General features: G+C 44.3%; 1 long non-coding RNA gene across 1 annotated transcript; it reads left to right on the forward strand.

Moving 5' to 3' along the window:
* Positions 1 to 5,405: 5,405 nt before the first annotated feature.
* Positions 5,406 to 17,863, forward strand: LOC115086066. The gene is made up of 4 exons (XR_003855050.1): positions 5,406 to 5,563; positions 14,460 to 14,770; positions 15,033 to 15,145; positions 17,287 to 17,863. It is a non-coding gene; the product is annotated as an uncharacterized LOC115086066 (long non-coding RNA).
* Positions 17,864 to 72,089: the final 54,226 nt, after the last annotated feature.

Below are 72,089 nucleotides of genomic sequence, written 5' to 3' on the forward strand. Positions count from 1 at the left end.
TAATGGATAACACATTGAAATCGTCAGTTCAGTGTGCTGCGGCAGTCAAAAAAGCAAACAGAATGTTGGGAATTATTAGAAAGGGAATAGTGAATAAAACGGAAAATGTCATAATGCCTTTGTATCGCTCCATGGTGAGACTGCACCTTGAATACTGTGAACAATTCTGGTCGCCGCATCTAAAAAAAGATAGTGATGGAGAAGGTACAGAGAAGGGCGACCAAAATGATGAGGAGAATGGAACAGCTCCCCTATGAGGAAAGACTAAAGAGGTTAGGACTTTTCAGCTTTGAGAAGAGACGGCTGAAGGAGGATATGATAGAGGTGTTTAAAATCATGAGAGGTCTAGAACAGGTAGATGTGAATCAGTTATTTACTCTTTCAGATAATAGAAAGACTAGGGGGCACTCCATGAAGTTAGCATGTGGCACATTTAAAACTAATCGGAGAAAGATCTTTTTCACTCAACGCACAATTAAACACTGGAATGTGTTGCCAGAGGATGTGGTTAGTGCAGTTAGTATAGCTGTGTTTAAAAAAGGATTGGATAAGTTCTTGGAGGAGAAGTCCATTACCTGCTATTAATTAAGTTGACTTAGAAATTAGCCACTGCTATTACTAGCAATGGTAACATGGAATAGACTTAGTTTTTGGGTACTTGCCAGGTTCTTATGGCCTGGATTGCCACTGTTGGAAACAGGATGCTGGGCTTGATGGATGCTTGGTGTGACCCAGCATGGCATGTTCTTATCTTCTTATGTTCTTATGGGTGTTCCTCTTCAGCCCTACAAAAGGGCTCAGCCTTCAATTCCTCTTCGCCTTTGCAAGGAGTAAGTCATGGAGTCAGACTGCTCCTGGATCCTCCATTCCAGCTCATCGGTCCAGGAGTTCCTGATGTCCAGCTCTGCTTCTTCAAGGCACTCTGTTCTTTGTGGGAATTCCCTTGACTTCATTTGTGATTCCTGATCCTTCGTCTGCCTCTCCATTCCATGTTTGGTCTCTCACCGGATCCTAAGTCCTTGTCTTCAGATGTCTTCGTCGTCCGACCCTCCTGATGTCTTCACCTTCAGATTGTTGCGTCCATCGGTCGCAGATGGCTGCAACCGCTCTGCCTCACCTCTCTTCTACCCTTTTCCTCCTCCCTGGGAAGGATGGCTGCCTCCGGTTCTGATTGCCAAAACCCTCAGCGTCTCCAACACAGCATGGGCGTCCCCGTCTGTCATGCTTCTTCCTGAGGCCTTCTAGTCGTGTGCGCGCACGCCACCTATGCTTTTGAATATGTCATGGCGGGAACCTCAGGGGTGTCCCCACTGCATGATATCAGTACCTCCGGCTATTTAAACCTCCTCTCCACTATAGCCCAACGAGTTAGCAAGGACTTCGGTTTTGCTACTCTGACCGCTTCTGAGCTGCTTGCATGAATTCCTCTCTACCCTCCAGGGTGACTCACTCCTACGGAAGTTCTGGGTACCCGCTCCTCAGGGGCCTCTCGCTTTTATCTGCCCTTTGGGGTTCAACTACCTAATCTAAAGACACCCGCATCTTGGGGGTCCTAACTACTTTCTTCCAGGATCCTACAGCACTCCTAGGTACTCGCTCCTTGAGGGTCTATCCTGCTCAGAGTATCCTGCACCTTGGACCTCGGGTTCCTCTCTCCATTCTTCTACCAAGGAAGTTACCAGCACTGCCACTCTGTGAGTATCGCTACGCTCCAGCTCTCCTTATTCCACCCTTCAGGTTCAGCTTATCCCATGCTGCGGAACACTACCCAACCTTGCTACATCCGGGTGAGACCATCATCTATAGAGACTGTCTGAGCTTCTGTGATATCGCTGACCTTCAGTATGTCAACTTACATCAGCAGTACAATAAAGCTTTCTTTCCTCAGTGTCTGCTTACTAGAATCTAGCCAATTGTTGTGGTTCCCCACAGGGCACCTCCCCATGGGAGGAGTCATCGCCACTTCGACCAAGAGTCCACAATATGCCACAAACCCAACAGATTGCTAACTCCATGGACTCGGCTCAGCTTGCGCCCTTGCAGACCATTCCTGGCCTAGCCCAGTGGATCACCGAGCAACAAAAGTCTCTGGAAAGCCTAGCTACTCCCATCAATCAGTCACATGCACAACTGAATACTCCAGCAACTCCAGTGAAAGAATTGCTGTCTCCGGTGGTGACTGTCAAGACCACCGTACCGTTATCCACGCCTACTCACTTCACGGGTGAAGCATGGATGTGTAGAGGGTTTGTCAACCAATGCAGAATGCATTTTTCTTTGCAGCCTACCCTCTTTCCCACAGAAGCTTCCAAGACCACCTATATCCAATCTCTACTTGAAGGAAGAGCCTTGGCTTGGGCTTCACCGTTATAGGAACATGAATATCCTATCCTGAATGACCTATCAGGGTTTCTGAAACTTTTTAAGTCTGTCTTCGATGACCCGGCTCACTAGACCGTCGCTGGATCTGCTCTGCTTAATCTCTAGCAAGGTAATAAGCCACTTACAGACTATGTGATCGAATTCAAGACTTTAGCATCCAAACTACACTGGGACACTGGATGTCTACATGCTATCTTCATGGAGGGCCTCAACTCTCACTTGAAAGATGAACTGGTGGCTTGTGATATGCCTGATACCCTTGAGTCTCTTATGGAACTGGCTGAGAGAATTGACCGCCATATTCGAGACCAAACTCAAGAGGGTAAGAGTCCTCGAAAGTCCACCTCGGGAGCTAACCATCCTAAACCTGTGCCTATTGCCTCAAGCCTACTGTCTGCCCCCTTAGAAGAAGACGAGCCTATGCAACTAGGCCGAAGTCATTTAACTTCTAAAGAAAGACGCTTTCGCAAATGCATGGGGTTATGCATGTAGTATGGCCAATCAGGCCACGCCGTCCAAACCTGTCCCATCTGTTTGGGAAACTGACTGGTCTAGGATCTGCAGGAGGACTTCTCCTAGGCCTCACCTCTCCAACTCCTCCATTATTTTTACCAGTTTCACTACTCTGCGGAAGCCTGGAATTTCAGACCCTCGCTCTCATAGACTCCGGAGCGGGAGGAAATTTCATCTTAAAATGCTTAGTAGAACATCTACGGATTCCTACCACACCATTAGCTAAGCCATTGCTATTGTCTTCAATCCATGGGGAACCACTTCCTGGAGAAGTTTCATTGATTACCCAGGCCTTTGGCCTGCGCACCGGAGCTTTACACTCTGAATCCATTTCCTTCCTCATATTGGAAAAGGCCATGCACCCAGTGGTACTTGGACTGCCTTGGCTACAAGATCATATGCCACAGTTTGATTGGGCCACGCTGGAATTATCCCAGTGGGAACCTGGCTGTCATGGTCGGTGGCTCACGGATGTTTCGCTGCTAATATGCATGCCCACTACACCATCGTTACCTGGCTTACCTCCACAATATGCCTCCTTCCAGGATGTCTTCTCTAAACAAGCAGCAGATGTACTTCCTCCGCACAGAGTTTTTGACTGTGCTATAAACCTGAAACCTAATACGGAGCCTCCAAAGGGAAGAGTTTACCCTCTTTCTGCAACTGAGACTAAGGTCATGTCCGCCTATATACAAGAGAACCTTCAAAAAGGATTCATCAGACCCTCCAAATCCCCGGCTGGTGCAGGATTCTTTTTTGTAGGGAAAAAGGATGGCGCCTTACATCCCTGCATCAACTACAGGGATCTGAATGAAATTACCATCAAGGACCGGTATCCCCTGCCTTTGATTTCTGAACTATTTGACAGACTCTAGGGAGCCAAGATATTTTCTAAACTGGATCTCAAAGGAGCTTACAATTTGGTGCACATTCGTGAAGGAGACGAATGGAAGACAGCTTTTAACACCCACGATGGACACTTTGAATACCTCGTCATGCCCTTCGGATTAAGTAAGGCACCTGCAGTCTTTCAAAATATGATGAACGACATCTTACAGGACTTACTATATCAATGTGTAGTAGTATATATTGACGATATTCTGATCTTCTCACAAGATCTACAAACACATCAAGAGGACGTCAAGAAGGTTCTAAGACGCCTGCGGGAATACCACTTATATGCAAAACTAGAGAAGTGCGAGTTCCACAAGAAGTCTGTACCCTTCCTGGGCTACATTGTTTCTAAAAACGGGTTTTAGATGGACCCTAAGAAATTAGAAAGCATCTGGGATTGGCCCCAACCTACAGACCTGAAGGCACTGCGCCGCTTCTTGGGTTTCATGAACTACTACCGTTCCTTTATTAAGAACTACTCATTATTGACAGTTCCTCTCACTGCTATGACCAGAAAAGAAGCCAATCCTGCCAACTGGTCGCCTGAAGCCATATCAGCCTTTCTGACTCTCAAAGAGGCTTTTCAAAAGAAGCCATGCCTCCATCATCCAGACCCGCATTGCCCATTCATGGTCGAGGTTGATGCATCGGATGTCGGCATAGGAGCAGTTCTGAGCCAGTACAGCGAATCCAGTGTGCTCCATCCCTGCTCCTTCTTCTCAAGGCGATTCTCGCCTGCCGAAAGAAATTACGGAATCGGAGACAAAGAGTTACTCGCAATCAAGCTGGCCTTTGAGGAGTGGTGTCCTTGGCTGGAAGGCGTACAACACCAGATAGAAGTGTACACTGATCACAAGAACTTGGAGTACCTTAGACATGCTCAACGACTCAATCACCGTCAAGCAAGATGGTCACTCTTCTTTAACAGATTTGATTTCCTCCTGAAATACTGCCCAGGAGAGAAGAACACTCGGGCTGATGCCCTGTCACGATCCTTTTCACCTCAGGATGTGCCTGACGAACCACGTCATATCATTGACCCCGGGAGAGGTGCGTGTCCACTTAAAATTGTAAGTACATGTGCGTGTGGTCAGTCTATTGTATAACATGCATGCATATATGCGCTCGTGTTATGAAATGACCACCTTCCTGGACACAGGCTGATGAACTCACGCACATTTGTGCCCGTGTGCCTGTTTAAACTTACCATCCCTGGGCCTAATTTTAAGCAGCATTTACATGCTTAAATTGGGTTTTACACATGTAAATGCACTTTACCTTTGTAAGTGGGTTTTTTAAAATTGTTATAATATATGCCATAGAATTGTCCATAGGATATTCATGTGTAAGTGCACTTTATGCACATAAATGCGCTTTTAAAATTTCTATGATTGCAGGTTACATGTACATGTGTAACTTCTTTAAAAATCACCTCCTTAGCTAATATCCCCTTCTCTGGACTGGCTAACTAAAGGGCATTACAGCATCGTAATGTAAACTTCTTGCTCTTATTTCCATCCCTTATGCAGCCTGCAGCAGCCACCTTTATAGCTCCTCCTCCCTCTTCAGACACTCACTGTCTCCATTTACTCGGTTAATGGCTCACTGCTCTGCCCTTCTCTGAGATCAGCCCAGCCAGTTCACAAAGAGGCCTGACTAGCAGGACTGAGAATGACTCCCAGCAGCACAGCAACAAAAAAAAAAAGAGCACTGATGATAAAACATAGGCCTCATCTTGACTTGTGTTCTTTTGCCACTATCAGCCTGTCATAAGGTAATAATGCATTTGCAGCTCCTGCTTTTTTTCTTTTTGCTGACTGTCATTTGTTTTCCAGTAGAGAGAGCTCGTCTATGATATCAGATTATCCAGGGTGGGGGTTTGTACTGGAGTGAGGAATTAGGGAAAGAGGACATGAAAACATCTCAATGTACGCATGTAGCCCCTACATAAAATGGATCGCTGCCAAGGGCCACACATATATATATATATATATATATATATATATATATATATAGTTTTATACTGCTTGCTTATATACAGTGAAATATTATTGCTAATTGTTTTTCTTAGTAAGTAACTCGAAAGTGAAGAATGAGATATTGCTTGCATAAGGAATATTATATTAGACATATTATAGTTAGTGTTATACATATGAAACTGCATTTGAGATGACAATGAGGCATTTTGCCCTGACAGAAAGCACATCTCTGCTACCATTTCAGAACTTAGAGCAAACATGAAGGCATTACAAGCAGGAGGTCTTGTGATAGCGAGGAAATGACTGTCTCAGTAGATACATCTGCTACTATAGATTAGGGAAGTGGACCATCTCTGGCCATATGCCCAGAACTGGACATCAGCCAGGAATAAGCCATGGGTCCATAATGAGGAACTACTTGCTTATAGTTGAACACAAGCCCAGATTGGCAGAAAAAGGTTTCTGTAATTTGCATGAAATATACTGTCTTACAATATATTAATATTAAAAGACAGCTACTGTTCTGTTCTGAAATCTTACTTTAAATGATTTTACTTCAAGTATTTCTTAAGAGTGAAATATTTCCCTTACATTAAGAACAGACATTAAGAAAATACGGCCTTACTCAAAACAAGAAATAACTACAAGTGCAGACAGCTCAGAATGGGGAAGCATCTTGCTGCCTTAGTTAGAGGATGCATATGTGACATTTTAATATATAACCCTCCCCCCTACTTCCTAGTTGGGATGGTGACAGTATGGCCAAAAACAAAGAAAATTGAACTCCATATGTGTAGTCAGAAAGCCCTAGAATTGGCTATTGGCCCCAGCAATAGGTTGGATGCTAGCCCAGTACTAGTTTCATAATTTTGGGTATATAGTATAGAAGCTCAGAAGTGCCACAGTTCCTGGCACACTGCCTGCTCCCCCACTGAAACCTTTCTTCGTAAACATTGCTGAGGGTGAAAGAGGGGAGCCATCACTCAAGGAAGTGCCTACCTACATTATATATAGTTTCAGATCATTCTCATAAGTGGTCTTGTATATATGCTCTTTTATATGGTACCTCATATGCTCATTTATTGCTAGGCTAAAACATAATCCGAATGCTTTGCTATCATGTTACTGATTACATTGCCTATGATTTTTGGGGAAGTATTTATTTGCTGTGAGTTATATTACTATCATTAGTCCTTGTAAAGGAGTAAAGTCACTTATACTCTTTTGCCAGTATCTCTCAGTGTGTGCGCATTAATATTTACACCGGTTCACACAGGGCAAGAATCCCCACCCCATGGCCACACTACAGGGTTGGATAGGGGAGAGGAGAGAGGCTGAACCAGCAGAGCCTGCTTGGAGGAGGGTAGACACAGGACCAGCAGCACAGTTCTCTAGCCGGAGGTCTAACTTTATTGCACTTTCCTGCAGCACTCTGGCTAGAGGAAGTTTCACCTTCTTGTACTCTCCTACAGCATTCTAGCCAGAAGAGGTCTCATTTTACATACTCTTCTGCAGCACTGTAGCCAGAGGAGGTCTCACTCTCTTGCACTTTTCAGCTTCATGATATGCTCAGTAAGCAGAGAGACAGATGGAAATTTAGAAGAAGGGAGAAGTCATTTCAGGTGGCCATGACCCCTGGCCATGACCCCTGAGCCCCCCTCCCCCCCCCTTCTGACACCTATGCTTATTTTTGTTGACACCCACCCTTCAGGCACACTGATCCACTCCTCAATAACTCTCCACCCTGATCCTCTGGCACTAAGGGGTGTAATGCTGCCTCTCTATGGAACACCACCACTTCTCTGGACTCCTTCATCCCTGCCAGCACTTCAATGTCAATGTCATCAGACTGTGCCATGCCTGTGGTTGCAACTCCTGCAGTCAAAAGTCCCTGAGATATCCGCATTTCCCACTCAACAAAACACTTAGATCAAAGGGAGCACTGGCAAACTTTCTCCAGAAGCTTTCTCCAAAGCTCATGCCACAGATTCCATCTGAACAATCCCTGCACACCTAATGGAGTAGTCTATAGGACCAGAGGTAAGAGGGGGCTCTGGATCTGTAGGGAAGACCCTTGCATTTGACTATTTCAGGTTTAAGGAAAAACAGTCTCTCCAGCAGAACAGAGTTATGATCATGAGCTGGTAGTCAGACATCATATTGGTCCAAGCAGCATTTAATATATTATCATCAATAACAGCAGAAGCATCTCTGCACTCCATTTTACTCTCACCACTCTTATTCAATATGACCCATCACATTCAGCTACATTTACTTTTTTCTAAAATATGAAGTCTTTTCCATTTGCACTTCAAATTTTCTTACTCAAATACATTTGAAACTCAAATATAATGTGTTTCAAATTAAACTCATTTGTGAAAAAGTTTTAAAAAAGACTGTGTTATAGCTGAACATGCGAAAGAGGGCTGATAGAAATAGAGAGAAATGATATGTAGAGTATATAGCAGCCAAAAGAGCTCTTCTCATGAACTCTTGATATTGCAGACTCTCATTGTAGAGTTCCTGATTAGCAAAAATAATCAAGAACCAAGTTCCAGTGCTTTGAGGATGAAAAGAGTATTATATGTCCCTCTTATCTGCAAAAGTGTTATCTATTACTTCTTTCTAGACCATTTTACAATAAGATCCTCAAAATGATTTGTAAGATAATTAGGATGTGCATTCCTTTGAAACTAATAAGAAATCCAAACTAAAAAAGTCCTTTTTTGCTTTTTTTTTTCAAGCAAAGTGAATCCCTAGTGATGCCGAAAATTCCAAACAATTTCAGAATTTCATTTCAGGATATAGTGCTCATTACGATGTTAGGTTCCATATTAGGAGCTACCACCCAGGAAAAAGATCTAGGCATCATAGTGGATAATAGTTTGAAATCATCGGCTCAGTGTGCTGAGGCAGTCAAAAAAGCAAACAGAATATTAGGAATTATAGAAAAGGAATGGTTAATAAAACGGAAAATGCCATAATGCTTCTGTATCGCTCCATGGTGAGATCACACTTTGAATACTGTGTACAATTCTGGTCACCGCATCTAAAAAAAGATATATTTGCGATAGAGAAGGGCAACCAAAATGATAAAGGGGATGGAACAGCTTCCCTATGAGGAAAGGCTGAAGAGGTTAGGGCTGTTCAACTTGGAGAAGAGACGGCTGAGGGGGGATATGACAGAGGTCTTTAAAATCATGAGAGGTCTTGAACAAGTAGATGTGAATCAGTTATTTACACTTTCAGATAATAGAAGGACTAGGGGGCACTCCATGAAGTTAGCAAGTAGCACATTTAATCGGAGAAAATTCTTTCTCACTCAACGCACAATTAAGCTCTGGAATTTGTTGCCAGAGGATGTGGTTAGTGCAGTTAGTACAGCTGGGTTTAAAAAAGGTTTGGATAAGTTCTTAGGGAATGGCCTCTGCATAGGGAATGGCCTCTGCTATTACTGGCATCAGTCTCATGGGATCTTCTTGGTGCTTGGGTACTTGCCAGGTTCTTGTGGCCTGGTTTGGCCTCTGTTGGAAACAGGATGCTGGGCTTGATGGACCCTTGGTCTGACCCAGCATGGCAATTTCTTATGTTCTTACTTCCTGCAAATAAAAAAGAATACATTTAAAATACAACTTCACCACAATGGAAAATTAATCTGGAACCTCCCCATCAATCATCCCCAACAAAACAAAATGAACTGAACCAAAAATGTATGGCCTACGCATCCTTAAAGTTAATCTTTCCCTAAGGAACTGGAGACAAATGTGGTTAAATTTATCTTCTTTACAATTTTCCTTCAAGTTTTGTTTTTTTTTAACAAGGTCTGGGTAACAGATATGTGTTGATGGAACCTAATATTAAAATGATTACTTTTTAGTAAGCAACATTGTGAAGATAGTATTTTTAACCACAACAAAAGCAAATTAAATTCAGGGCCAACTCTTTGACTTACTGTTTTCTAACCTTCCCCAGTTTTTCACTAAGTTCTTGTACTTTGGTTTAGAATTCAGGCAGGTTCTATACCCAATAGGCATTGAATTGAAAGGAAAAGAGCTGGGAATATATATGAATATGATAAAATATAGATACCCCTTTATGATCTATTCATATATTATGTTCATTTTTCTAAATGTCTAGCTGCAATTTGTAGAGAAGGGAGCGTTCTAGATATATAGCTAATTTGCTATTGCTTTTGGAAATTGAAATTAATTAAACACAAACTGAAGGGAATGCACTGCTTATTAGCGATGAATTTGAAATGGTAGTTAAGGGCTAAAGTAATTATCTGGACAACTGGGTCTATGAACCTGATCTACATATCATTTAACCTTCCTATTTTATCTATTAACTCCTTGCTAGGTTCTTATGGCCTGGATTGGCCACTGTTGGAAACAGGATGCTGGGCTGGATGGACCCTTGGTCTGACCCAGTATGGCATGTTCTTATGTTCTTATGTTCTTGCAGTTTTAAAGCTTTGACCAAGAAAAGTCAAGAAAGAGCTTGAATTATCAAGATGCTATCTGCTAAAAAGAAATATGTATAATTGATTTAGGAGAATTAATAAATTGGTTTTATACCTTGTTCAAAAGTTTTGAGGTTAGTTGGTTTACCTTAATGGCAGCAAAGTACCTTTTGAAAAATTCATAGAACTCAGTGACAAATTAATCATTTGCTAAGCACCAATGGGAGTCAATATTTAAACATATCTGGATATGTTCTAAATATCCCAATACAAGTCACTAGTTAGCTGGATAAGTCTTATCTGGCTAACTTTAGGCCTGCTATTGAGCATAAGAAGAGAATAAGAAGCAGATCTAACTTATCTCGTTAACCTAATGAGAAGTCCAAATATCAGCACTTATCCAGATAAATTAACTGAAAAAGTAGCTCCTTATGAATCCACCCACATCTCGCCATCCACTTATCTGGTTAATTATTTAAGTACTTAGCTGGCTAAGTGGCGAACACTGATTGCAGCAGGATATTCAGCTGTTGCTACTTATCTGGCTAAGTTGAACTGAATATAAGTTGAACCCAACTCCAAAAGATGCAGTTGGGTTCAAAATCCATGAAAGATATTTTAGTCTTAGCTCTGAGCAGTAAATAGAAATATTTGCATTCCATATAAGTCTAGAGAAGTGCTGTGTATCTTAACAAAAGCATGTAACTAGGTCTGGCTTTAAATGTTGGTGCCCATAGGCTCCAAATTTCAGAAGCACCCACTGTTTTTTTTCTCTCTCCCACTACCCTAAAGAGGGAGACACCTGCCTCCCCCATCCAGAGATCCAACCAGCAGGATCAGGGGGATGGGGGAAAGGAAGGGGGGCCCCGGGTGCTTTTCCACATACTTATTCAAAATGATAGATGCCAGTTGATGCTCAGTTTACCGTTACAAATGTATGGAACCATAGTTTTCCTTACCAAAAGGAATGAACTAAAAATCCTGGGCGGTTCAGAGAGACTAGTCAGTAGAAGATGGGGTTTGGATTCCCCCATGTGGGAGAAGTAGTTGGTATGTACTTGATCCTTTATAAACCCCTGTACCATCTTAGAGTGTGGATTCTTAGTTCAATTTTTCTTGAGTTGACCTGCTGTGGGATAGCTCTGTTGGTGCAGTCCCAACTTTTGATTACTTTTCTGGGAAAAGAATTCTCACAGAGACCTCAGTAAAGAAGTAGAAACAGAGTGCTGCAACCCTACTTTTTGGGGCCAAGATTTTAGAGATCGTTTTGTTACTGGAGAAAGAAGTTATTCTACCCTTCCTTTCTCTCATTCTGTTATCCTTGTTGAGTAACATATTTCTGTCTGTGTCTTTATTGACTGAGAACACTACTGCCGAGGGAATCTGAATTTTTAGTGTCTTTCACCTGGAAAGGACCTGAGGGAGAATTTCTGTCATTGCAAAGGAATGGATTTCATCTATTACAAGACAGGAGCTAAGAAAGTAACATTGAAGTATATTTTTCTACAGACCCGGGTACACTTGCAAGGAGAGTGCCAAATTTGCACTACAAGAAGTAGATCTATGAAAATAGTGAAGACTACAAGACAGGTTTGGGAACTGGAACTTGTCATTCTATTAACAGGGCCGGTGCAAGGGGATTGGGCGCCCTAGGCACTAGGGGTGTGCATTCGTTTTGAACTTAAATGTAAAACGCAACGTAATTTTTTTTTTTAACTTAAAAAAGTGATGAGGCGAAAACGATCGGATTTCCAACTTATTCAACATAGCTATGTTGAATACGTTGGAAATCGCGATTGTTGATCCTAAATAAAAATTTAAACCCCTCACCCTCCTTAATCCCCCCCCCCAAGACTTACCAAAACTCCCCAAGCTGGCCAAAAGTTCCGTGAGGGTCCGGGAGCGGACGCGCAGGGAATCACGTGACGTCGCGTCACTCCGACGTGATGCCGACGTCACGTGGTCCACCGCGGTTCCGTTCCCGGACCCCTCGTTGGACCCAAACGGCACTTTTGGCCAGCTTGAGGGGCCCTCCTGACCCCCCAAGCTGGCCAAAAGTGCCGTTTGGGTCCGGGAGCGGACGCGCGGTGGACCACGTGACGTCGGCGTCACGTCGGAGTGACGCGACGTCACGTGATTCCCCGCGCGTCCGCTCCCGGACCCTCACAGAATTTTTGGCCAGCTTGGGGGGGTCAGGAGGCCCCCCCAAGCTGGCCAAAAGTGCCGTTTGGGTCCAACGAGGGGTCCGGGAGCGGAACCGCGGTGGACCACGTGACGTCGGCGTCACGTCGGAGTGACGCGGACATCACGTGATTCCCCGCGCGTCCGCTCCCGGACCCTCACGGAACTTTTGGCCAGCTTGGGGAGTTTTGGTAAGTCTTGGGGGGGGGATTAAGGAGGGTGAGGGGTTTAAATTTTTATTTAGGGAATCGGTGCACGTATGGACATAGACTCAACTTATGGAATTGTACATATGTCCATATTGACCGAAATTGACCCCCCCTTTCGACTTATGGACTTATGAACTTAAACTTTTGGTCTGCACATCCCTACTAGGCACCTTCAGCCTTGCGCCGCCCCCAGCCGCAGCCTCGACTCCTTCTCCCCCCCCCCAAAAAAAAAAAAAAGAAAACTTACAAAATACCTTGTGGTCCAGGTGGGGGCCCGGGAGCGATCTGCTGCCCCCGGGGCCTCGGCTGCCCCTGTCACATGGTAGGGGCTAAAGGCCACCGGCGAAATTTTGGCTAGTGGCAGCTGAGGCCCCGGGAGAGGCAGATTGCTCCCGGGCCCTCCACCGGACACAAGGGGGGCGTTGGGAGGGTGGCATGGTAAGGCGGGGGTTGGCAGAATTTTGAAAGGGCACTTTTTGCCCTTTGAAAATTTTGCCGCCTGCCGTGGCGCCTCCTAAATCGCGGTGCCCTAGGCACAGGCCTAGCTCGCCTAGTGGTTCCTCCGGCCCTGTCTATTAAGTAATTGGGACTACCAATGTGACCATTACATACTGGAAAGACTCTACTATAAATCTGGGAAAATTGGGAGAAGGTTTATACTTTTTTAAAATCTGATTAATGGGAAAGATGAAGGGACTAAGTTATTAAAGAATTGGTTATTACAAATTCTTAACCCTTTTCTGAATAGTAAGGTCACAAATGAATTCATTTCAACCTGTACATCAATTGGATGTAACATCGAAGAGTTGTAAAGAGCTTTTCATCCATCAACTATCAGTAAAGTTAAGAAGGAAACCACCTGGCTTCCAGTGTGATTATTGCTGCTATAGGACTGTTGGAAATGATCAATGCTGTTTACAAAGAACTTAAGGGGCATTGTCATTGTTGAACACAAAAGGGCTTTGAAGTTAAGTTCCCTCCACAGGGAGCACTGGAGCGTCAGATTGATTAAATATCTTGAGAGTTTTGCAGATAAGGTCAGAACTTACATTATGTACTTTTGGATCTTTTATTTGGGCTTTCCCTACAGGAGTTACACACAAACTTGAGGTTTTTCCATCGGTGACCCCATTCTTTGGAATATGCTCTCTCTAGAACAGTGCTCATAGAAGGACTACCTAATATTTAAGAAGAAAGTAAAAGCCTTTTTTTCCCTTCAGGCATTTGGGTCCAGTTGAATGAAGAGCCTTAGCTGCAGTTTTTCATATCTTAGCTTTATGCTGTTTTGCTGTTTTACTCATGTACTGGCAATGATTGTAAATATTGTGTAATGCTGACGTAGTATGCTGTGATTTGATGTGTTTAAAATTATGGATATTATTATGTACCTCTCAGGAAGCAAGAATTTAGAACCTGAGGCTTATCAATGTTTTCAAATAAATAAATAAATGGACAAAGCTCTGATAAATGAATGCCAAATTCTGTGTCTAGCATCCTTGTATTAAATATGTATTTTTATTCAGAGGTTTTATATACTGTTGTTGCATATGAAAATCAATAGATCACCATGTTTTACAGCATTGACATTCACAAATTATATACCACATATCACAAATTATTGATTACAGCAATATCATAACAGCAATAACATGTCAGCAATATCATTACAACAATATCATTCGCAATTATTAGTGACTAGACAAAACGGAACAACCTGTATTGATTGTTCGTAGAGGTGTAGTACTCAGGTTAGGAATGAGGGGGATGTTAAAAACTTTGCAAATTAACAGATTAATAATTAAAGTTAACTAACTAACTAACTTGCTCCTTTGTGGCCAGACACAGGATCCTAGTCAGCAGCTCCACCAATACCTTCTTCAGCTCCACTTGCATGGGCCTATGTCGCACCGCGCTGGACATCTGCAAAGTAACCTAAGGAAAGGAAGAGAGAACTTGACATGGAGAGAGTCTAGAATCACCCAGGAACAGAATGGACCACGCACTGCCACTGCACGGGCACAAGACTAACACATACCACAGAAAAGGAGGCAAAGCTATTGGCTCACAGGCCGCATGTGCTGCCAGAAATTTAGCCAAAGATGACGCTGCCACCATGCACAGTGAGGGGCACACAGAGATCCACAGAAGAGGTTGGTGGTTAAAGAACCTTGGGACACTGCTAGGTCCCTGTTCCAACCGCTTTACCGCCTGCTCTTATCACTGTAAGCTAGAACCTGACTGGCCCTTTGTTGCCTTCAAAATCTGGCACCCTAAGCAGTTGTGCACATCTAAATCAGGGCTTGGGGGTTTAAATTACTTGCGAGGTCAATTCCTCCTCTTAGCCGTGCAGTATATCCCACCCATTTTAATCTTTTTTTCCCTCTCATTTCATTCTGGATATCCATCTGCCAGCTCATTGTAATGGAGGTAGAAGAAGATCAGTGAGCATGTTTCCAAATGCTGATGCCACTGTGGAGGAAGGGCATGAAATGAAAAATACCTGCCCGAGCTTAAAGAAATTCTTGGTATGTTCTTCAATCTTGCCTACAGCTGAGGTAAATTGTACACAAAAGGTTTAAAGTGGGATTTTTAGTTTGCCCTTCACATGTTGAACCTTGCTGGGTGCCAATGGAAATAGCCCTCTGAAAAATGAACGGAATCCCTTCCTTTTCTGTATGTGCATGCTTGTGGTTCAGTTTACAATGCATGTAACTCCTGCGTATGACTGATCAGAATGACGGCCAGAGGTTCAGAGAGGCAGAAACTCTTTCATAGGCTTCTCCAATACATTTTGCAGCTTCTGCCGCTCAGCCAGTTTTGGAGTCCTTGTAACTTTCTTTGGAGGGATAATTTTTCCCGATCCTTAAAGTACCTCTGGGGGTTTTTTGTTTTTTTTTTCTGTGTAGCTATGTTTGGCAGGAGGAAGGGAATAAACTAACATGGTGTAGCTATGGAAATATGGGGAAAAGGCTAAGGAGAGAGGAAGGGGGGGGGGGGGGGAAGTAAATTGGACTCAAATAAAGTAGAGCAGCTGCCATCAGCAATCCCTGATCAGGATTAAATATGTTCCCTGGAGAGACAGCTGCACAGCACACAAGTTTCTGCTGGGAATTTTACTGAAAAAATACAGAACTGCCAGTGAGGAGCTGGAGGCATATATGCAGCCTATATTGACGCTAGTGGGAAAATCAAGCCAAAAGCTATTTTTTCAGCATAAAAAATCCTCTCCAAACCCCCAAATATCTCCCACCTTTGGAAACTGGCAAACTTAATCTCTTTCAGGCCAATGTTTAGCTGCTATCTGGCTGAAAAAGTTAGCAAACTTTGGGCCTCATTTACCAATATCGCATTAGTAACGCATTAAGGGGCGTTTCCCATGCAAATGAGGCTTTTTTCGTGCAGCGGGGAAACTTCGCGTGCCGCGATGTTTTCACGATTTGCGCAAATGTATTCGCGAATCGCGAAAAGCGCTAACACTGCGGCTGTTTCGCGGCCCACGATAACTCTTTCCTACTTAACATATGCTCCGCCCCAACTCCGCCCCCTGAATACAAAATTAAAAATTTGCATTCGCAAATCGCGTTAACGGCAGCGCGATTTGCGGAATTATCTCCTGCGGTAACTCCTTGGAAAATGACCCCCTTTATCCGGCTACCTTGCCTGAGATATTCAACAGCGCACCCAAGCTGCTGAATATACTCTGCTATCTTATAGTTAGTTGGATAAGTTTATCCGGCTAATTATAAGACAGCCAAATATATGTCTTAGACTTATCTGACTAACTAAGCCAGATAAGTATCTCTGTCCTGGAATTCCCTGTCCCAACCTTCACTTGTCTGGTTAACCGTTTCAACACATGAACAGTTAACTGGTTAAGTGGCGACTGCTGTGCATAGCCAAATATTCAGACAGCTCCACTTAGCTGGCTAACTTGGAACAAAACCAGCAAAGTGGTGCTGAAAATGGACCACTTAAATTTTAACCTAAAATTTATTTATTTGATTTATTTATTTAACATTTTTATATACCGGGCTTCATGCAGAATTGCATATCAGCTCGGTTTACATTATAACTGAAAAAGACATGCATGAAGAATTGAATAGGAGAATATTTAAAATGGAATAAAATATGTATGACTAACCACAAAACATTCCTGTGCTACATAACTGACCATTTTAATTTCAAAATAATTAGATGATCCTATTGATATCATTTAGTTACAGTTAATGCAAGCCAAGTTACCATCGGGTACAATAGGTTTTTCCCTATCCCCAGAGAACTTACAACCTATGAGGTAAATTTTAAGATCCATCCGCAGGTGCACGTATACGCTCGTTTGCCGGCTTGCTCACGTGGATGCGGCAATTTTCAAAGAAACGCGCCTACGTGCGCACATTTTTAAATCAGCTATTCGCATGTGCATGTGTGCACGATTTCATATTGACGTGCGCATGTGCATGCAAGTGCCAGCTCGGGTAAGTGAAGGGGATTTTGCTAGGCACACGTGCCGATGCAATTACCTCTTTTTCCCAGTTCGTTCCCAGTTCACCCCAGTAAAGGAGAGGACTTCCTACCCCCCCCACCCCCAGCTAATTCGCATCCCTTTTATTCTGTTAGCCCTGACAAAACCCCGCTGACTACCCTATTTTTTTGTTTATTTTCACAGCTTACACGCCATCCATAGCAAAAGTAAAGTTACGCAGTAGGAGATCCCAACATGCGCTTGTGCGCAGACTTCATGGTACAAACCTGGCCTGCCCATGCCCCGCCTAGACCACGCCCCCGCCCCTCTTTGTGGAAAACAATTTTGCGTGCATACCAGGAGATTTGCGCATAAAAAAACGTGCGGCGCACAGCGGGCTGAGTCACTCGCATATCTCCCAGCTTCAACACACGTATGACTTTTAAAATTGACCTGTATGAGGGAAACTTTCATGGAACTCTACATGGCCCTATATACACGCATATAGGGCTGGGTGGGTATCTGCAATAGTATTTTAAAACTTGCATGTATCTGGTCAGCAAAGATTTTAAAAACCCCTCATATGTTCATCCCCCATCACATGTGCGTATGTTTCAGCAATGCATTATTGCAGATATTATCTGTTAGTGTCCGAACTGCTGCGCAAAATATTTTATGGTGTTATAGTTGTGATATATTGAGGATTGGGGGTTGGTCTAATTTGATAATTTTATTGACATGCTTTGTTTTTCATTATTTTATAGCCTCCTCTCTGTTAGGATGGTTGGTGGGTGGAACTGGGGGCGGAGGGGGAGGTTAGGGAAGGGAGGGAGGCAAATATGCTTATTTGATGGCAGTGATGTAATATCCTTTAAAATGCTTTTATTGTTTCATACCTTGTGTGGCGTGTTTAAGTGTCACCACATGCTGCATATTGTTTTATCTGTACGGTTGATTTCTTCAATAAACAATTGTAACAAAAAAATGTAAATAAGTAAAAGAAAATGCATACTTTTTCTACCTATTTTACAAACAGATGTGCGTATATTTTGCATGAAAAAAGTATGTAAATTAATCACGTAAAACCCTGATTTAGATGCTGTAGGTATATTTTAAAAGATGCGTGTGTACTTCAAATCGCAAGTTTGCTGATACCTCCACCAGTTCTCCAAGTCCATCTCCAGTTAATTGACACTCTCCTAGTACTTCATCCTGAATTCCTCCCAGTTCCCTCAGACTTCCCATCCGACAATTCTGATATCGAGTGTACTAGATAATTAGCAGGTATAAAACTGCATGAATAAGTTGCCTAATGTATTTGCATAAATCCTCTAATAAAAATATCAGCTTCAGCACGTACCTCTTGTTTCTGCCCCAGAATGCCTCAGTCCGCCCCTTTTTTTTGTGCAGGTAAATGTGCATGTAAAACCAAACATACTTGCAGAGTTTTGATGCCTATAAAATAGCATGCGCATGGATACAAGCTATCTGCATGGGAATATGCTAATTTTACATGCATAACTCCTTTGAAAATTACCTCCTAAGTTTGTACTTGATGTAATGGAGGATGAAGTGACCTGCTTGAAATTTGGACCCATTGATATTTTCAAAGCATGCTTATTCGATACATTCTAAATTGCTGATGAACAAAATAAGCTGGAAGGAAGACAAGATGCTTTTTGATTTTTTTTTTTCCCTAATGATGGTATTTGTAAGCAGTTGAAACCTTATTCTACATTGAACAGCTCGCGTCTTAGCAAAATGTCGTTCTCTTTTTCCATCTGGTGTTCTACATGGAATTTACTTCTTCTTTTATTATAGAGGGCACCTTTTTAGGAGGTGGGAGGAGGAGTGGGCTCTCTGGTGGCATTTCTTTGCAGTTTGGTGGCCTCCCTCCTGCTCTGTTAATGTGGCTTCTCCAGCTGCAAGAAGCCACAAGGTGGGCAGCAGCTGAAAGATATGTAAAAGACAAACTAGCACCTGTGCTCTACATTGTTCCGTCATAAAGCAAACAGAGCCCCAGCCAAGAGAGAAGCTTGACAGCACGCGCAATTCCACATCTATAAAGAATCTCAACTGCAATCCAATGGATACCCCAGGGCCTGATGCCAAACCTGGGCTGCAGGAATCATGACCTTTAGAAAAGCAGTTGCATGGTAACAGCCCAGTTCACAAATAACATTATAGAACAGTTGTCAAAAAAATAAAGAGAAAGAAAAGCAGAAGCAGCATCAAATATGAAGAAACTGTTTGTTACACAAGGAAGGTAGAATCCACAGAACAGCAAAAAACACACAAGGTAACATAGTAACGATGACAGAAAAAGGTTAAATGGTTATCCATTCTGCCCAGGAAGCTTCTTATGGTAGTAACTATTGCTCCATGCAAGTTACTCCCATGTTTCTGTTAAGGGTAATAACTGCTGCTCCGTACAGGTTACCCCCCAAACCTTATGTTAAGAGTAGTAATATTAACAATCAAAAAACAAGTGCTGTCAAACCTATAACATAATTACTGCTAACAGTAGCAGCCTTCTTCATAATTCAGACAATGCTGTTTGAACACTCTTTGCTTTTGGACTTGGCTATAGAAGCAGTCTTACACTTTTCCCCTAAAGTCTGCATATCAGTACCCTGGACCGTTAAGGTCAGGGCCCAACATTGGCTGTTTGCTGAATCCTATTCCCCTCCCCCTCCCCCGCTATTGAAGTGGAGAGTGATGTTGCAGTTGCATCAAAATCATGAAAACGAATAACTTCTGTTAGTGGAAGTAGATGCCGCTCCATCCAGGTTACCCCCATGTATCCTTTCCTTCATTTCCATCTCTAGCCTTTAAGGATCCATAGTGTTTATCTCATGCCTTTACAAGTTGATTTACTGTATTCATCTTCACCACCTCTTCTGGAAGGTCATTCCAGGCATCCACCACGTTCTCCATGAAGAAATATTTCTTGCTGTTGGTTCTGAGTTGTCTCCCCTGGAATTTAATTTCATGATCCTTAGATCTACTGTTTGCTTTCCAATGGAAATGTTTTGAAGATTGTACATCATTAAAATCTTTCATGTATCTGAAGATCTGTATCATATCTCCCCTGTACCTCCTCTCTTCCAGGGTATACATAGTTAGATTCTTCAGCCTCTCCTCATAAGTCTTCCATTACAGACCTCACAACATTTTTGTTGACCTTCTTTGGACCACCTCCATCCTTTCTCTATACGTTTTGAGATACGGTCTCCAGAACTGAACACAGTACTCTAGGTGAGGCCTCACCAAGGACCTGTACAAGAGCATTATCACCTCCTTTTCATACTGGTTATTCCTCTCTCTGTGCAGTCCAGCATTCTTATGGCTTTAGCTATCTCATTATCACATTGCTTCACCGCCTTCAGATCACCAGACACCATCATTCCATGATCCCTCTTCTAGTACATGCACATTAGTTTTCACCCCTCCCATCACTACAGCTCTTTTGGATTACCGCATCTCAGATGCACGACTCTGCACTTCTTGGCATTGAATCCCACCTGCCAAATCTTTGACCACTCGTCAAGCTTTCTTAAATCACTTCATTTTCTCTATTCCTTCAAGCATGTCCACTATGTTGCAGATCATAGTATCATCCACAAATAGACAATCTTTACCTTCTATCCCTTCACAATGTTACCCACAAACATATTGAACAGAACTGATCCCAAAATTGATTCCTGTGGCATGCCATTTAAAACATACTCTCTTTAGAGTAGGTTTCATTAAACTCTGTCTCCTATCAGTCAACCAGTTTGTAATCCACTCCACCACCTTGGTGCTGAGTACTAAGTTTCTTAATTTATTCACGAGCCTCCTATGTGGGACTGTATCAAAAGCTTTGCTGAATCCAACTAAATCACATCGCATACTCTTCCTTGATCCAATTCTCTAGTCACCGAGGTAGGCTAACTGGCCTGTAGTTTCCAGCCTTCATTCTGCCTCCACTCTTGTGAAGTAGAACCACCTCCACATCCAGGAGCACTGGATGGCCGGCGCCATAATGGCGCCGGCCATCCAGTGCTCCTACCATGTGACAGGGGCCGGCCAATGGCACGGATACCCTGTCACATGGTAAGGGCAAAGGGGCATCGGCGCCATTTTTTTTTTTAGAACAGCTGATGCCTGGAATGGAAATCTTTCCCCGAGGCCCCCCTGGATCTCTCCCCGAGGCCCCCCTGGACCACCAGGTAACATTAAAAGGTTTTAGGAGGGTCGGGGGGGGTCGATTTAAAGGGTCGGGTGGGGGGTTTTTTTTGGTTTTTTTTAGTGGCGCGGGCCTCCCTTAGCGATGTGAATTGGAATCGGAAACTATTCCAATTCACATATCTTAACGATCAGATTCGAGCCCCCCCCCCAGCCGAATCTGATCGTTGACGATCTGGTACACGATTCACATCTCTAGTTTATAGATCTAACTATAGATCTGCAATTTCATTTTCAGTTCTTTCAGCACTCTGGGATGTATACCATCTGGTCCAGGTTATTTGCTACTCTTTAGTTTGTTAATTTGTCCTAGTACATCTTCCAGGTTCACTGAGATTTCTTTCAGTTCCTCCAAGTCAGTACCTTTAAATATCACTTTTGGCATGGGTATCTGCTTTATATCTTCCAAAGAATAGAATTAATTTAATTTCTCCACTATGACCTTGCCCTCCCTTAGTGCCCTATTTACCCATCAATCCTCTAATGGTCCAATTGATTCCCTTAAAATCTTTTTTCTTTTAATGTATAATGGACGTGGGCCATTGTTGCTGTGGTGTGCTTGGCATAGCCTAGGGATTAAATCTCCTAGACCCACACTGACACACCCATCCCTTGCAATTTTATCCTGGGATGAGACTTGGTCAGGCCTCTTTCCCCACAGGTTGAGCCCTTGGGTTCCAGGGGCTGGCAGCGCTTAAGTGAGAGTTTCTTAGGATATAGTGTGATAGAGAGTCCAGGCAAGGGTCAGTGGCAGGTAGTAAGCAAGGGTGGTCGGGGTCCAGGCTAAAGTCAGTAGAAGGTGGCAGGCAAGGCTAGTCAATGTTCAGGCAAGGATCAGATCCAGAAGTCAGTTTGAGAAGAAGACAGGAGTGAGACAAGAGGGACTGATGAGGCAGGCATGCTGAATGGATGAGGCAAGACTGGGCTAGACAAGACAAGGCAGGGCATGCTGGAGAGATGAGGCAAGGTTGGGCTATGCTGGAGACACAAGCAAGGCTAAGCTGGGCTGGAGAGATGAGGCAAGGCAAGCAAGGACAAGACAAACACTCAGGCAACACACACTGCTTGGCAAGAGACCTTTGCTGAGGCACCAGTTTGTTGTTTGGTCAGCATTTAGATAGCTCCTTCCAGTAGGGTCATCAGGATGTGCTGTAGGGTCCTTTCCCACCAGTGGCTCTTTAAGTGGCATCAGTACCTGTGTGCGCCTAAGGTGGATACAGGGAGAGAGTGAGGTGATAGAGTTCCACGCCACATCCTGTGGCACATGAAGTTTGGTAGTGTCTTTACTACTTGAAGGAAGGCCTTGGTGTTGGGTGGGCTGGCGGCAGAGCAAAGTAAGGACCGCCGGTCATGGGACCGACTCACCTCCAGCCAAACGTTACAGAATATACTTGAAAGTGTTTTTATTATGAGTTTTTGCTTCCACAGCAAGCTTCTTTTTATTCTGTCTTTGCTATTCTTAACAATGCATTGTATCTAACTTTTCTGTGCTTATGCAATTTCCTCTTTTCTTCATTTGGATCCCTTTTCCATTTTTTGAAGTATGTTCTTTTAACTAAAATAGCCTCTCGTATCTCACCTTTTAACCATGCCAGCAATTATTTGGCCTTCCTTCCATCTTTATTAATGTGTGGAATACATCTGTTCTATATGCAAGGTGTTGCATAGAGGGAAAAATAACCCATGCAGAAGTTACACAATGTTAGGTTCCATATTAGAGCTAACACCCAGAACACCTAGAAACTTTACTTGATTGCACTGTTGTGGTTCTGGCCACGAGTACCGCGGCCAGGCCCTTACCTCCGGGCTCCCGGACCTGCTCCCGCTTCCAGAGGCCTGGTTGGCGGCCTGTTTGGCAGCGTCCCGCTGGGGCTGCGCCGCTGCAAGCTCTCCCATGGACACCCGGCTCCTAGGCACGCGCACGTGCCACTTGGGTGCATTTCTAGGCCGTTTCCCGCCAGTGGTGACTCCGCCAAACTCCTGACGTCAGACGCCACAGCCTTGTTAAGCCGGCCGGCCATCCAGTCTTTGCCTTGCAATGGGTTAGCCTCCCGGTATCCTGTTGCGCTGTGCCCCGGAGTGACTTGCCTTGATTTGTCGCTCCGTTCCTGCTACAGTACCTGCTTGGTTCCTGCCTGCCTGCTACAGTACCTGCCTGGTCCCTGCTTGCTTGCTACAGTGCCTGCTTGGTTCCTGCTTGCTTGCTACAGTACCAGATTGGTTCCTGTTTACCTGCTACAGTACCTGCCTGTTTCCTGCTTGCTTGCTACTGTGCCTGCTGTGCAATTGTTTTACAGCAAAGTTTCAAAATAAGCTTCTCAAGAAAATATTTCTATTTTTTTGTTTTATTTTATATTCATTTTTTATAAATAATTTATAGGTTGTATCAGTCACTTAAGTAGGCTTTATTGACATTGCTCAATTATGAGCTATAATTCTCATTTATCAATCATTTACTCCAATCTATCTACATACTTTAAATGCTTTTTAAAAATTTGTATGCAGTTTAAAAGAGGAGCAGGTCTGAACATCTGAGATATAAATGACTGATAACATGTGCTTATCTACCACAAAATTTCATCAAGAATATTTAAAAACATTTTTTAACCATGTAAGAATCTTCACAATGAAAACTGTCTCTTCATTAAACTAGAAAATTAACTGTCAAAAAATGTCTGGCAGCAACCACTGTTTCATCAGAAAGCTTGCTTTGGGGACATGAAAATATTACTTAACTTGTTCGTGCAATGACCCCCTCTCAAGGGTCAAATTTAATTTTAAAGTATACGAGAAACTTACTTCTGGGCAAAAACCTCCAAACCTCATTTTTGCCCAAAAGGAAGTTTCTCATATACCTTAAAATGTAGTTTGACCCTTGAGAGGAAGCCTCTGCACGAATAAGATAAGTGAAATGTTCTTGTCCCCAAAGCAGGCTTTCTGATGAAACAGTAGCTGCTGTCAGATATTCGTTGACAATTAATCTTTCAATTTATTGAAGGCACAATTTTCATTGTGAAGATACTTACATGTCTAAAAAATATTATATATATATATATATATATATATATATATATATATATATACTCTTGATGAAGTTTTATGATAAATAAGTGCATGGTATCAGCCATTTCTATCTCAGATGTTGAGACACTACTCCTCACAAATTTTAAGAAAGCATTTAAAATATGTATGTTAGGGTAAATTATCAATATATATCAAACTTATAGCTCATAATTAAGCACATTTAGATGACTGATAGCTCCAATAAATTATTTATTAAAAAATTAATGTAAAAAAAAAGATATAAAAACAATTTCTTGTGATACTTATCTTGAAGATTTTCTGTAAAATAATTGCCTATATATCCTCTTGTTTATATATTTTTTATTTTTTTAATTCTTTATAATTTTCCACAAATCAAATACAAGCAAAAAATGCTTTACAGAAATGGGGATTAATGTCAGAAAAATATTAAAGACAAGAAAAATCAAGAAATCATACAATAGAAAATCCCAAATCTAGTCTATAATACAGAGGCAGATTCAATCAAGAAATGCAAATGGAAAAGCACTGTTCTGAGAACAATTTATATTTTAAATTGGTCTAACCAGTTAATTCAAGGGATAGCTGAAGAAGTGTTTTTTCAATTCTAATATCAAGCAAGGTTTTCAACTGGCTAGGTTCAAAAAAGATATAATTTTGACCTGAAAAAACAACATTGCATTTAACTGGATAAAGAAGAGATAAAGAACCTCCCATTGTTAAAATAGTATCTCTAAATTGAAGAAAGGTTTTTCTCCTAACCTGAGTTTGCTTACACACATCAGAAAAAATCCATACTTTATGAACCATGAAAGAATAATTTTGGTTACAGAAAAATAACCTCAAAATTAGGTTCTTTTCCACTTTAGAGGAACATGTATTCAGTAAGGTGGCTCTTTCCTTTATCTCTTCAGAAGACTGTTCCAGGAAGTTATTATTAATATTATGACTCTTTATAGGAGAAGAAAATTGTATCCCCCAAGCTCTTCCTTATCTTTAATGGATAAATAATAAGCCTTAAGCAAAAGTGGGAGAGATTCCTTGGAGAGGCCAAGACCTTCCATCAAATATTTCTTAATCAACTCTGTAGGAGAACTAAGGGGGTTATTTTCTAAACCCTTATCGCGTTCGATAGGGCCCTGACACAAGCAATAAGGTTATATCGCATGCGAAAAGGGCTTTTTTGCATGCAATATGATGCAAATTAGGGGAGGGGAGGAGTCAGGGCGGGGAGGGGCTGGTGATAATGTTTCTAACATTATCGTCGGCAGTAGTGCACTGAATAGCACCACCTTTCACGGTGGCGCTATTCGGTGCGAAAGCCAGCAGCCGGCGCACAGCAGTGATGCGAAGTCTGCGAGCTTTCACAGGCCCACTCCCCGTTTTCGCAGGATTCATCATTCTACATTGAATGATGACTCCTGGCCTAAGAGGGGTCATAGGAAAATTAAGAATACACAAATTAAGTAGAGATCAATTCTCAAACATGTCCAAGTGTCGAATGATCAGAGCACTGTCCTTTAGAGCAGCTATTTTAAAATTCTGAAAGGATGAATTCTGAAATTCCAAAGCCTGAATTTTTAGCACCATGCTCAATAGTATTAGATTGAACTACAGCTACTTAACATTTTACCAGATCAACTGAAGCATTAACATCATCGAGGCTTCTACTTATAGTTTTATCCAAAAATGTAATCACTTTCCACACATCCTCAAGAGTAATAATAGCAGGTTTTGTCAAGCAAGATGTCCAAGAATCTTCAGGATGCTGTTGAGAGGGCATCAAAGACTGAGAATGAACTCCCACATCAGATATGGAACAAATACTGTTCCTTGTTGTTGACAATAAAGGAGGAGGTAGACAATCACTGGGACTCAAGATGATTTCCAACTCTGGATGACCCAGCACTGCCTCCAACCCAGGATCTGCAACAAAAGATACGTCTGACTGTGACTGCTCCGTAGCTGAAAAAACAGGAGGAATAGTTAACTGAGAAGAGCATGGGACTATCTTCAATGAACCTGGCCTCATCTCTTGACTATAGTTCAAAATAAGAAATGGAGCAGAGCTGCTCCCTGAGAATGAAATACAAAAGCCCCGCAAAAATTTGAGAAGAAAAAATAGCTCATACTCTTGTTTATATTTCATATTAATTTGAATGTGAAGATTGTACAGCCCATTCCTGTAGTTATTTTGGAATCAGTTTTCCTCCATATGCTTTTAAGTTCATATCCGATTTTTTCAAACATGGTTTAGGTCTTAGCATATTATATGCAGTTTCTGACAAAATGCCCATTTCAGCACTGTATCCACTTTGTAGTTTATGCCTTTTTCCATTGGTGGGCAATATGATATGCCACTCTGTTTTATTAGTGTCATTTGCATCAATATCACAGGCTGTAGTTGCCTGCACTCTGTGTACTTTGCTGTTTGACCAGCAGATTTTCTGGACACGATTTGGTCTTCCACATTTTCTACTTTTTATTCCATAAGCAGGACATTACTTATAGGCATCTGACTGTCCACAACACTAGCACATTTTTTTTTCTTTTCATGCTGTGCAGTTTTGTATGCAGTTTACTGACTTTCTGCTACCTTGCATTGAGAAGTCACTCCTTTGTGCACCTCTGTTCCAGCCTTTTTCCCGCTGCCCCAGCTATTACAGAGTCATAGTTTGTCTCATGCGGCAATTTCTCTTTCACTCTAGCATTGCTTGTGCCCATTACTGGTTGGACTTTGACCAGTGAATCAGTCAGGACTCCAAAACCACAGGACTGATTCCTGACTTTCAGCTTTGTAGCATTCTCTTCAACAGTTTCACATTCTTTCTATATCTGGGAAGCAATGACATGCCTCTCATACGTGACATTTTTCTTGGGATACTTTAGCTCTGAAACATTTTCAGCACTGTATCAAAATAATCTCTCTCTCTTTCTGGAAAGTAGAATTTGAAATGCTCATCTATAACTTCTTGGCCGGCCACTGTAGGAAACATATTTTTAACTTTTTCCTTAATGTCTCTTTCAAATTACCTTGCAGCTTCAGTTCTGGTTTTTGTTTCAGCAGTTCCTTGTTTCTGATGTACTGCCTTGTTACAGGCTGCCGTTTTCTTTCTTTTTTTGTGCCTTTCTCACTGACATTCATAACAAACTAGGGTGGCCAGGTATCTTGCTTTATGCTGGACAGTCCTATTCTCTCTGCCCCTGTTCTGGAGTCCAGCCCTCCCACACCTCTGCCCGACAATAATATCTCATGCTCTGACTTTTCGCACAACATGAAAGTGTTTCTGCAGGGCAGGGCCCTACCCCTCCTCTTGCCTCCTTCTGATGTTGTATCCATTCCCACCATCCAATCATGTGTGGGAAGGGCCAGGAATCGGCAGGACTGTGTGGGACACTGGCGGCCATAAGGAAAGCAAGCTTACTCTGAGAAAGGGAGGAGATGAGGCAGAGGAAACTGAGGGGGGGGAGGGGAGTCACTGCATCTGCAAAAATAAGCAGTACATCCAGCAGCCAGCCTGAGCTCAGACAGGGGCCACAGGCCCACCATGGACAAAGCCAGCAAGTGTGCAGAGAGCAAGGTAACAAGTATAACCGCTAGTTTGTTTAAGGACTGAATTCAGGGGCCACACAGTTTCCAGGATTCTATCCATGCCCCGGACCTCTAATTTGTTCTGCCATCTTAAAACTGTTGTAGCTCTTTGGATGCCAGGGTTCGCCGGCGGTGAGGAGGTTTAACCCTACAGGACCCTTAATGTGGAAGTGGTAGAAATCGGCAACACAGTTGTAAAGACCCTCTAGATCTCAATTAGTTGGCCCTAGTCTAATCCTGGGGTTAGGTAATGAGGAGAAGGGGGTGTACCCTTTAAAACAGCACCTCCCCTGAGGAGGTCTGGTGTGGTGAGTTCCTGGGTGGATAAGGGAGGAGGAATTGAGAGTTTAGTATGGAAGTCTGTAACTGAAGGAGGTTGTGGGATCTCCTCAATTTTGGACCCCAAGCCTGGAACCAGCGGAGGGACTTTGTCCTTTCCAGTTTCTAAACCAGCCTGGAAGGGAGAGTCTGGTAACAGAAAGACAATCAGGAGTATTTTTTTCCAGGAGTTTGGTTTCCAAATTGTGTTTGGGAAGAAAGTTTTTTGTACCACCCTTTATTCCCCATGGCTGGAGAAGTTGAAAATCAAGCCTTTCACCAGCCCTAGATATTTTCTTCTGGAGAGGAACATTGGAGATTTGGAGAGTGGACATACTTGGAGACATCTAGAGACCTCCCTCTTGAGTCTCCACCCTGGGACACAGAACGCAAGATGGGTACTGAAGAGCAGAAGGGCACATGGACCTAAGGTACTATTGCAACATGGAATTCTGCCAGAAACAGCATAACTCAGCTCCCCAGGACACTTACCCTTCCACTACCTGGAGGGTAGGGACAGCGTAGAGCAGTGGTTCCCAACCTGTCCTGGGGACCCCCCCAGACCAGTCATGTTTTCAGGATATCCACAATGAATATGCATGAGAGAAAAATTGCATGTTTTGGATGCAGTGCATGCAAATTTTCTCTTATGCATATTCATTGTAGATATCCTGAAAACCTGACTGGCTGGGGGATCCCTAGGACAGGATTGGAAACCACTGGCTTAGAGCCATGTACTAAGGAAGACTTCCACAGAGTGAGAAGTTATAGAGATACTTGACTTCTGCTTCCATCAAATAAACTGAATTTGGATATAGTTGAATATTGGTTTGTTTATAGCATTTAATTTTAAATTAATCACAGTAAACTTTAATTTGAACACCTCACCCATGAGTCCATTCTGTTCTGTCAAGTGTACTTGTCCTGAGGAGGCATTAGTAACACAAGGAAGGGACTCCACATACATAGTCTTCCCTTCTGAGACCAAGAACCTACACGCCAGGGCAACAAGATTGGTGACTGTGACATTGGGACTTAGCCATGGTTTTGTTTTTTATAGCTCCATCAGAATTCAGCAATATCCTAAATTGGATTAAATAGTCATTCAGTCTCATCCACTTCTCAGACAATGTCAAGATGATACTCATTGTGGAAGAGTTCAATAGTGTTATGTTTTGTCGCTCGCCGGACAGCCCCATGAGCGGCTGCACTTACCCTCAGGCCGGCAGGCCTTGCTGCGTTAGGATGCAGCCGAACTGCACGCGCATCAGGATGTTTCCAAGATCGCTGCCCTGGACCTTCCACTAGGTGCACCCGAGCCGAAAGTCAACTTCTTTAAAGGGCCTGCAGTGGGAAAAGCCTGTTGCGATCCTGCTCGCAGCAGGGCCGCGAGCAGGCTCTTACCTTTTACAAGCTGGTCCGGCCTAAACCCCTGATATCGTCACCACGGACTTCGGTTTCTTCTTTGCAGCCTGGAGGCTGCCATCGATGCCAGCCATCCTGTAGCCTGGAGGCCGCAGTCCCCAGATCTTCCTGTGGCTGGAGCCATCCTCAGTTCTTCCTGTGTGGCAGGGAGGCCACCTCCCACGTCGGGGCCTGCACGGCCTAGCTCCTCCTCCGTGTCAGCGTCTGCAGGAATGCTGTCCAGGGTCCTGCAGGCTTCTTCTTCCTGAATTTCCTAAGGCACGGGCCTGCCTCTCTCTGCCCTTCTTGTAGGGCCTGTGAGGAAGTGGGCCCTGGATGATGTCATCTTCTGGATCCGCCTTTTCAGCCTACAAAAGGCTGAAAAGGCGGATCCGTTCTTTGTTGCCTTTTCAAGGAGCAAGTTCTATCTTGGACTTCCTGCTCTCTGCTCCTGCTCGGCATTCCTATATCTTTGTTGGATCCTTTGTCATCTTGTTCCCGGTCTCTTCCTTGGACGCTCTTTGTCTTGTCTCTTCCTTGGACGCTCTTTGTCTTGTCGTCCTCTCCAGCCCTGATGTCTTCCACTCCTGATGTTTGCTCCAGCCCTGACGTCTTCTACTCCTGATGTTTGCTCCAGCCCTGATGTCCTCCACTCCTGATGTTTGCTCCAACCCTGACGTCTTCTACTCCTGATGTTTGTTCCAGCCTTGATGTCTTCCCCTCCTGATGTTCCTCGGCCTAGTCTTCGTTTGATGTCCATCTTGTCCAGATGTCCAAGGCTTCGTCTGTTCCCTCCCAGCGTGGTCCGCGACCAGCCCGGCTGGGTTGGTAGAGCGTGCTGCAGCCAGTGGTCCGTGACCACCCCAGCTGGGGTGTGTAGGGCACTGGTGGGTCTTCTCCATCTTCTGAGCCAAGGATCTTCATGTGCTTGTATATAGTTCTCCGATACTCTGGACTCTGGCTACGCTTAGCCCCCAGCGGGCAGTGCTCCAGTGGATAGCCTGGCCACTGCAGCCTCCTTCCCGGCTGTGGGTATTAGCACTCTATCCAGAGTCTTTTCCATCCTGAGTTTTATTGATGATTTTAGTTGCCTTGACTTGCCTTGCCAGAGTTCATGTCTTGCCTTGCCAGAGTTCATATCTTCATCTATGTCTGACCTTCGTCCACATCTGATCATCATCTACGTCTGACCTTCATCCAAGCCTGACCTTGGTCCTTGTCCAGATCTGCCTCTTGCCCAGCCTGCCGACTCTGCTGCTCCCTGCAACAAGTCCGAACAGGCTGGGAACGGTCGGAGGACCATTCAGAGACCACCAGGAAACAAGGCTAGTTTAGGAGAAATTCCAGCTTGTTCCAGATCAGGGTGTGTTCACCAGCTGTCGGCAGGGCCTAGTAGGAATGCCTATTAGGCTGCATCAACATTGCCATAGCACAAGAGCTCACATTCATTACATCTATTATTGCACTTCTTTTGTTGATACAAAAAGGGTAATTTTTATGTTTATATATAGGTTGTGCAATAAGCAGAAAGTCATTAAATTCCTTCAAACTTTTTAAATCATCTGCATTGTAAGTTATGTGAGAGTAACTCTACTGCCACTGCAATTTGCTGTTTAATTATGAATACAAAATGAAAATTCTCTGCTGAGCAGAATGTAACAGACCATTAGCCTGCTGCTAAGCTGGATTTCCCAGAGGATTTTAATATTCTTCCACCTTTAGGCAATGTAACCTTCTGAAAGTATCAAACATTTATCTCTTGTGATTTCTATTTTTATACAGTATTTTAATTCCTACATTATAACTCTCTTACAAAAATCAAATGAAGCGGTTGAATAAAATGATAATATTTGGTGCAGGAACCAATTCCTATAGAACTTAATTCACCCAAAATTAAGACCTAGAAAATATTACAGCAGAATGCTATTCAACTTCAGTGAATACAAATAATCACATGGATTTTAAAAAATACTCAGTGAATACAAATATTCACCTATTTTAAAAATAAAAATAAAATAGTTCAGAGGCTTTGCCTGTTTCAAAAATATACCATAAACCACTGCATGCACATTTTTTAAAGCAGACTCCCCAGTCTGATTTGCATGAAACTGTATGTTATTAACTTCATTACAACTGCTTCAATTCACCCAGGTTTGGGACTTAGAATACAATTATTTTTAGTGATTTTTTTGTCCTAAAAAAAAACAAAATAGTTATGTAGTCACTTTGGGCCAGATTTTAATATCCTCGCACGGGCATAGATTTGTGCACGTAACCTGGCACACACAAATCTACGCCTGATTTTATAACATGCGCGCGGAGCCACGCACATGTTATAAAATCCGGAGTTGGTGCATGCAAGGGGGTGCACACTTGTGCACCTTGCGCGTGCCGAGCCCTAGAGGAGCCCCGATGGCTTTCCCCGTTCCCTCCGAGGTCGCTCCGAAATCGGATCAGCCTCAGAGGGAACTTTCTTCGGCCCCCCACCTTCCCCTCCCTTCCCCTATCTAACCTGCCCTCCAGCCCTACTTAAATCCCCCCACCTTTGTTTTGTTATTTACACCTGACTCTGGGCAGGGGTAGGTTGTGCATGCCGGCCAATTGCCGGCGTGCGATCCCCAGGCCCAGCAGCAGTGGAGAGACCTCTGGCCATGCCCATGCCCTGCCCCCGGACCACTCCGCCCATTTTTTCATGCCCTGGACTTTCACACATCCCAGGGCTTGTGCACGTCGCCAGGCCTAAGCAAAATAGGCTCAGTGCGCATAACCCCCCCCATGCGCCTAAATCCACCTGGATATACGTGCGTAGGCTTTGAAAATCTGCCCCTTTGTCTATCTATCTGCAAATTATCTCCCACACCATTCAATCCATAGTGATCCAAGGCATCATCTGGTCTGAGTGCCCTGAAATTGTGACAGAGCTCTTTTTAGATCTTGCCCTAAAGTGATGTCAGTGGAATGTTAATATGTAAGAGAGGTGAACCATTCCCTATTGGAAGGAGTTTAAGAGAATATAAATTCCCTGCAACCATGTGATGCTGGAGCAGAGTGAGAAAGGATTCCAAGATCTGGAGTTTTGTTGGGCTGCCATCTCTTCAAAGAGTAGTTTTAGTGGGTCTATCCCTCCACAGGGAAGGTTCAGGAGAAAAACGTGTTCTTGCTCAGGGATGGTGTCTAAGACCTAAGGGGCAAGGTTGGCCAGATCTGCCGAGAGGAAGGATTCTAAGATCAATGAAGTCCTGGGAGCTCCAGACAGTTTTGAAGGAAGAAGTGTTCCTGAGGAAAACCAGAGTCTGAGTAGCCCTGTAGAGGAAAAGATTCCTTGGAGTCTGTGGGAAATGCATATTGGGAAGTTTCAGGAGTGAGCCTGCCTAGGAAAATCCACAGAGTACTGGCTGTTGTTTTTGGACAACAGAACTAAAGCAGTGTTTCTTTGATGTGCAAAAGAGTCCCAGAGTGGACAAAACCCTAAGGGCCTTGAAAAGCAAGGCTTTACCCTCATGTGTGGGAACCCTGGGAGGTCACGGGAGCCTTGCATGATTTGTGTCTCTCCCCATGTGCCCTTGTGTACAAGCACTCACTAGGACAGCGGTACATCTATATAAAAGCCCAAAATTGCCCAAAATTGAAAAATATGGAAACAATTAAAAATAAAATAAAGTGTGAAATAAAATAGCCTCATCAACCTCTGCATCTAACAGATAGAGAATTCAATAATCCTAATTTCTGAAGGAATACTGAAAGGAGAGGATGATTTTGTTGGTGGCTGAAAAGGACTGGTAAGTATTGCTAGCTGGGAAATAATGGGAATTAAGTTTGGGGAGAGGTGAAATTGTGAGGTAAAGTAGTTTCAAGTGTGTGTACCTTGACTAAAAGCCAGGAAAGTAATTTCTTTCTTTTAGTGTGTGTGTGTGTGTGTGTGTGTGTGTGTGTGTGTGTGTATGCCTAATTAAAAAAACAAAACAGGGAGCTAGGTAAGTTATTTCTAGTGTCTCTGGGTGGGCCTTTTGATAAAAAGAAATAAAAAAAAGACCAGGGAGTAGACAAACTCTGTTTAGTGTCTTTGGGTGTTCCTTTTGAGTAAATAGAAGACCAGGGAACTAGGTAATTTATTGGCTAGTCTCTTCTGTGGTAGCACTGAAAGAACATTATTTTGCTGGTGACTGAAGAGGATCAGTAAGCATTACTTTGGAAATTTTAGGACTTAAAATGTTTGGGGGAGAGGTGAAATAATAGGATATATTCTTTAGTGTGTGTGTGTATGCCTATAATAAAAACCAAGCCCAAGATAGGAAATTCTAGTGTCTGTCCCATGTGTGTTGAGGAAGAGTATAGTGATAGTATACTACATCCACCTAGCCAAAATGATAAGACGAACAATGAAATGCTAAGAAATATAAGGGAAGCTAACCAATATGGCAATGCAGTAATAATGGGAGATTTCAATTATCAACCAAACCACGAAGCAACCTTGCACATCAGCAAGTACCAACAGACAATGGTGCAAGAATACAACTTTGAAGATCCACCAATGTTCAATGACAATTAAATTATTATTTTTTGCACAATATATAATTTGTAATCGGCAACTCCACATGAATCAAAGAGTCATTTGTGTAAGTCCCCCGACACGGTCCCGTGTTTCATTTGTCGCTGCATAAGGAGGGACCATCATTATAATTAAATCTACAACACAAACAAATATAAGTGGTAGACCACAAAATAAAGGGCTACTTTGTTAAAGATCACAGTTGAAGTACATACCTTTCAGAACAAATATGGAGCGCGAGCACCCTCATCAATAACAAACTTTTAAAGAACAGGATTGGCGCCAAACAGGATTACATCGCGAGATTCCTGAACCAATCAAAACGGAGCACACATTTAACCAAATAAATGCCACTCAATTTCCTTATTTAAACCTTTCGGGCTGATAGTGTCAAGAGTAAATATCCATCTCTGCTCTTTTCTTCCCAGTAGTCCAGGATAGTCTCCCCCTCTAGGATGACGAGGGACCACCTCCAATACTGAGAAGAGAAGGTCAGAGATGACATGATTATGTTGAGACCAATGGTTTACCAAAGGTTCATCTATTCTCTGCAATCGGATGTTAGAGCAGTGTTCAATTATCCTTGTCTTGACCATTCGTGTGGTTTTTCCCACATACAAGAGGGGGCACGGGCATTGCACAACGTATACCACACCTTTGGTTGTGCAGTCAGATTTTGCACGTAATTGAAAAACACGGCCAGTGTTGGGAAGAATAAACTCAGAAATCGCATTGGTGTGGGTACAGATTGTACAGTGTCCACATGGGCCATGCCCTCCCTCTACCTCAGGTAAATTTCTATAGCTAGAAAACTGCATGGACCAACTGATCTCGGAGATTCCTACCCCTCCGGAAAGTGAAACGCAAAGATCCCTGCAAAAGGTTGGATAGTGACAGAGCTTGCCAATGTCTACGGATTATGGTTACTATAGTTTTGCTGAAAGTTGAGAATGGAAGGATACAGTTATAAAATACCTCATCCACGCCCGGAGGGGGGAGAAACAACCAGTCACGATTGGAATATAAAGCCCGTTTAAAAGCTTTCTTCACCACACATGCAGGGTACCCTCTATCCAAGAATCGGGTGGTCATGAGATGGGATTGTTTCACAAAATCAGTACGGGAGGAGCACAACCGTTGGAGACGTAAAAACTGAGCTGTAGGGATATTGTCTCTCAATGGCTTAGGGTGAAAACTCATGTAAGATAATAAAGTGTTCCGATCCATTTCTTTTCGATAAAGAGTAGTGGTAAACTCCCCATCCCTCACAGAAATTAAAATATCCAAGAATGCTATTTGGACCTATGGATCTATATTGAAATTAAATTGGATATTGGTGTTTAATGAATTTAGCCAGTCTATAAACATGTAGAATTGAATATCTGTCCCTCCCCAAATGATAAGGACATCATCAATAAAGCGTAACCATAAATTTATCAATGTGTCCCACTCTGAAGGGTAAACCCATGATGACTCAAAATGGTCCATGTATAGGCAAGCTAAGCTAGGGGCCATAGTTTTCTAGCTATAGTTTTCTAGCTATAGAAATTTACCTGAGGTGGAGGGAGGGCATGGCCCATGTGGACACTGTACAATGTGTACCCACACCAATGCGATTTCTGAGTTTATTCATCCCAACACTGGCCGTGTTTTTCAATTACGTGCAAAATCTGACTGCACAACCAAAGGTGTGGTATACGTTGTGCAATGCCCATGCCCCCTCTTGTATGTGGGAAAAACCACATGAATGGTCAAGACAAGGATAACTGAACACTGCTCTAACATCCGATTGCAGAGAATTTATTTATTTATTTATTTATTTATTTATTTATTTATTTATTTAACAGTTTTTTTATAAAGTACACATCATATCGGTTTACATAATAACAAAAGGTGGAAATTACAAATAACGGGGGGAGGGGAGAGGGGGAACTAAGAGGAACTGGGGGTCGAAGGGACCCCAACAATTTAGAGCAGGAAGGAGGCGAGAGGAACTGTAACAAATGGTTACATAGGGTTAAGTATACAATAAATTTGGTTAAATATGGTACAGGAGTATAAAATATATAAGAGATATATGAGAACAGAGAATAAAAGTAGAAATATATAAGGTTAAATAAGGGGCGGGAGTACAAGATATACAGGAGGAGCATGAGTACATAGTAGGAATGATACCGGGATCCGGAGGGGTCGTTATAGCAATTATAGAAGATGCAAAGGATAGGAAGGGTACCGGGGGGGGGGGGGGGGAATCAGAGAAGCTGAGGTGTCAGGGAAGCTGAGGTGTCAGGGATGTTAATCCGGGAAGGCTTGATGAAAGAGCCACATTTTTAACTGTTTTCTAAATTTGAAAGGGCAGGGTTCCATGCGAAGGTTGGGCGGTAGGTCATTCCATAGTGTGGGGCCAGCAATAGAGAAGGCACAATTTCTTGTGGCAGATAGGCGGGCTTTTTTAAGGTGGGGAACTAGCAGGGTGCATTTATGAATTGTTCTGGTAGGGCGGGAGGATTGTGTGGGTTGGAGGGGTTCATTAAGCCAAGAGGAATTGTGGTTGTAAACAGCTTTGTGTATAATAGTGAAGGTTTTGAACAAGATGCGGTAGGAGTTGTGGAGCCAGTGTAGGCCTTTGAGGACGGGGGTAATATGATCTGATTTGCGTGTGTTGCTAATGGTCCTTGCTGTGGCATTTTGCAGAATCTGGAAAGGTCTGATGCTGGAGGGAGGAAGGCCAAGATATAGGGAATTGCAGTAATCAAGCTTAGAAGTTAACGTGGCATGAATAACAGTTTTGAGGTCGTGGGTGTGAAGAAGTGGCTTGAGTTTTTTTAGGATCATGAGCTTGTAAAAACCTCCCTTAATTAAAGAGGTGATGTGGTTTTTAAGGTTCCGATGTGGATCGACTAGGACCCCTAAATTCCGAACTGATGGTTGCGAGAGTAGGGACGAGGTGGCAGATAGGCCACCTCGTCCCTACTCTCGGCGGGTCTCAGCGGGTCTCAGCAGGTCTCTCTCTCTTTCTCGGCGGGTCTCAGCAGGTCACGGCGGCGTTTCTTTCTCTCACGGCGGTGTTCCCACGCAGCGCTGCCGAATTTGGGGTGCCAGGCCCAACTCAGGGGAGGCTCACAGGCTGAAAGGGAGCTGTGTTTCGGTGTGCCCGAATTTAAAAGGCTTTTTGGGGCCTTCCTCCCAGGCGCCCACGTGGACGCAGCTCCGGTCTCCGGAATGGAGGAAGCGGAGCTCAGGGAGGGAGAGGGCGGAGTAAGGCATCGAGAGGGAAGAGAGCCTTACTTGGTCGCTGCTTGCGGAGAGGTTTGTTTTGGATTTCCTTTTCGCTTTCGTTGGGGGGTTCTTTTTCTTTTTAAATTGCTCTAGCACTAGCGTTGCGGCAGGGTCGGAGTCCCTCTTATGTTTTCAGCGGGTCTCGGCGGCGTCTCTCTCTCTCTCTTTCTTGGCGTCTCGGCGGCGTCTCTCTCTCTCTCTCTCTCTCTTTCTCGGTGGGTCTCAGCGGGTCTCAGCAGGTCTCTCTCTCTTTCTCGGCGGGTCTCAGCATGTCACGGTGGTGTTTCTTTCTCTCACGGTGGTGTTCCCACATAGCGCTGCCGAATTCGGGGTGCCAGGCCCAACTCAGGGCCTGGTACCCCGAACCTTTGGTAAACCATTTGGTAAACCATTTGGTAAACCCCGAACCTTTGGTAAACCATTGGTCTCAAATAATCATGTCATCTCTGACCTTCTCTTCTCAGTATTGGAGGTGGTCCCTCGTCATCCTAGAGGGGGAGACTATCCTGGACTACTGGGAAGAAAAGAGCAGAGATGGATATTTACTCTTGACACTATCAGCCCGAAAGGTTTAAATAAGGAAATTGAGTGGCATTTATTTGGTTAAATGTGTGCTCCGTTTTGATTGGTTCAGGAATCTCGTGATGTAATCCTATTTGGCGCCAATCCTGTTCTTTAAAAGTTTGTTACTGATGAGGGCGCTTGCGCTCCATATTTGATCTGAAAGGTATGTACTTCAACTGTGATCTTTAACAAAGTAGCCCTTTATTTTGTGGTCTACCACTCATATTTGTTTGTGTTGTAGATTTAATTATAATGATGGTCCCTCCCGATGCAGCGACAAGCGAAACACGGGACCGTGTTGGGGGACTTACACAAATGATTCTTTGATTCATTTGGAGTTGCCGATTACAAATTATATATTGTGCAAAAAATAATAAATTGTCATTGAACATTGGTGGATCTTCAAAGTTAGATTTCAATTACCCCAATATTGACAGGGTAAATGTAACATCAGAACATGCTACACAGGTAAAGAGCAGGGATGGAATAAATGAATGTTTCATGGAGCTATTGATTCAGGAAATGACAAGAGAGGGAGCTATTTTAGATCTAATTCTTAGTGGAACGTATGAGTTAGTGAGACAGGTAACGATGGTGGGGCCGCTTGTCATTAATAATCATAACATGATCCAGTTTGAATAAATGACTGGAAGGGGGACAATAGATAAATCTACAGCTCAAGCACTAAAATTTCAAAAGTGAAACTTTGATAAAATGAGGATGATATAAAAAAACTGAAAAGTGCAAGTAGAAAGGTTAAGAATATATGACAGGCATGGACAGTGTTTTTAAAATGCAGTCCAAATGTATTCTATGTCTTAAAAATGCAGTCCAAATTTATTCTATGCATTCAGAAAGGTAGAAGGAAGGCCAAAAGACTGCCGACTTGGATAAAAGGTGATGTGAAAGAGGCTATTTTAGCCAAAAAAAACTTCCTTCAAAAATTGAAGAAGGATCTATTTGAAGAAAATAGGCAAAAGCATAAACATTCGCAAGTTAAATGTAAAACATTGATAAGACAGGCCAAAAGCGAATTTGTAAAGAAGCTGTGCATACAGGCAAAAAATCATAATAAAAACTTTTAAAAATATAACTGAAGCAGGATGCCTGTGAGGGAGTCGATTGGACCGTTACATGATCAAGGGGTTAAAGGGGCCCTTAGGGACATAGCCAGCATGGATTTACCCAAGGGAAGTATTGCTTCACAAATGCGTTATATTGTTTTGAAGGGGTTAATAAATATATGGATAAAAGTGAGCCAGTAGATGTAGTGTATCTGGATTTTCAGAAGGCGTTTGACAAAGTCCCATATGAGATCCTTCTAAGAAAATTAGAAAGTCATGGGATAGGAGACAATGTACTTTTGTGGATTGCAAACTGGTTAAAAGTCAGGAAACAGAAAGTAGGATTGAATAGTCAATTATCTCAGAGGATAGAGGTAAACAGTGGCATGCCTCAGGGCTCTGTAATTGGACCAGTGCTTTTTAATATATTTTTAAATGATCTGGAAAAGGGAACAATGAGAGACGTGATCAAATAAGCAGATGACACAAAATTATTTAGAGTAGTTAAATCACAAACAGATAGTGAGACTGGAAGATTGGGCATCCAAATGGCTGATGAAATTTAATGTAGACAAGTACAAGATGAAGCATATAGGGAAAAAGAATCCATGCTGTAGTTCAATGATATTAGGTTTCATGATAGGAGTTACCACTCAGGAAAAAGATCTAGGCATAGGCATCATAGTGGACAATACATTGAAATCATTGGCTCAGTGTGCTATGGCAGTCAAAAAAGCAAACAGAATATTAGGAATTATTAGGAAGGGAATGGTAAATTAAATGGAGAATTTCATAATTCCTCTGTGTCGCTCCATGGTGAAACCATACCTTAAGTACTGTGTTCAATTCTTATCGCCGCATCTAAAAAAAGATATAGATGAACTGGAGAAGTTACATAGAAGGGCGACCAAAATGATAAAGGGGATGGAATGGCTCCCCTACAAGGAAGGGCTAAAGAGGTTAGGGCTGTACAACTTGGAGAAGAGACAGCTGATGGGGGATATGATGGAGGTCTACAAAATCATGAGAGGATTAGACAGGCAAATGTGAATCTGTTGTTTACTCTTTCAAATAATAGAAGGACTGAGGGCATGCTATGAAGTTAGTAAGTAGCACATTTAAAACAAATTGGAGTGAGTTTTTTTTTCACTCAATGTACATTTAAGCTCTGGAATTCATTGCCAGAGAATATGTTTAAGGCAGTTAGCTTAGCTAGGTTTAAAAAATGTGCATATTCCTGGAAGAGAAGTCCATAAACTGCTATTAGTCAAGTTGACTTAGAGAATAGCCACTACTTATTACTGGCATTAGTAGCATGGGATCTATTTAATGTTTGGTGCTTGCTAGGTACTTGTATCTGGAATGGCCACTGTTGGAAACAGGATGCTGGGCTTGATGGACCCTCAGTCTGACCCAGTATGGAAACGTCTTGTGTTCTTATCAGTGGACTTCCTCCTCATTAAATAAATCATAACATTGGAATTCCTGTACTTTGAGACAATGAATATCTTATTCACGAAAGCTCTTACATAATCTGTAACTTTTATCTCCAGCCCAGGACTCTGTCCAAGGGATAGGGTTGTCCCCCTGAGATATTGAAGAGTGGGGAGGAAGAACCCTAAGACTGAGGAGCAGGGGGAGGGGGTGTCATGGTGTCTTCTGGTCTAGTGCAGAAGTCTTTGTACATGGGCTGCTGCAGTTCCTGCCCCACCAGCAACCCTGAGGATTGACAAGTGATGTTTGACAGCTGAGGACAGAGCCACCATGGCAGTATGCCCCCTCCCCAAAGCTCCCATTGCACAGGGGTGGCGGTGGGACTAGACTTAAACCAACATATAACATGATTTACAATCATACTTTTTTTTAGAAAAGAGAGTCCTCAAACAAATTACTCTACGATTTTTTTTCTTACTCAATACTCATTGTACTTGGAAAATAACCTTTTGCTTTAAATATTTTTGTGTCTTTGAAAAAAATCAACTGAGAAGTTCCAAGCATATACAAAATTCTGAATAAATGCCTTAATATAATATTTTACGCCAGCCCCCACTCCCCAGAATATAACTTATAGGAACCCCTTGAGTTCCCCACTACTATTACTGTCCCTAACACAGAGACTGTAATGGTACATGCCAGGACTAGGGGCCCCCTTTTGAGTGTAAATAAAATGAAGTAGTTTAAGAAGGAGAACAGAAAAACCTGTAGAAAAATGGGAGCTGTTATACGTTCTTCCCCAAGAGAGGAGTACCTTGTCCCAGAGATGAGTAAGTGGAGGAAACCTCCAAGTGTGGAGATGTCTTAAAAAGAGTCTCCAGAGGCTTTTAGGAACCCCAAAGCAGCAGCTAGCTATGGATGAAGGAGAGAGAAGGTTTTGCTAATCCTAAACATAATCCCAGATATTAAAGGGGCACTTAGAGAAGATAAGGCCATCGCAGAAAGATTAAATGATTTCTTTGCTTCGGTGTTTACTGAAGAGGATGTTGGGGAGGTACCCGTAATAGAGAAGGTTTTTATGGGTAATGATTCAGATGGACTGAACCAAATCACGGTGAACCTAGAAGATGTGGTAGGCCTGATTGACAAACTGAAGAGTAGTAAATCACCTGGACCGGAGTCCCCAGAGTTCTGAAGGAACTAAAAAATGAAATTTCAGACCTATTAGTAAAAATTTGTAACTTATCATTAAAATCATCCTTTGTACCTGAAGACTGGAGGATAGCAAATGTAACCCCAATATTTAAAAAGGGCTCCAGGGGCGATCCGGGAAACTACAGACCGGTTAGCCTGACTTCAGTGCCAGGAAAAATAGTGGAAAGTGTTCTAAACATCAAAATCACAGAACATATAGAAAGACATGATTTAATGGAACAAAGTCAGCATGGCTTTACCCAGGGCAAGTCTTGCCTCACAAATCCTCTTCACTTTTTTGAAGGAGTTAATAAACATGTGGATAAAGGTGAACCGGTAGATGTAGTATACTTGGATTTTCCTCATGAGAGGCTTCTAGGAAAAGTAAAAAGTCATGGGATAGGTGGCGATGTCCTTTCGTGGATTGCAAACTGGCTAAAAGACAGGAAACAGAGAGTAGGATTAAATGGACAATTTTCTCAGTGGAAGGGAGTGGACAGTGGAGTGCCTCAGGGATCTGTATTGGGACCCTTACTTTTCAATATATTTATAAATGATCTGGAAAGAAATACGACTAGTGAGATAATCAAATTTGCAGATGACACAAAATTGTTCAGAGTAGTTAAATCACAAGCAGATTGTGATAAATTACAGGAAGACCTTGTGAGACTGGAAAATTGGACATCCAAATGGCAGATGAAATTTAATGTGGATAAGTGCAAGGTGATGCATATAGGGAAAAATAACCCATGCTATAATTACACAATGTTGGGTTCCATATTAGGTGCTACAACCCAAGAAAGGGATCTAGGCGTCATAGTGGATAACACATTGAAATCGTCGGCTCAGTGTGCTGCGGCAGTCAAAAAAGCAAACAGAATGTTGGGAATTATTAGAAAAGGAATGGTGAATAAAACGGAAAATGTCATAATGCCTCTGTATCGCTCCATGGTAAGACCGCACCTTGAATACTGTGTACAATGCTGGTCGCCGCAACTCAAAAAAGATATAATTGCGATGGAGAAGGTACAGAGAAGGGCTACCAAAATGATAAGGGGAATGGAACAGCTCCCCTATGAGGAAAGACTAAAGAGGTTAGGACTTTTTGGCTTGGAGAAGAGATGGCTGAGGGGGGATATAATAGAGGTGTTTAAAATCATGAGAGGTCTAGAACGGGTAGATGTGAATCGGTTATTTACTCTTTCGGATAGTAGTAAGGCTAGGGGGCACTCCATGAAGTTAGCATGGGGCACATTTAAAACTAATCGGAGAAAGTTCTTTTCTACTCAACGCACAATTAAACTCTGGAATTTGTTGCCAGAGGATGTGGTTAGTGCAGTTAGTATAGCTGTGTTTAAAAAGGATTGGATAAGTTCTTGGAGGAGAAGTTCATTACCTGCTATTAAGTTCACTTAGAGAATAGCCACTGCCATTAGCAATGGTAACATGGAATAGACTTAGTTTTTGGGTACTTGCCAGGTTCTTGTGGCCTGGATTGGCCACTGTTGGAAACAGGATGCTGGGCTTGATGGACCCTTGGTCTGACCCAGTATGGCATTTTCTTATGTTCTTATGAGTATCTACCTGACACCTAAAATTAGCATAAGAAGAGTCTTACCTGAAGCCTGTAGTATGAGAGAAATTCAAAATAAGCATCTCTTTTGAAAGGAGTTATGTCAAAGGAAATCTGCAGGGAAATTATAGAAGGGAAAACAAAATTGGGGATAATGGGAGGTGCAGAGATCACTAGCAACATTTCCCAGATTTTGGAGCCATATATTTCAAATCAGCTAGCCCTAAATGCTGATTATATGTGGCGTGCTTGGATGGCACTTGAGTTAAATGAACAGTCCATCAGATTATTTTGTAGCCCCCCCCCCCCCCCTCAGTGTCTTCATAGCAAAGAGGGGCTATGCTGGAGCGGCTGAGATTTGACAAACTCTCTCAGGATCCCCGTTACTTTGTCCTGCCTCAGCTCAAGTGTCCCTTTATTGTCTGGGACACCCATAGGGGTAGATTTTCCCGAAAACTTGCTCCTGCGTGCGCCGAGCCTATTTTGCATAGGCTTGGCAGCGTGAGCAAGCCCTGGGATGCACGTATGTCCCGGGGCTTTGAAAAAGGGGCGGGAAAGGGGCGAGGGTGTGGGCGTGGTGACGGTCCAGGGGCGGGACAGAGGCTTCCGGCACAGCGACTGTGCCAGGGGATGGCTCGCCGGCAGCCGGCCGGCATGTGCAAGATACACCTGCCACAGGCATGCGTAAAAGTGAAACAAGGTAGGGGGGATTTAGTTAGGACTGGGGGGTGGGAGCGGAAGAAAATTTCCCTCCGAGGCCGCTCCGATTTCGGAGCGGCCTCGGAGGGAACGGGGAAAGCCATCGGGGCTCCCCTAGGGCTCGGCACATGCAAGGTGCACAAGTGTGCACCCCCTTGCGTGCGCTGACCCCGGATTTTATAACATGCACGGGGCAGCGCACGCACATGCTATAAAATTGGGTATACATTTGTGCGTGCCAGGTGGCACGCCCAAATGTACCCCGAGCGCGCTTCTTTAAAAATCTACCCCTTAGTGCTTAAGATCCAATGCTCTACTTTGCAGACATTCCTCTCCTTCCTTCGCCCTGATGCAAGCTGCTGGGCAAATATTCCTTTCCTCTCTTTGCTGACTGTGTCGGATGGACATACTCTCCTTTCTCCCTCTGGAATAATGCCTGAGTGGCATTTAGTCACATTGTCTGGAAGAGTCAAAATAAAAACTTTTCTCTAATGCTGTCAGCATGCGGTTCACTGGTTTCCAGCGGACTACTGAAAAACCACAAAGACCAAAATGAAAATACAGAGAAATCCGATGAGCTATGAAATAAGACTCTTCTAGGAGGAACACAAATCATAAGTGTAAGAGCTATCATCCAGTCATGGGAAACTGTTATACATTTAAAAGCCCCAGGTCTTAAGTCTTATACAACAAGGGACAAACAGTTTCAACAAACTCCTCCTTCACTCTGTTGACAAAGTCAAGAAAGACAGAAAAGCTCAAAAGAACTTTCCTCTGAGCAAGTGGACACTCTCGGGACATGCCATAGGTCCAATACTATCACTGTTTCTCCTGTAGCTCACTCCTCACTGCACACGTCCAACCTCAGACACTCAGAGCACTCTAGGGGTCTCTATACTCACAGCAAGAGTGATTCATTGTAACCCGCCAAGAACATTAGATTGTCGCTGCATACACTGTAAGTGTTTTAGAATAAATAAATAAATGGGGGGAGGGTGCTTTAGCATATGGGTCATACCATTTTTCTACTGTACGCAATATGCTTTTTGTAAGAAGGGACACAATGTGTCCTTACAATTTAAATTGAGAATATTTATATTGAGTAAAAGTGTTTCTTTGGAGCACCAGCTGGCATAACTTACTTCACAAGAGGTGAGCCCAGCTTTTCTCTGGTTCATGAGATGGAGGGGAAGGTGAAGAGATAAAACTAGTCTTGACTGGCTCAAGTTGGTCATAGATTTCCTTGCAGATGAGGTCATCTGTCGGCTGTGTCACGTGACATACACACAGAGAAACTTCCAGATGATTACATCAGAGGTCATCAGTACTTGATCCTTAATTATATACTATTGTCTGGAGGGATGTGTCACAGCAGGGAAAGTGATCTATCTTGGTAAATGCCTAGGCCCTTTTTGTTTGAGCAAAGCTTGAATTTTTTCTGCCTGCGTACCTCTGTTGATGGATCCAGTGCCCCTCCCTTAAGACTAGATTTTAGTATTCAGTTCTCCAACTGTCAAGCTTTGGGTGAGGGAAGGTCGCAATATCACATAGATTTCAAAGTTCGCCATTCTCACTGTGATAAGTTTCTTCACCCATTTCTTCCACATCCAGAGCATGTAATATTCCTGCTTCAATGTAATTAATAATTCAGCACAAAATACATTACTATCTCACTATGGGTCTACGGTGGGGGGGGGGGGGGGGGGTGCAAAATGGCCCTATTGTCTTGCAGATGGGGTTAGGAGCGCCCAAATGTCATCTTCCAGGGTTGGAGGCTCTCAGGGCGTGGTGAGTGTCTAATCAAGTACAAGAGTAGGGAGTTCTGGAGAGCCATGAGAACTTGATCATTTTGCAGGATGAAAGTTTCTAGAAGGAGGCCTTGAGAGTTCAATTGTCTTCTGGGGAGGGGGTGGGGCCTTGGAGGCCCCGAGGCAAACAAGTTCTGGGGAGTACTAGGGGAGGTTTATTTGTGCTAACTGGCCCTTATCTTGGCCATGCTCTCTTTAACATCGCCGTGGTAATGCTACTGCATTCTTCATCTCTTCAGTTTGTTTCACAAAGCATTAAAACCCAATGCACTGCTGGCATCAAAACAGCAAATAACTAGCATTACCGTGCCAGTTTTAACAATAGATAATGGACTCCCAAGTGTAGCCACAGACAATAGCATATTAATTAAGTTAAGCGGTCAAAGATAATATTGTTACACATTCCAATACTTAGAAAGTATTAAGGTAGTTATAATAGAATTTGATTTCTTTTGTAGACAGATTTAAAAAGCCTAGTCAATACATACTTTAGTAATAGACATACTTAAGTGCATATGTGCAGATGATTGATAGTTCTGTGGGAAAGGAATAGAATTTTATGTTATACTGTATATAGAATAGTTTAGGTGAAAAGAGTAATTTATTTTGTGCTTAGAGTGACAGGAAAACACAAGGCAGAAATATGCTAACATATAGAAAAATAATTAAAGGCAGAGGGACTACAAAGTTCCTTAGCCATTGCAAAACCAGAAGAATCCGGCAAGTTCAAGAGGGCTGGAGAAGGACTGCCATGGGAGTCTATCAAAGATTCAGCACTGTTGCAACTAACTGTGAAACTTGTCTTCAGAATTCAGCTGAACAGGGACTCATGAGCTCATGCAACGCAGTCATTCTAATTAGAATTAAAATTTTTAAGAGGGCCAAAGGGAAAGAAAGGAAGTAAAAACAATAACTTTCAATAAAGATTCACATTCAGTACATTTGTTAAACAAGGGATAAAATAGTGCGGTTGCTGTATTAGTCTAGTTGAATGCGTGGAAATCAAGATTAACAAGCAAAAAATATTATAAGGCGATATCTTTTTATTGGACTAACATAATATATTTCCAGATGAAAACAAAACAAAGGAGAATGAATGTTAACTTACCTTTGTTAATTAGAAGATGTATTTATTATTTATTTTATTTATTTATTTCATATTTCTTATATACTGCTCACTCAAATAATTAACCTGAATGGAGTGGGGAACAACAATTTCAATTTACATAACAAATTCATACATTTAGAGGTGATTTTCCTTGATGAATTCCTGTGATTAAAAATGCTATAAAACTGCCACTTTACTATCTTTACGTGAGTAGGTTTATAATAAGAATTACTCACTGTGGTGTGTTGCTATAAAGGGATCTATGTACTAAAAGATTTCTCTCATTTTCTAAACAGGCTGAGAATTCAACTCAATTGGCCAAATTTTGGCTAGCTAGACTTACTCATTTTCAGCCAAACCTAGCTGGCTAGACATTTGCATGAAAATCATTCTTAATCTAGCTAGCTAAAACTTAGCCAATCAGTCAGAGGTCACTCAGTCTTGGGAACTTAAACTTTGCTGAATAGTGCTGTAAATCAGTGCTAGCTTGCTAATCCCTCTGAAAGAGCTCATCCCACCTGATCAGAATAAAACATCTGTCACTAGACAGCTCTCTTCCATTCCTCCCCATTCCTCCTCCTTGCTTGCCCACTGGTCCAGATGTCATAGTAACATAGTAATTGGTGGTAGTTAAAGGCCAAAATGGTCCATCCAGGCTGCCCAATAAGTTGCTTAGGATAGTAGCTGCCATTCTGTGCAGGTTATCCCCATGCCTTCTATTAAGAGTAGTAAGTGCTACTCCAGGCAGGTTACCCCCATGCAGAAATGTTATGCTTAATGTTAACATAGGTGACACCGTTTCTTCATGTCCATCCTTTAACCTCTAAGGATCCATAGTGTGTATCCCAACTCTTATGAATTACATTATTGTTCTTATTTTCGCCACCTCTTTCGGGAGGATATTCCTTGCAATATTTCCTGATGTTAGTCCTAAATTGTCTCCCTTAGAGTTTCACATTATGACCCTAATTCTTGTCATGATCTGCTCCACTGGGTACGACAAGAGGTATGGTGTCTGGGCAGGGTCATACCTGGGAGAGGGCAGGCATCCAGGAGCAAGTGCTCCTCTGCTCCACAGGAGAGTAGGATCAAAGAATGGACCAAAGGCCAGGACCAGAACAGGAACAGAAACAAAGAGAGTGGTTGAAGACCAGGAATGAAACAGGAACCATGAGTGTAGCCAAGGATAAGGACCAGAGCAAGATCCAGGAACCAGGAAAGTGGCCGAGGATCAGCACTGGAGCAAGAACCAGAAACCAGGAGAGTAGCCGAGGACCAGGACTGAAGCAGGAACCAGGAACAGGAGATGCAGGAACAAAGCAAGGTAACAGGAAATCATGGAGCAAACTCTGTGTGGGCTGTTGGACCAGCAAAGGTGTATCAGCTCCTTATATATGGTCCTCTATATCAGGGATGGCGAACTCCAGTCTTCGAGGGCAGCAAACAGGCCAGGTTTTCAGGATGTCCACAATGAATATGCATGAGAAAGATCTGCATGCACTGCCTCCATATCTTTCTCATGCATGCTCATTGTGGATATCCTGAAAACCTGGCCTGTTTGCAGCACTTGAGGGTTGGAGTTCGCCATCCCTGCTCTATATGGTACACACCTAGTGCTGGCCAATAGGGAGCCTCCAGAGAAGGTGTCCTTAACTTTGCTTCATTTGGAGGTCCATATTCAGAAGCATTTAGACGGATAACTCAGAAATTATCCAGCCAGATGAATATTTAGTCACTTATCCAGATAAATTCTAGTTGAGTAACTTTTCATCCAGTTAAAATATGGACAGATAAGTCAGGGGCAATCAAGGAGCATAACTGGGAGGAGCTGAGTTAGCTGGATAAGTGTTCTGTCCATCGGTGCTAGACGGCTTCGCCCTGTTTGCTCACCTTGTTCACAGCTCCTCCCACTTACCTAGGAAAGATGGCTACCGCCGCGTCTACAAGCCGACTTCTTCTGCGTCCCTGGAACGGCTATGATGCAGCCTCCCGCCATGCTCCTCCCAGGTACCTACTAGAATGCGCGCACACGCGCCACCCACGTCTTTATTCCAACTTTGGCACAAACCTTGGGAGCATTCCCCCTTGCTGACGTCACGCCATGCAGGTATATAACCTATTCTAATTTGCTAGCTCATTGAGTTAGAAAGGACTCGAATCCATTCCTGTCTACACTACTCTGCTGCTCCGTGCTGCCGCTGGAAGCTCTCTCTCTGCCCTTCGGGGTAACTGCTAACCTGGGTACCCGCTCCTCGGGGGCCCTCTGCTTTATTTCAGGTGCCTTACAGGGAACAGGTACTCACTCCTTGAGGGTCTGCTCTCCCTGCCTCGGTGTCTGCATTATCTTCTTCAACCTGGTGGAATCGCATACCTACAGCAAACACCTAGTGAGTACTCTAACTCTCAGTCTATCTCATCCACAGTTCTACCTTACTGGGAAACCTGCTTCAGAACCTCTCTATACCAACTGGGTGAGAAGGGCTCCCTCTGCCGAGGTCCCTAAGACTGCTACTACCAGACTGCCTCAATACTGCCACCTCTGGTGGTACTCTTCAAGCTGTATAATAAAGAATTAACTGTGTTTGTGCATTCTGAGTCTAGCCCAGTACTGTGGCTCCTCACGGGGCTCCTCCCCATGGGCGTGGTCATCTGCCACAGTACCCAAGGATTCACCCAAACACTGCTTAGCCATAACAATAAGTTATATGGCTAACTCTAATATTCAGACTTAACCGGACAAGTAATCGAGCTAATTCTGGTCATTCCATAGACTCCGGCTTAGGATAGCTGTATATATTCAGTGGCACAGTAGGCTAAGTTAGCTGGATACGTTTTTTTTCAGCTAATTTTAGAACAGCAGCTAAATAAGGACCTCCTGGTGTTTAATAAAGGATTCTTGTGATTCAGAGTCCCTGTGGTGGTACTACAAGATTCCCTAGCCTTCAACATCTGGAATTGTGGGTTTGATTCCCACTACCCCTAACAGAATGCCTCCAGACACCTCAAGAGATCTCCAGGGTACCTGAGAGGCACAGTTCAGAGCAGGCATGGGGCCATACCCTGCCAGGCTGGAAAAGAAAGAACAGAGCTTGGCCTGGGGTCTGACAGTGGTGCTGCATAGACAGCTGGTGCTGAATTCACTGGTGCATGGGCTGGTCTTGGGTAGAGAAGGCAGTTGACATGGAGTTCACCAACAACAGTGCAGGCCCTTGAGCTGTAGAGATAGCTGGTGCTGACCACACTGGTTCAAGGGTTGGTGCTATTGGGACAACACGGTATGGAATCCCTGAATTTACTGGCATGTCCAGGAGTAAAATCATCATAGGAGTGCCTGGCATGGCCAAGACCAGAGTCATTAAAGGAGTTGACTCGGCCTGGTGTGGAGTCATCAAGGAAGTTGCTGGCCTAGCCTAGAATGCTGGAATCATCAGAGGGGCAGCTGGCTTTATTGGTGCCTGGACAAGGGTCACTGGGACAGCTGTGAATGGAATATTTGAATTTGTTGGTATATGTTGGGTGGAGCCATCACAGAAGGAGACTGTCCCTGGAGAGGATCTGTGGCAGAAGCTGGCTTGGCATGAAGAACATCCATGGCAGAAGGCTCAGCATGCAGAAGAGCAAACACAAAGGCTGGCTGAGTGTGGAGAAGAGCCATCTCAGGGTCTGGCTCAAGATGCAGAAGAGCCATCACAGGGGCTGGACTTGTAGGTACTTGCTTGGCCTGGACAGCCTGCGCTGATCGTGTTGGAGCTGACTTGGCCAGTAATGCTGGGATCATCTGTGTAGCTGATTCAGCCCCGAAGGCTGGAGACCTTGGAATAGCTGGATCAGTACAGACGTCTGAGATCCTAGAAGTGGCTGGCTCAGCCCAGAAGGAATCCTTAAGTCTGCTGTTGGCATAACCTGGAGCAAAACCTTTGGCACTGCTGTGGGAGAAGCAGCCCAGAGCAGGAACTTTAACTCTGCCATGGGAGAAGCAGTCCAAACTAGGATCTTTGGTGCTGCTGCAGGAGAAGCAGCCTGAAGTAGGATATTTGGTACTGCTGGGGGGAGAAGCAGCCTGAAGTAGGGTCTTGTAAGTTGTTGCAGGCGCAATCTGGAACAAATTCTTGGAGACTGCTGTGGATACAGCTCAGCACAAACTATTGGATGCTGCTGTGGGAGGTGCAGTTTGGAATGGAGTCTTGGACACTGCTGCAGGAGGGGCGTAGCCTGGAAGAGAATCATGAAAACATGTTGGGGAGGGAGGCACAACCTGGAATGGAGTCATGAAACCTGCTGCGAGGGGTGCAACCTTAACCAGAGTCTTGGAGGCTGCTACAGGGGGTGCAGCTTGGACCGCTGCTGTGATAGAAGCAGCCTGGACTAGACTCTTGGATGCTGTGAAGATGGCCGATGTGGCCACATGAGTAGTCTATTGCTGTGGGCCAAGATCTCATGCTGTGAACCCGGCCACCAGCATGGTGTCATGCATGACCATAGCTATGTGTTCCTTGTTCCCTCAGAGGTGATGATCATAGCCTAGTGGTCCAGTTGAGCAGCCACTTAGTTGCTGAATTTGGTATGGATTTTGGCTTTAGATTGAGCCATGGACATAAGAAAAGAAACTACAGTAAGTCTTTTATGAAGGATCCATACTTTCCTTGCCTTTATTTTTTTCTTTTAATTTAGATTTTTATTCCACTTTTTGCAGCACTTCAAAGTGGATTGCATTCAGGTACTGTAGCTATTTCCCTGTTCCCAGAGGGCTTACAATCTAAGGCCTGGATTTATCAAAATGCACTAAATATCACCTGCAATAGAAAAAGGAGTGTGTTTTATGGTAATAGGCACTTTATTACAATAATACCTATGCAAAGAGCTAAGTTACTGCAAATTATGATAGCTTGTTTGCACTTTGAGATAAGTGCCAGAATGTGGTATTTTCTTCATATAAGAGAGAGAGAGAGAGAGAGAGAGAGAGAGAGAGAAAGAGAGAGAGAGAGTAGCTGTGATACTCTCACACTACATAGGTATTTATATCCCTATGGGAGGCCCACCTAGTAACTCGAGGTGAGGTTTAGGTATTAGTGTAGGGGTTAGGGGCCACTTTGACATTCAAAGTGAGACGTACGAACAGAACAGTGCTCTCTAGTGAAGATTTGATGAGAGCACTGTTCTGTTTATACGTCTCACTTTGAATGTCAAAGTGGCCCCTAACCCCTACACTACTACCTAAACCTCACCTCGAGTTACTAGGTGGGCCTCCCATAGGGATATACCTATGTAGTATGAGGGCATCATGACTAGGCTCTCTCTCCCTCCCTCCCTCACTCACTCACTCACTCATTCACTCACTCACTCACTCACTCACTCACTGTCTCTCTGTTGTATATAGGAAATACCACATTCTGGCACTTATCTCAAAGTACAAACAAGCTATCATAATTTGCAGTAACTTAGCTCTTTGCATAGATATTAGTGCAAATTGCAATAAAGTGCCTATTACCATAAAACACACTCCTTTTTCTATCACATTCCTGCTCTCTAGTAAAGATTTGATGAGAGCACTGTTCTGTTCATACGTCTCACTTTGAATGTCAAAGTGGCCCCTAATCCCTACACTAATACTTAAACCTCACCTCGAGTTACTAGGTGGGACTCCTATAGAGATATAAATACCTATCTAGGGAGAAGGCATTATGGCTAGGCTTGCTCTCTCTCTCTCACACACTCTCTCTTTACTGAAAACATTGTAGCTAAAATCAGCATTAAATGGGATAGGGCTTTGCAAAATGGTAAACCCAGCCCACTCCCACCCCTAACTCCTCCTCTTTTCAGATTTGCATCGCACCATACATGCATGCGTTAACGGGGCTTTTCACATGCAATAAGCCCTTAACGCATGCAAAAACACCTTAGCGCATTTTGATAAATGAGGGGGTAAGTTTGTACCTGAGGCAATGGAGAGTAAAATGACTTGCAACGGTCAAAAGGAACAGTGGGACTTGAACCCTGGTCTCCTGATTCATAAGCTCACTGATTTAACCACCAGGCTACTCCTTCACTCGTTTAAGCTGGCCCAAAATATTATAATCTGCTCTGCTGGGGACAAAGAGATATACTCTGGGGAGGAGTGTATCTTGTAGAGGCTGGGAATGTGGTATCAAACTTTCCTCTGCCCTGAAGGAGAGCAGGATCCAGGAATAGAAGGACCAAAACAAGAACACGAACCAGGAGCGTAGCCAAGGTCCAGGACCAGAACAGGAACAAGGGCAGGCACCAGGAAATCACAAAGCATACTCTGTATGCGCTGTTGGACCAGTAAAGGTGTGTTAGGCTCCTTATATACGTCCCCTTTATTTGGGGCACACCTAATGTTGGTCCAATAGGGAGTTTTTGGAAGCAGGTCTGCTTAACTTTGCTTTGCTTGATATCTAGTCAAGGATTCTTACTGCTTCAGAGTCCCTGTTGTGTCACTACAAGATCCCCCAGCCTTAAACCACCCAGAGCCATAGGTTCAATCCCTGCTGCCTCTGACGGTTTACAGCTTCCTTTCTATCAGAAAAGGTTCGATTTTGGGTATCATTAATACTTTACAGATATTTGAAATGTAACCCCTGGGCTGATAATCTCTGATAAAGTTCCAGGACCCACACTTCAAACATTGTCTCTTAAATGTCCCCATGCTGTTAATTCTATCTGAATGTCAATGATTCCCTGAGTGAGGAGGAAAAATAATCTTCTAGATCTTGTGAAACATTTTGTATACTGCACTCATGATCACTTAAAATGTAAGCAGCAGCAATAATCAAGCTGGAAGCTGACAGTTTCCAGCTTTTACTGATGAATGGTGATTCTGGTGAAAGTTTTTTATAGTTCACATTCTCCCCAGTTGATATTAATGTGGGGAGACCTCCAAAATTGACCTCCTTTTGGTTCTAGGAGCACAAGATGTTCCAGATGGGGGAGACCACCACTGCAAAATTAAATGTTTGACTTGATTGCTGACTGTTTTACTTGCTTAGTATTATGGTATCTCTAAATGTTCACTGGATGTCATTTTTAGAGCGCGAGCAATAGCAGTTGGTGTGGTAATGGGATTTAGGAAAAGAATGTGTTCCCTCAAATATGTGGGTTTCTCTGATTGGGTGAGCAAGCTTTAATGGGAAGTAAAAAGCAAGAAGATTTTGGAGGGATTTGCCCTTTTAGTTCCTGCCCATTTCAGAGTGGGCTGTGTGAAAAGAACCTCCAGGGATGGAGCCACTTGGAGTAGGCAGACTACAAGCTACAGCTGATCCTGGGGACCCTCCCAGTGGGAGTGGGACCTTGCAGGGGACCCTCAAGAGGAGAGGCCTGAGGCTATGGAATGAAGAGCTTTCTTCCTCCACCTGAGGAATGAACTGAAGCCGAGTGAAGTGGCAGCTGTTCTTTCTTGCAAGGAACAAGGCTAGGAGAAAAGGAGTCTGCACTGCAGTGAGTCCAAAATGAGAAGAGAACCGAGTGGCCCATGGTATGGGGATGCCAGATAAAGCCCACCTGTTATGGGACTGGAGAGGTATAGAAGTCTAGTGGGAGGTCATAGGCCAAGGAGTTGTATTTCTGAAAATGGAAATTACACTGTCCCCCTTTGGATGTGAATTTTGATAGGATATGTCTGAGGTGAATCAAGGGAGTGAACCTCATTCCTGGGTAGAAGTGTTTCAGGAATGAGTGGTGCAGTGTTGTTTCTGACAGTTGTGGTTAATACATCAGCTCCAGCCCAACATAAAGCAAACCATTTTGACGACTATTAATCTTCAGTAACCAATAAATTAGATTATTGCAATTCATTGAATCAAGATCTCTCTGTGACAAGCATTAAGAAATTACAGCTGCTACAAAACACAGCAGCACATTTCCTGACAGAGGGATAAATTCAACCATATTACTCTCATTCTATACAGCCTTCATTGACTACTGGCAAATATGAGATTGAAATTCAAGAACCTCTCCCTCGTTTTTAAATGTGTGCATAGAGGGTCTCCCAGTTATCTTGCTGAGTGCTTATTCAGCTACGAGCTAGTTAGACCACTCAGGTCATCACAACAGGGCTTCTGAGTGTGCTGTCTCTGACAATGATACATTTGAGGGCAGATTTTAAAACCTGCAAGTGGGCGCAGATTTGTTCACGCAACCCGGTGCGAACAAATCTATGCCCGATTTTATAACATGAGCGCAGCCACGCGCATGTTATAAAATCCAGGGTCGGCGCACGTAAGGGGGTGCACAATTGTGCAACTTGCACGCGCCAAGCCGCGCAGCCTGCCTCCATTCCCCCCGAGGCCGCTCCGAAATCAGAGTGGCCTCAGAAGAAACTTTCCTTCCGCCCCCCCCCCCCCCGCACCTTCCCCTTCCTTCCCCTACCTAACCCGCCCCCCAGCCCTAACTAGAACCCCCCTTACCTTTGTTGAAGAAGTTATGTGATCCCGGGCACAGCAGCAAATGGCCACTGTGCCTGGAGGCTCAGGCCATGCCCTGCCCCACCCCCGGACCGCCCCAGACCGCCCACTCCCCGCCCCTTTTTGCAAGCCCCGGGACATACGCGCGTCCCGGGGCTTGCGCACGCCACCGATCCTATGCAAGATAAGCTCAGCGCTCGCAGGGGCAAACAGGGGCAGCTTTTCGGGAGTTATGCACGTATCTTACGTGCATAACCCTTTGAAAATCTGCCCCTTGATGTTTAAATGACATCAGGCATTCAATTGCATTGGTTCAGCTATCTGGAGTCCAATTCCCACAGAGGAAGCAGACTATTTGTGTGGTTCAGGAAAAAGGCAAAAATGTGGATTTTTACTCAAGCATATGGCAATGACAGCTGATGTTCACCATTTGGGAGGGTAGTCTAGGCCATGCTATACTTCAAAGTGAGGAAAAATCCAGCAGTGGGAGGTTTCAAGGGAGCATTAGTTAGAAGTGACAACTGGTCCATCACCTAAAATGTAGGTCAGTAAGGAGTCTATAAATGCAGTCACTGGAGAGAGAAGTGAGAGATGTCATAGGAGGAAGCCGGGGGGAGGAGCCAAGGGGCTGTGATCTGTCAGGGCTCTGTGGATCCTCAAGAGAAGGGTACTTTTTTCTATATGTGGTGAAGGGCCAACCAAAAAATGTCAGACCCACACATCGGGGAGAGATTCACTCCTGATAGCCTGCAGCTGTGAGTAATTCTGAGTAATAGAAGATGAGGTTTTCCTACCATTCCATTGGAGCCTGCTGGAACTGAGGGTCTGGTGGAGAACTAGAGGAAGTTTTTACAGTTTTATTTCCCAAGAAAATTGAGGATTTGGAATATTACTGGAATTTTATTTTTGACTGCATTTGCAATTTAAAACATTTTTATGCTTTTGTTATTTTTTCCTTATTTGCTGGTTGAGCTGTAAGTGAACTTTAATTAAAGCTATTTTCTATTTGACCATCCCTTTTGTACACTGTTTTGTGTGATCTCCTTAGAATCCTACAGGTTGCACTTCTCCTCATCGCAGAACCCATGTCCCCACTACTACAATGATTGGCTTATACTCAGCAGTGCTTGGAACTGTGGCACTCTGCAAAGGGGGTGGGTGGGTTGCATTTGAAGTAAGGGGAGAAAGGGGAAAATGAGTTAGTGGAAGTTTAAATGGTATATATTTTTAGGGTGCTAGAATACAGAAGTTCTAGCATGTTTATGTTGGGTAATTTTTTTAAATGAAATTTGTTTTTGATTTTTATCGTAATCTGCCTTGATGCTGGTAGTAATAAGCAGAATTTCACATTTTAATAAATGAAATGAAACATGGGGGCTTGAACAGCAGTTAGCATGAGGAGTTTCTTGGGTGAATTTCCTTGTTTTGAATTTTTAACGCAGTTGCAGTTTGCATGGGAAGGAAGAGGAAACCTACAACAAGGACCTACTCTGTGGTCCCGCCGACACAACTCTGCCTTGGTCCAATGGATTCCCATGTTGTTCAAGGCCTGATGTTGCCAGGAGTCAAGTCATTGGGGAGTTTGGGAGGGAAAGACGTGCTCCCGTCTCACCTAGGTTCTTTGTCACCACTAAGCCCAGCTGAAAGAATGCCACCCGGGAACCTTGCTGCAGCGCGAGCCTTCCTGTTGTCACGAGGAGCACCACTGGACGATAATACTGGCATGATGCTCTCAGCAGGGAGTGCTGAGGGAGGCATAGTGTTGTTATTATGTGTGTTTGTGGATCCTTGCGTGCTGTGGAGGTGACCACGCCCATGGGGAGGAGCCCCATGGGCTTGAATAGAACCACCAGAGGTGGTTCTATTCAAGCTGTTTAATAAAAGAACTCAGAGGCAGTCTCGTAGTTGCAGTCTCAGAAACCTTGGCAGAGGGAGCCCTTCTCTCCTAGATGACATCAGGAGGTCCCACAGCAGGTCTCCCAGTGAGGAGATACTGTGGATGAGATAGACTGAGAGTTGGAGTACTCACTAGGTGTTTGCTGTTGATATGCGATTCCACCAGGTCATTGTAGAAGGTACAGGCACCAAGGCAGGGAGAGCAGGCCCTCGAGGAGAGAGTACCTGTTCCCTGTAAGGCACCTGAAATAAAGCAGAGGGCCCCCGAGAAGCAGGTACCCAGGTTAGCATATACCCCAAAGGGCAGAGAGAGAGAGCTTCCTGCAGCAGCATGGAAGCGGCAGAGTAGTGTAGACAAGAACGGATTTGAGTCCTTGCTAACTCGGGGAGCTAGCAAACGAGTGAAGGTAATATACCTGGATGGCGTGACATCAGCATGAGGGAACGCCCTTGAGGTTCGGCCAAGGGTGGTACAAAGACGTGGGTTGCGCGCGCGCACCCTAGTAGGTACCTGAGAGGAGCAATGGCGGGAGGCTACACCATAGCCGTTCCGGGGACGCCAGAGAGGTCAGCTTGTAGACACGGCGGTAGCCGTCTTGCCCAGGTAAGCGGGAGGAGCCATGAGTAAGGTGAGGAAAACGGGGTGAAGCCGTCGAGAACCGACGGATGCAACACATAGCTTCAGTGATTCCAGAAACAATCAGGAAGGAGGTCTACTGGCAGTGGAGGAGATGGGAGAAATGTCAGAATCAACGCTTGAGTTTCGTGAGATATTTTCTCACAGCCACAGCTATGAGAGTGGTGAGACCAACTTCATTTTCTCTTTTCTCCTGGGGAAATTCTGAGCAAAAAAATTTAAAATTCTGCACACAACACTTAAAATTCTGCAAAATTCTGCAAACTTTATATTGGTCAAAATAACACAATTTACATGACAGTCTTTAAGTAATTACATTTTAAATTAATACAGAAAAAAGTTATTACTTAAAGATGCAGAATTTTACATATTTTGAGCAGAATTTCCCTAGAAAGTCATTATAAGAGTGTCATTCCACTCACTCTGTTGCGCAGGAGGTGGACCCTTGGGCCGAGGTGGGGGTTGAAGCAACCTGTAAGTAGGAACCTACGCGTCCCCACCATCGGCTGACGGAATGGGCTGATGAACAGAGGCCAGCTGGAGCTTCACCAATACCAGCCCTCGTTCCCCGCGAGTTGAGCCTTTGAGTACCGGAGCTGGCTGGACTTAGGTGGGCCTCTGTATGTTGTCGATGAGAAGATCGTGATCAGCCCAGAGACAGCAGAAGGGAGATGGTTCAGTCTTACACTGGTCAAGGTAGTGTCCTGGAAACTCGGGTGCCAAAGGAACATAGGCAGACAGGGGGCACCCGAGCAAGAGCAGGCCGAAGCCTGAATAGACCAAGGCCAGGTAGTAGGCTGAAGAGGCGTCAAAGAGCAGGCTTGAGTCAGGGCTGGCAGCAATCTGGAAGCGGTGGCAAGCAAGGCTGAGGACTGAATGGAGATGGTCTAGCGTAGTCAAATGATGCTGAGGTCTGGGTCTGGAGAGAGGCAATGACGTAGTCAGGCAATGCAGAGGTCTGGGTCTGGAGAGAGGCATCGACGTAGTCAGGCAATGCAGAGGTCTGGGTCTGGAGAGAGGCAACAGCGTAGTCAGGCAATGCAGAGGTCTGGGTCTGGAGAGAGTCAACAGCATAATTAGGCAATGCAGAGGTCTGGGCTTGGAGAGCGTCAATGGCTTTGTCAGGCGAAGCAGAGGTCCGGGTCTGGAGAGAGTCAAGAGCATAGTCAGGCAATGCAGAGGTCCGGGCTTGGAGAAAGTCGATGGTGTGGTCAGGCAAAAGCAAAGTCAAATTTCGTGTAGGCAATCCGAAGAAAGGTGAAGATCAGGAACGTTGAGGCAAGGAGTCAGAAACCAGGAACAGTGAGGAACAGGAACACGGGAGTGAGACAAATCTCTCAAGAGGCAACGAGTACTCGTCCAGTGAGGAGACCTGTTGCAAAGGCAAAGCTAGGGAGCGAAGCCCGGGCTTAAGTGCCGGTGCTCCGCTGACGACATCATCCGGGGCCGTGGCTCGGTTCCCGCCGCAGGCCCTACTTAAGCATTGGTGATGCACGCACGCGCGCCTAGGGAGGGGCGCAGCGCCGTGTAGCAGCATCTCTCCGCGGTCCACGCGGAGAGGCCCGACGTGAAGCAATGGAGGTGGTGGCTGGATCGGGAATACCAGGTACTGTAGCTGAGCCAGAGGCAACAGGGGAGGTCCAAGGATGGAGCTGGTGGCCTACTGCCGCTAGAGAAGAGGAACCAGGAGCTGGAGTTACTGCAGAGAGGTGAGAGGATCGTGCCGTGGGTCTGCTGTGGACAGCACACATAACACACTTTCCCTACTCCCCTGGCCACTTTGCCCTCTCAGGCCCCAACTCCTCCACCTTCCAGTATCTCTCCCCTCCACCTGTAAGCTCAACCCCTTCCACTCTATTGCCAGTACCAGAGTTTGAACCCGTTCTGAGTACTGCCCCTCACACAGGCTCCCTCTGTCCCTCCCTCTCTCACACACATGCTCCCTCTCTCTAATACACATACACACACCGCCATACAGGCTCCTTCACTCTCTCGCACACACACACACACATCTCCTCATACAGGGCCCTCTTTCTTGCATACACACCCACATAAGCTCCCTTTCTCTCTCTCACACATACATCCTCACACAGGCTACCTATGTCTCTCTCTCACGCAGCCGTTCACACAGGCTCTGTCTCACTCAAACACAATCCCTTCACACAGGCTAGCACCCTCACATACACACGATCCCTTTTTCATACACACAAGCTCCCAATCTCTCACACACATACACACTCCTTCACAATCTCCTCATATAGGTTCCCTCTCTCTGAAACCCACACTCAAGCATCCCCCCCACTCTCTTACCTCCCATGCTCTCTCTCACACCCTCCTGCTCTCTCTCACCCTCCCCTACCCCTCTCCTCTCTCCCACACACACACACATTCTCTCTCACAGGGGCTTTCCATCTTCGTGGCAGACGGGGGCCTTCCATCTACTCCACGAGCGAAGCACACTCCATTCGCTGAACATGGGGGCCTTCCATATTTGCCGTGAACGGCATGCTGGGGTCTTCAACTTCGCCGCGAACAGAGCACGTCCCACGGCACACATGGGCCTTTGTCTTCGTGCACTCAATTCGCGGTATCCCGAGGTCTCCTCTACTATTTTCTGAGCAGAAAATGGCAATTCTGTGCCATTTTCCATCAGGAAAATTTGGAGAATGTTGTTGGGAATAAAAACTCTGGTTTATTAACTTTCCTAAAGTATCATCAATATTTCCTAAATAAATGTTTGAGATATTTATTGGAAGTTTTGCATGTTCTAGAGAATTCTATTCCTTCATTGTCAATTAATTTAGTCTTTCTGCAATGGCCTTTTCTTCCCTATGAGCCCCTTTAACCCCTTTAACGGTCCAACCAACTCCCTCACACGTTTCTTGCTTCGGATATATTTTTTAAAGTTTTTATTATGAGTTCATGCCTCTACAGTCAACTTCATTTTAAATTCTCTCTTAGCTTGTCTTATCAATGTTTTACACTTAACCTGAAAAAGCTTATGCTTTTTCATATTTTCTTCAGATGGATCCTTCTTCCACTTTTTGAAGGATGTTCTTTTGGCTAAAATAGTCTCTTTCACCTCACCTTTTATCCATGCTAGAAATCGTTTTGCCTTCCTTCCCCCTTTCTTAATGCATGGAATATTGTTAGGAATCTGTTAGACTCCATAGGTGAGTTAACAATCTGTTATGGATCTCCTCCTGGAGAGGGAGGAGTTAGCAATCTTGTTATGAATCTGCTCCTGGGGAAGGAGGAGTTAGCAATCCGTAATGAACTACTCCTCAAGAGGGGAGGCGTTAGTAATCTGATATGCTCAATTCCTGTAAAGGGAGTAGATAACAATCTGTTAGAGTTTAGACTGCGGAGGTAGCAATCTGTAATGGATTCTATTGCTGAAGACCCCTGATGAGGAAGGAGTAGCAATCTGTACCAGCGGAGTGCTTGGAGAGGGCACTCAGCTGTAGAGAAATGTAGATAGGTGAATCCTTGGGCCTATGGCAGATGACAGTGCCCCCAGGAGGATATCCTGAGAGGGGCCACCGGCTAGGCTTGGGTATGGAGACAGACACAGTTTATTCTTTTATTAGACAGGTTAGTAGAACCACCAGAGGTGGCAGTAGTGATCTGATATGCCCGACAGGGCTGAAGTCCCTCAGGTACTGGAACAGCGATCCCAGGGTTGCTGAGCTGTAGAGAAACTTTAGATAGTGAGTAGACAGGGTATGCTGTGTTCATAGCCAGAACTAGATGACAAATCTCACATAAGGTTTTAAGGAGGCTCAGTAGCTGGAAAGAGTTAGGCCCTCGAGGAGCAAGTACCTGGTTCAGGGAAAACTCTGAGAGAGCGATGGTAACTCACAAATGTCTGTATCTACAATAGCTTCCAGGCAGTAGAGAATCTTCAGAGTGTCCAGAAACATGGGCCCTCGAGGAGCGAGTACCTGTTCCTATCTGCAATCTAAAATAAAGAAAAGAGAGCAAAGCCCCTGAGGAGCGGGTACCCCTGGTAAGTCCGAGGAGGCAGAGTAGCGTAGAGAGACTAGCGAGTAAGACAATCCCCGCTATCAATCCTTGCTAATTCAATTCGTTAGCGAATATTGAGACCTTATATATTGGAAGCGGATGACGTCAACTCAGGGGGACGCCCCCGAGGTTCGCGCCCTTGCTGGGACATCAATCGGAGCGCACGCGCGCACGATCTATGTCATCAGGCAACATGGCGGATCCGCAGTGTCGAGCCTGTCCAGGGACGCCGGAGGGAGATGGCATGGAGATGCCGCGGCAGCAACCATCCATCAGACCTGGAGGGAGTCGCCACAGAGGTAGAGAGGGCGGAGTGAGGGCGTCGAGCAGCGACGGACGCAACAAATACATCTGGACTAAGCTTGTAAGATGGTATTTTTAAACAATGTCCACACCTGTTGTATACTTGTAACCTTTGCAGCTGCACCTTTCAGGTTTTTTTCTATTTTCCTCATTTTATCAAAGTTTCCATTTTGAAAATGTAGTGTTAGAGCTGTAGATTTACATATTGTCTCCCTTCCAGTCATTAGTTCAAATTTGATTATATTATGATCACTATTGCCAAGTGGCCCCACCACCATTACCTCTCTCACCAAATCCTTTGTTCCACTAAGAATTAAATCTAAAATAGCTCCCTCTCTCATTGGTTCCTGAACTAATTGCTCCATGAAGCAGTCATTTATTCCATCCAGGATATTTATTAGGGATGTGAATAGGTGTTATGATCACTGCCCTTGGGTTCCCCGTAAGCAGGCTCACTCACCCCATGCTGCTTCTCTTCACCCGACGCGGCCGGACGCCACCGTCGGGCCTGCCCATGCGGCTGGAGCCGCGGACTTTCTTGCTCCTTTGCGGCCCAGAGGCCGTCTGTATCATCCGCTCTTCGCCGCGGCAGGAGCCGCGGACTTCGCTTGACCATCTTCGCGGCTGGGAGCTGTCGCCAGCATCTTTGTGATCTTTGCGGCCTGGAGGCCGCATCCCCGGGCTGGAATGGCGGCTGGAGATACCCCTGGGGTCCCCTGCAGCGGCTGCAGCCGCTGCCGTCATCGGACCTGCTCCTCAGGCCCAGCCCTGCGTTCCTGGCATCTGACGTCGGTGCAGGCCACTGTCCGCGGTCCTGCACAGCTCTCCTGTTGCTTCCTTAGGTGCCGGCGCGCGCCTCTCTGCAAGATTTAAAGGGCCAGGCACAGGAAGTGTGCTGGCCCCACATAGGGAGTGGACTTCCTGCCCAGCCCTATAAAAGGGCTGCTCCGTCATTCAGTCTTCGCCTTGCATCGGAGTTGCTTCACTCTGGAGGCTCCTGCCTGCCAGAGCTCCGTCAGGTCTTCTTCGTCTTCTCCATGGAGTTCTTGTTGTCCCGCTACGTCAAGTTATGTCTTTGTTGCCTGAGGTCCCTGTCCAGGTGTCCTGGTGTTTCGCTTTGATCCTCCATTTCCTGATGTTCCAGGTTCCTTGATGTCTTGCTCCTGTGTCTTCGTCTTCGGTGCTCTTGAGCCTTCTGGCACCTGTCAGGCCATGCTCATTCAGAGGACGTCTTTCCCGAGCGTGGAGTAGCTTGCAGGTGGACTTGGTGTCCTGTGCTCCTGAGCTGTCATGGTCTGCCAGCCGTTGGTCGAGCTTTGGATGACATCGGCTCTGTCGTTGGAGTTCTGCTTCGACTGGATCCTCTCCTGCGCTTGTCCCGCTCCCAGCGTAGTCCGTGACCAGCCTCTTCTGGCTGTGTAGAGCACAGTGGGACAGGGTGGTCCGCGACTCAGTCCCGCGGGTGGGCTGAGTAGGGCGCCCTGAGAGACAGTGCCAATGTCCTTCTGCCCAGCTTCTCGTCTCGTCTGGACTTCGTCAGTTCCTTGTCTCATCCTGGATGCTGTTGCATCACTCTTGGTATCATGTCTTGTTCCTGATGTCGATGCATCGACCCTGGTCCGGGATGTTGTCGCATCGACCATTGGTCCGTGATGTCTTCGCATCAGCCTTGGTGTCAAGTCTTCATCCGCAATGCCGTTGCATCGATCCTGCTGTCAAGTCTTCGTCCGCGATGCCGTTGCATCAATTCTGCTGTCATGTCTTCGTGTCAAGGCCCATCTGCCCTCGACCTCAGGCCAGGCCTGCTGCTCCATGCTGTTTCACGTAGCAGGTCCGAAAGGGCTCGGAATGGTCGGAGGACCATTCACATTCCAACATCTTCTGTTGTTGGCCATGGGAGCTTGCCGGCCTGGCAGAGGGTAAGACCATCAGCCATGCTGGAACACGCCGTCAACCCTTGGTTTGGTCCTGGATCCGTCTGGGGTCGGGCTGAGGCCCAAGGGCACACTAAAACCCCGGCGGGGATCGCTCCGTAGTGCCCCCATTACAATAATAGGGTGCCCGATCGTTCCCACTTCGGGTTCGTCTGGCCGTGGGAAAATCTCATTTTCCCACGGATCGATGTTTTTTTTTCATGAAAAATCGATTTTTGGCTTAGTGCGCACTAACAAAAAATAGGAAAAAATAACAAAAAGTAACAAAAATAAACGTTTTTTGTTACTCCCATTAGCTTGCACTAATCCAAAAAACAATTTTCACGAAAATTCAGGGAAAAAGTGTTCGTTTCTAGTTTTTAACCGATATATAACGAATTAAGAAATATCGTACGATATTTCAATTTGTTATCAAAACAATTCACATCCCTAATATTTATGTCTCTAGCATGTCCTGATGTTACATTTACCCAGTCAGTATTAGGGTAATTGAAATCTCCCATTATTACTGCACTGCCAAATTGGTTAGCTTCCCTGATTTCTCTTAGCATTTCATCATCTGTCTGACCATTTTGTCCAGGTAGACGGTAGTATACTCCTATCATCGTACTCTTACCCAACTTGCATGGGATTTCTCCCATATAGATTCTACTGAGCATTTACTCTCTTGTATGATCTTTATCCTGTTGGACTCTATACCCTCCCAGACATAAAGTGCCACACCCCCACCAAGTTGATCCTCCCTATCATTAATATAATTTGTACCCTGATATAGCACTGTCCCATTGGTTATACTCCTTCCACCAGGTCTCTGAGATGCCAGTTATGTCAATCTCATCATTTACTGCTATACATTCTAATTCTCCCATCTTACTTCTTAGACTTCTGACATTGGCACACAGACATTTCAAAGTGTGTTTTTTGTCTGTATTATTAATAGCCTGCTTTTCAGTTGATAGCGATAATTTGGAGATCTTTAGCTCAGGTGATTTTTTACATATAGGCACATAGATTACATTTGCTTTTATTGGAATCTCTCTGTTAGGATGCCCTAACTCTCCTGTTTCATCAGTTTCCTTCAAAATACATTTCTCTGAACCGTGCACTGCTGAGTTTCGGCTTTCCCCCTTGTTCTAGTTTAAAAGCTGCTCTATCTCCTTTTTAAAATTTAGAGCCAGCTGCCTGGTTCCACTCTAGTTAAGGTGGAGCCCATCATTTCGGAAAAGTGTCCCCCTTCCATTGTAGGTTCCCCAGCTCCTTACAAAACTGAATCCCTTTTCCCTGCACCATCATGTCATCCACGCATTGAGACTCCGGAGATCTGCCTGCCTCTGGGGACCTGCACAGAGTATTTCAGAGTATGCCACCCTGGAAGTTCTGGATTTCAGCTTTCTACTTAAAATCCTAAATTTGGCTTCCAGAACCTCACATTTTTGCACGTCATTTGTGCCCACATGTATCACGACAGCCGGCTCCTCCCCAGCACTGTCTATAATCCATTCAAATATCATGTCTAGCAATTTGGGAGGAATTTCCAAACCTGCCCCTGAAACTGGAATGGATTGTGAAAACAAAAGTTCTGATTAAATCATCAGTACAGAGTCACAGATTTATTGTAAAATGAGAATGTAATGGACTGCAATGAACAAAGATTTGTAAATTATCATTCATTTCAGATTACAATCAATTATCAGTAAAATATGTTGGAACCAGAGTTATCGGTCAACGTGATTATTACTGTACATGTTAAAGACTGTTAAACAACCTTCAGGATTTGGAGAATAATCTCCCCCCACCCATCCTAAAAAGGAATCCTAGAGTAGTGGGCTTATGGAATGTATTGGAAGTTTGGATATCTTAAGCCCTGGAAGCTGAAGCGTGCTCTTGAACTCCTCATTGAGGATCTTATCCCAGGAGTTATGTATAGAACGTTCATTGTGTAATAAAACCTGGGGGCTCAATTCCCTGAAGTTCTTGACCTCTGGGAGGTGAAGAGTGGCTGAATGCCAGGGGGTTTTTTCCCTAGAATATAATATATACTATCTAAAAAAAGGGATATTCAGCTGCTATTTGGTATGGTTCCAAAAAGTTTCAAAAAGGTATTCAGAAAGGCCTGAAAAAAAAGAAATTAGAAGCATGCAAGAGGCCAAGCCAGCTTACACTCCATTATGACCTCTGTTCCACTTCTGCCCCACCCACATATGGCCATTTAACTACCTAGATACATGGTTTTATTTGCTTCCCCTAGACCTCTATCCCAAATATAGGAGTCAATGCAATATTATTCGCGGAAAGCAGGCGCTGACTTTTCAGCGCCCGCTTTCTTAACACACACATGGCAGGGGTACCATGCAATACGCACATTAGGGGGTCACACTAGCAAGGAGGTGCTAGGGCATTGGTGTTTATAACTGCACAATAAAGCTCTGGAATTTGTTGCCAGAGGATAGGGATGTGAATCGTGTCCTCGATCGTCTTAACGATCGATTTCGGCTGGGAGGGGGAGGGAATCGTATTGTTGCTGTTTGGGGGGGTAAAATATCGTGAAAAATCGTGAAAAATCGTGAAAAATCAAAAAAACGTAAAATCGCAAAACCGGCACATTAAAACCCCCTAAAACCCACCCCCGACCCTTTAAATTAAATCCCCCACCCTCCCGAACCCCCCCCCAAATGACTTAAATAACCTGCGGTTCCAGCGGCGGTCCGGAACGGCAGCGGTCCGGAACGGGCTCCTGCTACTGAATCTTGTTGTCTTCAGCCGGCGCCATTTTCCAAAATGGCGCCGAAAAATGGTGGCGGCCATAGACGAACACGATTGGACGGCAGGAGGTCCTTCTGGACCCCCGCTGGACTTTTGGCAAGTCTTGTGGGGGTCAGGAGGCCCCCCCAAGCTGGCCAAAAGTTCCTGGAGGTCCAGCGGGGGTCAGGGAGCGATTTCCCGCCGCGAATCGTTTTCGTACGGAAAATGGCGCCGGCAGGAGATCGACTGCAGGAGGTCGTTCAGCGAGGCGCCGGAACCCTCGCTGAACGACCTCCTGCAGTCGATCTCCTGCCGGCGCCATTTTCCGTACGAAAACGATTCGCGGCGGGAAATCGCTCCCTGACCCCCGCTGGACCTCCAGGAACTTTTGGCCAGCTTGGGGGGGGCCTCCTGACCCCCACAAGACTTGCCAAAAGTCCAGCGGGGGTCCGGAAGGACCTCCTGCCGTCCAATCGTGTTCGTCTATGGCCGCCGCCATTTTTCGGCGCCATTTTGGAAAATGGCGCCGGCTGAAGACAACAAGATTCAGTAGCAGGAGCCCGTTCCGGACCGCTGCCGTTCCGGACCGCCGCTGGACCTGCAGGTTATTTAAGTCATTGGGGGGGGTTCGGGAGGGTGGGGGATTTAATTTAAAGGGTCGGGGGTGGGTTTTAGGGGGTTTTAGTGTGCCGGCTCACGATTCTAACGATTTATAACGATAAATCGTTAGAATCTCTATTGTATTGTGTTCCATAACGGTTTAAGACAATATTAAAATTATCGGACGATAATTTTAATCGTCCTAAAACGATTCACATCCCTACCAGAGGATGTGGTTAGTGCAGTTAGTGTAGCTGGGTTCAAAAAATGTTTGGATAAGTTCTTGGAGGAGAAGTCCATTAATGGCTGTTAATCAATTTTACTTGGGGAATAGCCGCTGCTATTGGTTGCATCAGTAGCATGGGATCTTCTTAGTGTTTGGGTAGTTGCCAGGTTCTTGTGGCCTGGTTTTGGCCTCTGTTGGAGACAGGATGCTGGGCTTGATGGACCCTTGGTCTGACCCAGCATGGCAATTTCTTATATTCTTATGCAATCAGCTGGTTATGAAAACCAGCGCTGAGCATATCAGCGTCGGTCTTCAAAGCAGCCAGCAGAGGGTTTTTTTTTCTTTAATTTTTAATAAAGTACAGAAAAGCAGTTTTTTCTGCTTTTCTGTACTTTTTTTCAGTGCACTCAGCTTTTAATGCCTGCTCCATGTGATGAGCGCTAACTCATTCACTCCACGTCGGACGCGGATTAAATAGGCGCTATTGTATTAGGAGGTGGATTAGCGCCTATTTAACCCGCGTCCGACAGCGGGTTAAACAGTGCGCTCAGTTGAGCGCACTATATTGCATCGGCCCCATATTTATTGCAGCTTACAGCAGGAGTAAAACTGGCCAGCTTCCCTTTTGCCCAGGTAAATCCCATTATTTCTTAAAAGAGGAAAAATGTATTTTTTTTATTTTACTCTCATGAGAAATCAAGGGATACAACACATTTTCTTTTACTCTATCCAATTTAATTGTAATGGAATCAGAAAAATGTCTCAGGAAAAAGTAGCAAAAAAAAGTCCAATTTCAGTGCCATTTTTTGGTTGCTTTTAAATAGAAAGTGCCTCAGCTTAATATGGCATCAGTCTATTGAAAAATTCTCATCAAGGGTAGTCAGTCTTTATTCCTCGTAGACACCAATCTGCTCAAGTTTTCAGGATATGCCTAATAAAGTTGTATGAGAAATCTCTCATACATCTTTATTAGGCATATCCTGAAAATCTGAGCAGATTGCTGCCCATGAGGAATGAGGACTGCTTAGCCCATGATTGTCACAAATGATGCAAATCATTCCATTGATCTGTTAGATTACTTCTGCGTGAAAGCAAGGGAAAAAACAGTCTCTCTAATGTTATTGTTCTTCTGGAGCAGATGGCATATTCAGCATCATATACTCAGTCTTAAGCCCAGCAGAGAATCTTCCATGAAATCTTCTAAGAAGGACTTTTCTGCTTCAGATGGCAACTGCACAACCTGTAGGGCCTGTACTATCCAATCTCATTGCAGCAACCAAAGTCATATAAGTGAAACAATGGTCACAAACAAAGAACACATTTAAAACTGCACTCAAAGGAGGTCAACCTTTTACTTAAATCATGTTAAGCACCCTACTCAAAATACCTACCAATCATCATTCAACACAGATTGGATGAGAAAATAGGCCACTCAATGCATCCTTGACAATCAGCAATAACCCTGTCCTCAGCTATAGGGCAGACCTTCACATTCAGACAGAACAGATAATCACTTCAGCTTCCACACTGCTCTAGTTCAGGAAAATACAAAATAAACAGTACGTGACTTTTCTTAGGATGAAGAATACAACCATGTAGGAAGAGAGCACTATAAGGAAACTAGCAGCGTCTAGGTTTTCAGGAAGTGAAGAATTTATTTATATATTTTTATTTTAAAAAATGTTTAACCGCACCCTCTAGACGTTCGGGGCATGGTACAATGCAACATATACTATATAATTGCAAGTACATAAAATCAAGCATAAAACAATATAAATTGAAACATTCAATAAATTTAAAAGAATAAAAATAACAATGTTGCACTGAAAAGAAAAGGGTAGAATAATGTTGAAGCCCTGAGTTTCAAAGGCTTGCTTTGAAAGGTGCAGCTCCTGGGGTGGGGTTTTAAGAGCCTTTGTAAACATTTTGCTATCTAGTATATTTTGCCCAGAAATGGGGAGGGAGTTCCATAATATGGGACTAGCCGAGAAAAAAGATCTTTCACGTATGTCAGACAGGTGCACAGCCTTAAAGAATGAAATCTCTAGTAAACCTTGACTGGATAATGTCAAGGTGCTGGAAATAGTGTATAGTTTGAGGGTGGTTATGAAAAATCACTGCCAGTTTGTATTGTAATCGTGTAGAAGTATAAAGGGAGAAAGAATGGAAAGAAAGTGCTGGGTTACCAATGAGAGACCCTGCTTCAATCTCTATGTGAATGTTTAGGCCTTCTATTAGTCGGCCTGCCTCCTGAACCAACCATCCACAAGCATGGGACCTAGAGGTCAGCTGAAGATCTTTAGAAAGAGAAGAGGCAGAAGAGGATCTCCAAGCACTGTCTAGTGTCCATTGGCCACAGCTTCAGCAAGCGATTTAGAAAGCTACAACCTCCTCATGTATTAGTATTATATCTCTTGACCTACCTCCATGAAGGGAGGATTTAGCAGGACATAGTATGACTCCACTGGCATCGACTACATGACGATCTTGCTACAAAACATGCAAAAGACTATGCCATGCTGTTTTCTGTGCATTAGATGTTTTTCCACAATTGTGCCAGTTAACTGTTGATCAAACATCTGATGCATACCTGCAGCATTAGATTAATATCCCTCATGAATAACACAGAACTCAGCGACATGTTAAGCCTGCTGATTTGCCTGATTAGTTGTTAAAGAGATCAACAATTCATGTTTTGAGTCTATATGAGCAGGCAAATATGCATAACTTCTTGTTTCTAGATTGACCAACTGCAATAAATTGTTCACTATGGCTGATTGCCTCATATGAACCTCTCTAGGGCACTGCATATCTCCTTAGACTGAGTATAGTGAAGCAAGAGGACAGAGTGACTGTCTGGGCAAAAGGGGACCCTGTCACTCCATGAGCATTTTAGAAGCTCTACTTCATCCTCTGGTGGCTGTGTTGGGGAATTGGAAGGGGTGTTTTCTCTTGGATTCTTACCTGTTGTTGCGACCGTCAGTCTACGATGGCTTCGCCCCGCCTACCTTACTCTTCTTGCGGATCCTCCCGCTCACCTCAGACTACTGGCTGCCGCAGCATCTGTCTGCCGACCTCTCCGGCGTCCCCGGACCAGCTTTGGTGCTGCTTCCTGCCATGCTCCTCCAAGGTAAAGATGAGGGCGCACGCACACGCCGCCCTCATCTTTATTTCCTCATTGACGCGAACCTCAGGGGTGTCCCCCTGAGATGACGTCACGCTGCCTGGATATTTAAGCCTACCTCTTTTGCTAGCTAATTGAGTTAGCAACAACGCGGATTACTGTGGATGGGATTCACTCTCCGTACTGAACCTACTCTGCCACTCCAGCGTTCTCTGGAACTCTTACTGCTAATGGGGTACCCGCTCCTCGGGGGCCTCTTCTATTTCTTTCAGGTGCTAACAGGAACCGGTACTCGCTCCTCGAGGGCCCATGTTCCCTGAGTTGCTGCCTGCATCTACCATCTTCTCTACTTGGAAGACTTCACTAACAGTATCCATCTGTGAGTACAACTACCATCTATTCCACAGCACTGCTTCTCTGGAACCAGGTACTTGCTCCTCGAGGGCCTGCCCTCTGTTCCAGTGCCAGACCTCTCGTCTAGTGGAACCGCTGTGTGAGTACAATACCACTGAGTATCTCTTCTCTAAGGGATCAGGTACTCGCTCCTCGAGGGCCTGCTCTCCCTGTCTCAGAGCTTCACCAATTCTACCTGGTACTCTGTATATTTCTCACTGTGTACTCATAACTCTCAGTCTCTTTCCACTACAGCACAGCCAAGCAGAGGATCCGCTGTTCCAGCATCCTGTGGGATACTCGCCCAGCCGGGCTCCACATTTACTACTCACTACTGCCACCTCTGGTGGTTTCCAAAACTGTTTAAATAAAGATTCAATCTGTGTTTGTGTGTCCAGAGTCTAGCCTGACACCGTGGTCCCTCACAAGACTGCCCCCATGGGCATGGTAAGCTGCCACAGTGTCCAAGGATCCACCCAAACACCAATAATCATAACAACTGTATCCCCAATCCATTATTTGAGATTAAAAAAAGGCTAGAGCTGTGCAGAAAACAGATCTTGTCCAGCAGATGAGGTGTGCCTATGTAGTGAGGGAGCTGACATCACTTGAGCATGCCCAATATGGGATAAGGAGGATAATGTAAAAGTAAATGGGGCAGCTAATATGATGTAACAATGTTATCTATTACGACTCAACGTTTGTTTAACTAATGTATCTACTGTGAACCATTATGATCGAGACTCAATGTTTGTTTAACTAATGTATTTATTGTGAACCATTATGATGGCAAAACCAAATGATTGTATACAAAACATGTTAAATAAATAATAAATAAATGTAAGGCA

The sequence above is a fragment of the Rhinatrema bivittatum genome, chromosome 2, assembly GCF_901001135.1.
Source record: "Rhinatrema bivittatum chromosome 2, aRhiBiv1.1, whole genome shotgun sequence".
In the NCBI taxonomy this organism is placed as follows: domain Eukaryota; kingdom Metazoa; phylum Chordata; class Amphibia; order Gymnophiona; family Rhinatrematidae; genus Rhinatrema; species Rhinatrema bivittatum.